At 35.6% G+C, this 72089-nt stretch overlaps 1 protein-coding gene across 1 annotated transcript; it reads left to right on the top strand.

Moving 5' to 3' along the window:
* The first annotated feature begins 27262 nt into the window (after positions 1 to 27262).
* On the top strand, positions 27263 to 44146 carry LOC145292295 (uncharacterized). Its single transcript, XM_080138620.1, has 2 exons — positions 27263 to 27289; positions 42941 to 44146. Exons 1-2 carry the CDS (start codon positions 27263 to 27265, stop codon positions 44144 to 44146), a joined length of 1233 nt encoding a protein of 410 aa, XP_079994746.1.
* Positions 44147 to 72089: the final 27943 nt, after the last annotated feature.

The raw sequence follows: 72089 nt of genomic DNA, 5'->3' as shown, positions 1-72089 counted from the left end.
CACATTGTGTTCAATTAATCATTTACAATTAGTATTGCGCGTTTCAGTACTAAGCAACCTGCAGTTTATTTGACGTACATCAAGTAACTCAATGAGATTTATCTTAATATAAATCCACACACACACACAGGTTAATTACATTCCAATGACTAAGGAAAGAATCAGTTCAGTCAATATTTTTTAATTTGGGCGAATGCTTATATTTTCTTCCTTACTGTCTTATGTCAGCTTAACAAAATTTTATATCTATCAAGCCTCTCATCAGAGACGATCAAATATCAGTAAAAATCGACAGTATTCAAAAAATAAAAAGATATTTCTTGATCTGCAAAAGATTATAAAAGATATATACCTTAAAAAATATATATGCAGTAATCTAAGTAAGTTTATGACCACGGAATAAAAATGTGTTTATATATATATAAATCTTTAAGAATAAATACCTTTTTATTTAGGCAAATATTATTTGCCTACACATTTGCCAACAGGATTCGTTCGAATTTTCTCGTTTACTCAGAACTGTTTGGCATAAGGAAGTCTAGCTAATTAACAGCTTCGAATAATTTTTATATTATGGAATTAATAATCTTACAATGAAAATGATAAAAGGAAAACTTCAACTTGTTTTATTCAACGTTTCATCTTTATTCCAAGACATGCTTGATTTTAAGTCAAAATGTGAAAATATGAGGTGCATTTATTAAGTGGAATAATTACATGCTAAAATTCAAAGTACTAACTTCAATGTTTTATCAAATCAGTCATCTTGAGAATATTTTTTTAATAAAGACGAAAGTCGATGAACAAAAACAATTTCCAGTTTTCTTTTTTCATATATGTCACTATGGTTTTTAAATGTAATGCGAGGACTGGATGGGATAAGGATGACTTATGGACGATAACGAGAGAGATGGCTGAAATAAGAACACTCGGAGCCATATTGTACTAACAACCTAGAATCCTGCTTGCCGCATCAAGAATATTAAGAAAATTCTTTAAAAAAATCATGTGGTATTCTACCAGACCTGTATGCATGAAAGTTTTTTTTTCATATTTAAATTCCTTCAAAGATATCTTATAAAAACTTAATTTTTTTATTAATGAATATTAAGTTCAAATTTGCAAGACTTTAAAAACCTTTTATCTTTTGGTTAGCATCAATTTTCAATGTGTGTATTTATTTTTATGCTCTGTGTTTTCAAAAAATACTTTTTCTTGAAAGAAATTTGAACAACTGAAAATAACTCAATTACGACTTCAAGAAAATTTATAAAATGATCCAGATAAATTAGTGGTCAAATTTTAAGTTAACACAAATGTTACTAGTTAAGTACATTCAAACATTTTCCTTAATAAATCATTCATTTCGAGCAAAAAAAGACTGTTAGAATTTTTTCTAAATATCTTAGAAGTTCAATTTTCATTAATGCAATCTTAAGTTCTTACACTTTTCCAGCCGTTTGTATATAATCATGACTCCATGATAGCTGTTGACACCATCTGCTTACAGAGAAGATTGAATTTTGATAGCCAACGTAGTAGATGGCTTTGAAAAAGAAATTAATGAAGATTAATTGGAGTGGCAATTCAAAGCTAATGAAATACTTATTGCACTAAGCACTCTGAGAGTATGTACATCCACTAAAACTAAACACTCCACTTTACTATAAAATACCTAATTATTTTAAAATAATCGGAATCCATGAGAATTTAAACATAATTAGAATACATTGGAAATTCATCTCGAATAAGAACCATTCTTGTAATAGAAAAATATAATAAAGAGAGGTAATAACTATCAGAGCAAAGAAAATTATTCAATTGTAAATATTAAATGTTGTTCCAAACAAATTTGGCAGCATCAATCCAGTCAGAAATAACGTTGCATTCTAAAGAATCCCAGGTAAAAAATATGGTAGTATAATTCTAGTCAGAATCAGCCCTCCTTTCCTATCAAGATAAAAACCTTTGAAGAATTTAAAGAGATTCATTATATTTTGTACAGCGATTATGGTACCCGATTAGTTCGTTCTTATCCCTGGCTATTAATATAATCGTCGAAATCTTTGATCATACCCAATCATAAAAGTATTACGATAATTAAGTAATGAAATAAATATTTTCTCCTGTATCAGAAAACATGCTATGTGATATACAAATATCTGTACATGATGCTGCCAAGCTAATCAAAAACCTTGATTCCAGTAAAGCAATCGGCCCTGACGGTATTCCAATTATAGTACTCACACTTCAACCAGAACTAGCGCCCATATTTACAAAACTGTTTAAACGTTGTCTTAAGAATGGCTTCCCATCACCTTGGAAAATCTCATCAGTATACACTGTATTTAAAAATTCAGGTGATCGCTCATCTCCCTTTCAGGACAGGCCAATAAGTCTCCTGTGCATCATGAGTAAGTTGCTGGAATCTGTTAAATAGAGAAGTAATCAACCATCTCAGTAAAAATAACCTTAGTGACACACAATATGGTTTCCGTTCTGCTAGATCTACAGCAGATGTGCTTACAGTTATATCTCATAGGATTAGCGAATCTCTCGACAGAGGCAACCTTTCTAGGGCAATTGCTCTTGACATATAGGCCTTTGATAGGGTATGGCATAAAGGTTTACTTCACAAGATCTCCAGCTATGGTATAGCTGGAAATGTCTTCTCAATTATTAAATCATTTCTCTCTGATAGGTTCATAAGAGTAGTTGATGGGCAAAAATCAGAAGCTCACAGTTTTAATGCCGGAGTCGCTTAGGGGTCCATCCTGAGCCCAACTCTTTTCCTGATCTACATTAATGATCTTCCAAATTACATCCTTATATCATTCATAGACATTTATGCTGATAACACTACCATCTATGGTAACACATCTAAGACTAAATGACCAAGTTCTTTCCGATTCTCTCTCCTCTGATCTTGAGCACATGATACAATGGGGAAAAGGAGTGGCTGGTTACTTTTAATGCATCTAAAACCAAGTTTTTATCTTTACATCAACGTTCTGATCCCCATCTAGCATCAATTGAAATAGATGGCTCGTCTTGGAGGAGCCCTCAAGTTTTGACCAGCTTCTGGGCTTGACCTTTACTCCCGATCTGAAATGGAACACACATCAAATCAGTTGCCAGAGCCGCTGGAAAAATGGTGGGATGCTTCTATCGATCCAGTAGATCGATCAGTGCTGATGCAATTCTTTATCTATATAAGAGCCAGGTAAGTCCAAGGATGGAGTACTGTTGCCACATCTTGGCAAGAGGTGCTAGAAAGGACTTGTCCTGCCTTGATAGAGTTCAAAATAGACTTTGTAGTCTTGTAGCAGATGCCCTTTTCTCTTCACTGCAACCTCTATCTCACAGAAGAGATGTTGCGAGTTTGTGTTTGTTTTAACGTTATTTTCATGGCAAGTGCTCGACTGAGCTTCAATCTATGGTCCCCCTTAGGCAAACTTTCACAAGAAATACTCGTCTAGCTGAAAACACTCAATAATTCCCCCCACTTTTTATCTGTGCCTAAACCTAGATTCCATGAACAAACTTCTTTCTTAGACGTGCACGCCTGTGGAACTGTCTTCCGTTTTCCTGCTGACTACAATATGGTTGTCTTCGTCCAAAGTAAACAAGTTTTTGATGAGCTGTTCCACTTAAGTTAACAAATTTACCGAATTTCCATTACTAACGATTACTATATTGTCCAATTGACTTCTGTACACTCTTAACCTTAATCCTCAAGTGGTCTCTGGGCCTTGGTAAATGGTGATATCTATGTAAAAAAAAAACCAAAAAAAAAAAAAAACGAATTACTTCCCTTGTAGCACTGCTATTTTTATAACCCAATAACAAGGAAAAAATATGACAACGAAAATAAGAGAATATCTATTGCAAAAATAGAAAAGAGTCAAAATCTAATTTACATACATGTTTGAAGTATGCAGGTCCACATGTAATTTAAATGCCGACACTGAAAAAATAAATTTTTCCACGAAATGTCAGCGGCATTAAGAACTATTAGAGAATGGCTGAATCAGAGTGCGAGAGGGTGAAGGGAAATATATAGATAGCCAAGAGAGGAGGGATTGTTTAGTTAATTAAAACAGATTTTCTTCTCGAACAGGACAATTCCAGAACTATAATATACACTTTAATGAAAGAGCTAGAGTATAAGAGAAAATACCTTAGGGAAACAAACATCTCTATAAAATTAATTATGTTCATATACTTATATATACTTTTCATTCCAAAACTAACCTACCATTATGAATTTTGGAAAACAACTGTTAGCAGAGCAGGAAATATAGGCTTATGAAAATGGTCAAAAGAGATGAAATAGATATCTTAGTTATATCTGAATACTTTCCAAAAACATCTTATAATTATTTTCCCAAATTTCAATTTCTTTAGATTGCTGTTCGGCATAATGAAAATCTTCCATTCGAAAATGGAAATATTTAAAACTAGCAGAAGATTGCCCAACCTTTGCGGTTGTAATTTTAATTCACGCAGACTGCATATTTATTATTACAAAGCCAATTCTCTAATGATTAATTTTTATTTTAACCTTTGAAATCTAATATATAAAAATAAAAAAATGACTTGAGTGCAAGAATCGAAACCACAACCTTTAGCGCTCCAGCTGCATTCGCTACTATTTGGCGTCCTTGCTTACTTGAATCTTGTACATATTGTGAACAAACAGGAATACGACTATGTACAAAATGTATACTGCTTCATTTTCATACCGAAAACATTTCTACCCCATCATGATTTTTATATGTACTATTTATGAAAAAAATCTACAGTCAAGGAGTAACGTCATTTGCATATTACATTAAAGAAATCTATTGTAAGAAATGTTTGCTGTAATAGGATCGTTTTAATTGTTCTATTTAGAAATGTTATTTGAAGTTTATTTAATTTAGAGTTAATCTATTTGTAATTATCAATAGCTGACAACAGTTGCAATTAAAACCGGAAGCAAGCATATTTAAGCCATGGGTTGGTTGGTTGTTTTTGTATTACGGCATATCAACCCTTATCGGGTTATTTAATGCCGAATCCAAAGATTTTGAAGAAAAAATTTTTAATAGAATATATGTGTTTTCAAATCAGTTTCTATTTAACCCATAGTTGGGACCCTAACAGGTACTACCACTCCGGGTCAGAGTGGACCTGGGAGCAATGGTAATTACAGGGTTGCTCCACACTCCCCAAAGCCCGCAAGCTGGGGCCTCACCACTGGATATAGTTTAAGGTCATATCCAGGACTTTAAGCCATGGGAGTTATTTCCCCTCTAAGCTATGAGATACTTCGCCTTGGATTTTAATAGACCTAGATGAATATGTTTAATACTTTCCTAAATCAAGCATGTCACTTTTTGTATCAAGTTCGGATATTCGGTGTATCTTAAAGAGTAAGTGCCATATTTCAACCGGTAATATATTTTGATCGAGCAATGCCAAGTATATATATACAGCTAGTATTCATATGAAATTCATAGAAAATGAGAAGCAGACTACAAGAGAAGAGATAAGTATTAATCAATGAACTACGCTTGCAAGTGTAAAAGTTGAGACAGAACTTCAATTTTTTTTTTTTCGTTTTCTTCTGCAATATATTTTTCTGTTACTTTTGGTTATCTGCCGCTTGAGTTTCGTATATTTTTGAAAAGTCACTTGGCTGTTTTCCATTTTTATTTCCGGTTTTTAATCTTTCCCTAAGACTTGAACTCTTTAGCCAGACTAAAGAGTTCAAGGTAAGATGACCGACGATAGAATGGTAACTCAAACAACAACATTTCCCCTGAGAGGTACTAGAAGTATAAAAACAACAAAAAGCTGATGGAAGAAAGATGACATTTTCCAAGAAAATATCTCTTAACTCGGCATTGTATTTAATTTTTTGACATGCGTCTCTGTTTTAGTTGGGAGACTTGATTGCAATTTAGGCTTTTATTCGATTAAATTGGTGAGTTTGAGAATTTCTCAAATGTTATTACAGACGCACACTAGCAGGAGTTTTCAAATCAAAATATTTAATCTTTGGAAATGTCATGTGGCGTTATTATCGTGATTATAAAAAGAGCTGAACAGGAAAAATTTACTTTTCTGCTTGCCTTTGGCAGACATACTGTCTAGGTCTGACAGTTTTAACGAACAGATCACACCATGTACGTTTACACGCACACACACTGTACATAACACTTTTCTACTCTCACATACCTACGTACACATCTTTCTACTCAAACTTTGTTGAATATATTCTTGTGAACTCAGTCTTATAGCAAACACCATGCACATGCTTACAGACATAAAATTCGGTGTTTCTTTACATAAGCACTGACATGTACAGGTTCGTACATATTCTCAGATATTTCTTAGCAAACCAGTTTTGTTGTATAATTCTTTGGTTCAAGTTACTTTTTCATTACCAAGCTTGTATCTTCAACACAGAAATATATAATTGACATGTAGTGTTGTTCAATTGGCCAAAAATCTGATTGCCAACAACTTGTTTGTGGGGGGTCAGCAGAGTTTAAAAAAAATAGGATTTGGGGTATAAAAATTACATAAAAATACCATAGAAATAGCCTTACACTTATATCCACCTATTAATAGACACATCTGCATAAGTCTAATACATATGAAAACAGTGGTATCTCATTTTACTATTTTATGTGTGGATTTCTTTTGTATCATTTTATCTCATCCTTCACGTACACATCTGAACATTTCGACTTAACTTTTCCAGCAACATGAATTGGATCAAATACAAAGAGAACATTGCCAAGGCCGCTACAAAGGTTGGCTCCCTCTACCATGCTAGACAATTACAGAGAGCATCGTATGTCTTTTCAGCCATAATTCAAGTTTAACCTCATAGGTCTTACACCACCGGCTAAGCTCCAACGTCTGTGCTATCACTTCAGAGTTGTATCCCTGTACCTGTTTTACAAGTACCTTGATGGAATGTACCCTGAAAAAGTCATACTGCTTGTGTCCTTGCGACGTACATACTGACTAACCTGTCAAGCAGCAAAACCTCACCTCTCCACTGTTAATGCCCCTTCTACTCTAAGAGTTCCTTCCATCAGACTGAAGCTTTGGAACTCGCCCCCGTTTCCCCTGACTTATGCAAAAATTTAAGTGTAATGTGAAGGCATCTCCCTGCTCAATTACACAAAGTCGCATGTTAAACACTAACCCAAATAACCCCTTGCGTTCCAAATGGTTATATGCCTTGTTTTGTGTGTGTAAAAAAAAAATTGAATTTTCGTAATTTTTTTTATAATTAAAACATTACTAAAAATTTACTTAATGCTCATTAAAAAAAAAAGTCATCTATATTCCTTACTATTAAAAAAATAATTTTCTAGTGCAAGTGTAAAATTTAATTATATTAAATACTAGCAGGACCCGTTAACCATCGTGCCCGGTAGAAGCCTCTTCTCCACTCGCAAACTACGGTTGTTGTTAGTAGCCACTACCGTCCCTGAAATGAAATAATCTGACTTTTACTGGCAATTAGTGCTGGTTTAGGTCGATAACCTGGAGGTTATGTTTGAATCTGCAAAAACCAATTAAGGGGATACGTAAATACGAAATGAAGTCAATAAATGGTCCATTAGAATAGAAAGTATGAACATTTTAGAAGTTGGCGAGTTTCTATCAATGTAACAGTTCATATATTGAGAATCACTGTTAAGAACGGCTTTCGGAATAGACATGTAAAAAACGTATTTCAGAGTAGGGAACCCTGCTTGTAGTTGCAGTTACATTTAATTGTCAGGAATATAGAATTTAAACTAACCATAATATAAGCAAAAATATGTGACAAAAATACCCAGAAAGGATCTTTAGGCTAGGTGTAATTACATAAAAATACAGACGTGAGAGATCAGAGTTTCAAAATGCAACTCATTAGAGACGGATGGGTTTTTATGACTAGACGCCCAATGGAAGTTAGAAGGGGACGACTTAGAAAAATGCGATCTCATACAAAGCGTTCCAACTCTGAAAGTGAAAACGTTCAGATGAAAATTATATTTTTAAATATAATCATAATTTGGTTCTTTTTCAGAGAGAGAAGCAGCTTCAAATCAAGGACGCATGGAAAGATTTGAGGTATGGTTTTGCTGGTGTTCCAACCGACAACGATTTCTATAAACTTAATTTATGTATACACACACCACCCAATAGAGGATACATTAGATGAATTACACGCAGAACGTGAACACTCATAGAAACGTCCGTTAAATAGGTATATATATATATATATAACTTAATGAAAAAGGAATGTAGTGTTTACTCGATATACGCAATGGCAAACTTCAAACTAATATAAATACCAGTATTTATACAGAGAGTTTAATCCCAACAAAAGCTCAATACACAATTATTATAAGAGAAAGAAAATTAAAACTGCAAGTTGAACTTTACAATCAAAATTTATTGTTCGACTGAATACTCCAAAAACAATTTACAAAGTCCTTATTCTGCAGAGTTTCAAAGAATGCTATTCTTGTTTTTCTTATCAGAGGACATAAAGAAGTCAGCAAATTATATTTGTAACAATGCTAGAATTTGCTAGTTAAGGCATTAAGTGAAACCGCAATTTATTGTTATAAATTGCCAAATAAAATGAAAAAAAATGTTGAATATGTAAAAAGTATATATATAAAAAAATCAAACCGCGCACAAATTCAATTAGAAAAAAAAGTGATTTTGGATGTCAGCTTCCATGAAAATCCTCTCAAGTTGATCTGAAATACAAAATAGTTCTTTAGAGAGAATGGAGTCCAAAATAACTCCAGCGTGACGATGCATACAATCCGATTGGAAAGCCTTCAAAACAGCTGATATAATGAAAATTGTGTTTTCTGGGCAGTGCAGTAACCCAAAGAGAAGTCTGTCCCCAGTCAAATGAGACCTAATAGTAAAAAGAGAAAACTAGTACGAGAACCTTCAGTTTAATTAGAAAAAAGTGATTTTGGATTACATTTTTAAGTAATTAACTTCAGGCTAAGCGGGAAAAATAAAATAAGCTTGATTTATAGCAGTACTAATAATACTGATAGTCCATTTACAGAACAACTCCGATGATAACTGGAAACCAGCTCAGTGATAACAACCCCATCCATTCAGCCACATCCTGTCTTAACCTTAATAACAATCTAATATTAAATACCAACAACAGTATCCACAATGCACCCAAAACATACACCGGATCCACTTCTAATTTAAAGCAGAGACTCTAACCACGCATCTTTTAGCAATTAAAAAAAAAAGTAATCAGGAAACATTTTTGGCTACTTTAATTAAACCTAAATCTAAGAATATTCGCTTGTCAATTGGAGTATTATATGCAAATCGCAATCTTACACCTCTGGATATAAATATTGTAACCTCTGCCTTTCTGAAGCAGTTAGGATAATAACGTCTCCTTAATCCAAGGATGTAATCAATACAAGGAGTGAGCTGATTTTCCAATGCAACCATAGGGCAAAATACAAGTATTGCAATTACGTAGTCCCTGTTCAAAATTTAAAAAAAAAAAAAAAATTTCTAACGTATTTTTTAATTATTACTATACATTATTATTGTAGTTTTTCAACCCATTCTACCAGACTTTATCCTCTTGTCTTACCTAGTTTATTGCTTTTATCTTGTGAATTATAGAAATAATCAATACCACTATCGGCTGGGTTTTTTTTTTTTTTACATTAAGATGAATAGCACTCGTAAATTATACATATTTCTCTGTATCTGTATATTATATTTTACCAATACATGTTCAATTATTAATTTTCTTTAGGCGCATTATTATTCTTTCACTCGGTATTTTTGTTTTAAATTATTTTATTAGTAATGGTGATGGTAATAGTGGTTTTAGCATCTGTTATAATTTGTATATGTGTATATAATTATCCTTATGTGTGTCCATATATATGTGTGTGGTTTGTGCATTATATATATGTATGTACTTGTGTATGTATAAATGTGGGTAAGTACGTGTATGTATGTTTTTTATATATTTACCTTTCATTAATATCCTTATGTGTGTCCATATATATATATATATTTATAGTTCTTTTTATATGTCTATGTATATGTGGTTTGTGCGATTTTATATATATATGTACTTGTGTTTATGAGTACTTATTTATGTATAACTGTGGGTAAGTACGTGTATTTATGTTTTTTGTACATATATATTTACCTTTTATCAATATCGCTGTATGATTGACATCATCGTGTCATTATCACTGTTTCTGCTATTATAAGTATTATTATCGCCATCTTTATTCCCGTTTTTTTTATCATTAATACATTTTTTATACTTATTACTAAATTACTATTATTACCCATGATCATTGACGACTATTATTAGAATTACTTTGCATTTATTATTATGTCATCTTTACCGTGACTTTTCGACGGACTTCAGCTATGCAGAATCATAGCTTAAAACTTTAAAATCCTCACTCCAATTTATTTTAATAAGGACATCGAATTCAACACTTCATAGAAAAATCCGTTTCGTTCTATCTAGACAATTTCCGGTGAGAGTAATACGAGCTTTCACGGACTGATTTTTCCCCCCGCTTGGCCTGAACTTAATTTAAAATTTAATCTAAAATCACTTTTTCTAATTAAACCGATGAAGATTCTCAAAATGGTCTTCTCTTACTATTAGGTCCAATTTGACTGGAGACAGACTTTTCTTTGGCCACTTTGCATAAAGTAATCAGATATTCCTAGAATACACGATTACCGAAGTGGGAACATTACTCCTAGAAGGGAATTCTGAGAGAGACGCATTGCTCTCAGGAAACACTACTCCAAATGCTACTACTATTTTGGTATTAGCAAGGTTTTGTTTTCAATGTGACCGATTCTTAGTCACTGGCTCTTAGCATATAAACGATTCAGAGTGAAAAAGGATTGATTTACTTGAAGAATCAGATAGAAAAATATGGTTGAAAATGAACTGATGATGTGACTAATCGATTAATCTGATTAGGGTTTCAACATTCTGTCCAACTGAAGTGAGGGCCAAAGTGTTAGAATGCAGCTTGTTGAGCCATTCTATTTTATGGAATTACGGATCGCCACCGAGAATCAACAAGTAACTTCATTTTCAGGATGGAAACTAGTCATTAGGTCAGTCAGTGGATTAATGGCCCAACAGGGAAAGAAGGTAATGTTAGAGTTACCCCACTCAGAGCTCTAATGAAAAGAGTCTCTGCATTTGGTAATCAAGCATTTTAATCAAAACTAAAAAGATGTAGCCATAATAATGTTTCTGTCCATTACTTTGTGTTCTAAGCAAACTTTCTAGAATTTCACATGCAACTGGATCCTTGATATTTTCAGTGTCAAGGTAACCAACCCGAAATCTTGCTGGTTCACAAATGCAATCAACGAAATGGATTCATGCTGACAATCCCGAGGCACGATCGTCCTAAGCTCTTTCCAGAATTCAAACTCATTAAACCGAAAAGCATTTTGAAAAACTCAAACAGTTCAAATTCTTTGGTACAGCTCTCGTCTTCTATGTGAAGAGCAATAACCGCCTTGAGAGGAACTAAATTTGCTTTAAAGTCATTGAATCTCGAGGTTTTAGTTCTGCTCGAGTTTGGCAATATAATATAGATATTCGATCAATTAGTTTAGTAACTTATTTCAAGGAATTTTTAATTTCTCATGCTTGTTTCAAAGTCAGTTCATACTAGTACGTATTTTATCAGCTTCCACATTTAAAGCGTTCCTTTAATCAGCAAGTATGCTTATTGGTGGTTAATCCGATATTTCTAATATATAAAATTTCGACTATTTTGAAAGAAATTGTTCCAAAAGTTAAATTGACTAAAACAGTACCATTTTAAAAAGAAATATTTTAACAGGTGACATTCGTTTTTAATGTCAATATTCTTATAGCAAGGCTATGTATAGTTTTAAAAACAATGGAAATGTGAAATAACACTCGTTGAATTTAAATATTTAGCCGACGAATATTTTTTTAAAAAGTCATTTCTTAATAGAACCCGGCATTTAGACCCCCAAAATCAGATATTACATGTGTGATTATATATGAAGCACATTTGTTTCAGGTCTTATTTCAAAGTATTATTGACAGTAAATTATACAGATTAAGGTACAAAATTATGATGATCCGTTAATATTTTAATAATTATACATATTTTACTCGCATTTGAGTGATGTTGATGACCATGTTTCCTTTATGTCCTGGGAACATTCAGTAACCATTAATTCTGCTGCGAAGAAACGCGTTTGACAAATTGAAACTTCCAGTTGAATTTTTGACTTTAGTAACAAATATAGTCCAGTTTGGCAGAAAAAAAGTGTACAGAAACAGGCCTGGAAAAAAGTATTTGCATAAATGGTAGCAACGTCTCTAAGTATTTCTAAGAAATTTTATTTTTATTGAAGCCAATTATGTGATTATGGTTAGTGTCAGAGTGTTTGTTTGTCTGGTTCAACTAATGGACTTAGTCTCCGGAGATGTTTAAAGGAAGAAAAATCCACTTTTCTGCCAGATTGGTTCAAATATTTTTAGCACTTTTCTTCCATCATTTATTCTGTGACATTCTTATTTGGTAAGTTTTTTTTCTCTAAAACTAAATAAAAATGGATGACTTGAGTGCTTAACTTTTCTGTCAGTCCTTTAAATTTATCTGTTGAATGCTTGGACTAAGTAATTCCTAACAGAAGATAGAACAAATAAAATGGTTGAGATGCGTCTGTTCAACATACACGGTTATTAATGAAAATGAAATATCCAACTGAATTGAACAAAGGCATCTAAGAAAACTAAACAAATTGAGTAGGGGACTTGTAGAAGAAAGGCTCTATATCTATCCAAATGGTTCTGATTGCTATTTATGGAAATGAACGGAAATACCGGAGCAGTCATTAAATTGCCAATTAGTACTAATATTTAAATACGAAGATTTAAGGTTAGAGTCAATTACTCCTCCCTCTGTTCTAAGTTTAATAATTCACTCAACAATTAAACAGTTTCTATAGTTTTTTAGGCTTTTTTTGGGGGCGGGGGGGGGTTAAATTCTTTAAAAACTAGCATGCTTGCATTTGAATTGTTTGACATTTGGGGCTTTTAAACGGAAAACTAAGTTTTGTAAATCGTAATCTGAAACTTTAATATTCATGATAAAAATATCTCAGGTTAATTGGTTACAAGTAAATTTATTACATAGGAGGAAACGAACAAAACTTATGACAAGATTTTAGTCTGTCACTAGTTATACTTGATCAAGCGATGTGGATGTTAAGCTGTACACAAGTTGCGACAAATCCAGCCAAATACATAACCTCTTTTGTAGAGGTAAATAGCATTAGGCTGGAATTATGAATTATGTCCTCTTTTCAGAAAATCTCAAGTATGTGTCTAATTTCTGGATTTCCAGTTCAGATTTTATCAATTTTATTGGAACTGAACTAGTTCCATTGGACCCCTGTTCACTAAAAACAAATTTTAAAACCCTCAAACCCACCTTTATGAATTAGTGGACAAATACAAAACATACGAGTGTTGAATTGTGACGTCAGTATCTTGATTCGTCAGTTTGTTTCAGCCGAAATAAAGCTTTATATGCTCAAAGAAAAAAAAAGTTTCTCTCTACGAACAATTTGCACACATTGCAAGACTTCTACACGTGGGTATTACATTTTCTCCACACGAAAACTTAAAATTAACTAAGTTTCAGCGTTTTTTTTAATCTTTAATGAATGCAAATGATATAGAAATCCATGTTTTTTTTTAATCTTTACATGGATTTCTATATCATTTGCATTCATTAAAGTTAAAAATGAGTCTCCAAGTTCCAAAAGGTGAGAGACAATTTCATGCATTTTGAAGTTCTAGAAATAGAAAAGTGCAAATGCAGGAAGCCATCATTCCAAAAGCACTTATGGTTATGGCATAGAGGTTGAATGAATGAGCACACAGGAAAGGATTTTTCAGTGAAATTGAAAAGTACAGTTCACATAAAGAGTAAAGAGAAGGGTGTCCAAGACTTCAATGTGTGAATGATGCAAACAGAATTCAGGAACTAAGACATTTTTATGTAATCATTCTAAACTGAAAATCGTTAGTAAAATATTAGAAATTGGAAACTTTACATGAATACATTCTTTATCATAAAACTAAATCTTAAAACAATAGTATTGTACTAACAGGACCGGTGGAAATTCCACAGCAAACTATCTGTACCATATTGATGTTGAAATTCTGTGGATGTTCAGCATAAATGGAGATGCCTTATATTGTAGCTCTTATTAAAACGACTTAAGTATTTATATAAGCTAGTAGAGACACCTGGCGTAGCTTGGTCGTAAAATACGCTTAAATATATTTTAATTTATGCAGATTTCGTATATATTAGTCTATTTTCTATCGATTCTTATAAAGTTCTGATTTCACAACTAGAAATATAGCTATCAGACTTGGGTGCATCAGCTTTAATCAAAACCGAAACTTCGGAAAAATTTTGTGAAATTATCAAAAGAAATGGTAAGTCATAAACGACAGCCCCCCCCTCGAAGTAAGCGTGACACAATAACACTCGCTATTGTATCAATGTATAGATGCTTGACAAATTGTACATGCGTCACCATTTCTTCAAACTTTGAACTGACTAACTCGCGTTGTGTAGCAGGGGGCTCATATTGGCAGGAGTTTATATTAATATGGACTGAGATTTATGATGCAACAGTTCTAACACATATTAGAGGAGGGGCGATTCGTTATTATGAGGGAGGGGGCACATAATACTTGGAAAGAGTTACAAAGTTCGTTACAAGATTAAAACTTTTACCTTTTCTGTTGTAAAGAAGAATGACGACACGAGACAAAATGGTTTCTTTATTCTTCAATCAACCGATCGGTGATGTCAGGAATTCAAACTTTGATTTACATGGTTTATTTTTCCTCCCTTCGCTTCTAAAGGGCTCACCTCTCCAACTGACTATCACCGTGTGATCTGAATATCTGATTTTCATCAACTCTAACTTCGAACCCTCAGATTCCTATATTGAGAAATCTTTGTTTATGACGCCAGAACTGTGTTTACCTACGTGACTATCACATTTTCTACACGTGTCCGTCCCACAAACTTTTGGCAAACAAAGAATCCTCAATTCTTATTCTAACGTAGTTTTAAATATATTTTAACTCACATTGTGCATTGGTTTTAACTGACATTTAATATCCAGATTTCTAGAAGAATAGACAATCGACTCTTTCTGAAAATAATTAACTAAAAATAATTAACTAAAAATAATTAACTATTTCTAATAGAAATTCAGTCCAATGTTTATTCTAACATTCCATTTTCTATTTAACACTTGCCTACAGGGTTCGATTCTAACCTCATCCTAATATCATTTTCACTTATCTAGTATGTCTTACATAAGGGGACAGCCTTTTCATGTAACACTCGTACTTGTATTGGAATTAAGCCTGGAGTTGTGGGAGAGTTCCATTAAGAGAATTTACTGCATTCTGAATGAATACCGACTAAATGTGACGGTTCACTGCAGTACTTGACACAAGTATTAGCCAATTATTGTTCCAGCTCATAAAGGGAGAATCCAAGATCAGTCAGTATTCTTTTTCTCCATTCTAAACCAGGTTTTTAGCTGGCCTTGTAATCGTTTTTCCAACCACAAAAAGGGGCCATTTCGATGGCTCCTTGCACTATTAGAACCATCTTTTAGAAATTGGAAAAATCTTTCAGGTCGAGAAAAACTCCTGTACAAGTCAGTTAAAAATATTAAAATGTATGAATATAGAGTTCAAAGAGTTATTGACTGAAAGGTGCTAAAGGCTTGTGGCATCATTAACGATGAAATTTGATAATCGTTTTATTTGGGCCGGTTCAAGCTCAAATATTCTACAATGTTATTATCAAGGTTACAAAAAAAAAAAAAAAAAAAAAAAAAAAAAAAAAAAAAGGGGAGGAGGAGGGGGTGCAGAAATGAAAACTAAGAAGCCTTGTTTGCAAAAAATTTATTTTCCACAAAATTTCCCAAAGGGGATAACATTTACAATTTCATACAATTTTCTTATGAAGGTGACAAAATTTTACAAAAATTAGCCAATAGTAAAAATTTAACTATACAAAATCAAATTAAATATTGTACAAAAGTGCTTTTTCCGAGATTTTTTCACAATTTAAGATGAGGATTGATAACTTACATAGATTCAGACTATTATTCATTATTTTCAGTGATGTAACATTCACCAGGTGTGTATCTGCAAGGACTGAGAAGTAGAACAGTAGTACGAACAATTTGCTTTTAAAGAAATTGTTAAAACCATAAATTTTTAATGAACAAATAAGACTTATATCGCATGTTTTTAGAATTTATTTTTTCTGTAAAAAAAAAAAAAAAAAAAAAAAAAAAAGAAAAAGTTTGCAGGCTTAAAGGTTATGAGGGTCTTTCATCACAAACATATATATATATATATATATATATATATATATATAATGGCCATGTAAAGACTAAATTTAAACTTGTTCGAAAACATTTTAGATTGTGAAATTAAAAATGAATGTGTCAGCTGACCGGTTTTGATTAAATTCATTGTTGAAAATAGGAGTAAAATAAGAACTATGCAGAATAACCAATCCTTTTTATATATGTGCCAGAGCAATAAAGTCTGTCCCTCTTTTTTTTTTTTAAAATAAAGAGCTAATTTACATCCTGGACAAAAGATTGAAGATGCATTTATCTCCAATTTTTTGTCTAAACTTTCTTGCGATCTGGCGTACTTGAGAAAGAAGTACTCTGAATTATGGAGAAATTATGTAGGCAGTTTATCCTTGTTTGATAAAATACAATTTATTCGTTATGTTGCAAGAATACACGAACGCAGCCTTTCCAGGTTGAAGTCAAAACCTCAGAATAAATTGCAACATTTAATATTAAAAAAATATGGTTGCTCGACTAGCCCGGATATTTCTAGAAATATCCTTAATATCTCTTCCCCGCAGTTGTCCCAACCCGAATTGAATATACTTTCACATGGGTTGGACTTCTGCATTCCCCCTTCTAACCCCAAACGTGAAGAGATTTATTCTGAATTCGAAGTCTTTTTTGCTCAATTAGCAACACTTTCCCCTGTTTCCGACAGTAAGGTTAGTGACCTTAAGGCGAAATTTAATGATATTTCTCATTCATATGCAGGTACACACGTCTCGTTTAGTGAATCCAAATGGCGTAATGAACATTTCCATGTTATCAAAACACTACGCTAGAATAAATTTCTTACTATCACTAAACCGGACAAAGGCTCTGGTGTTATACTTGACCACCAGGATTATATCAATAAAATGATGACAATTCTCAATGACACCTCTAAATTTGAACAGCTAGGTCCGGTAGAGACACACGACTCTACTGTATCTATTCAATCTTGATTCCAAAAACGTCTGGTTAAATGGGTGAAGAGTGGAGCTCTTTATTCTTCCATTTCTGATTTAATCAGACCGACTGGTTCATTACGTCCCCGTCTCTATGGTTTACCTAAAACCCATAAGAGTTGGTTACCTTTAAGACCGATATTATCCATGATAGGTTCCGCCCAACAAAGTAGCCAAATAGCTTACTAATATTTTAGAACCAGTTTTGGAAGAGTATAGTTCTTTCTGCATTAAAGATTCTTTTTCTTTTGCTAAATTTATGCAGAATTATACTCAGACTGACAAATTTGTGTTCTTTTGATATTGAAAGCCTATTTACCTGCGTTCCACTCTAAGAGACTTGATATGTGCCGATACCCTTTATCGCAGTCAACTCCCAACTCCCCTTTTTCCTGAGAATATTTTTGTGGAACTTATGGAATTCGCCACCATATCGGTCGAATTCAGTTTTAATAACATTATGTACAGGCGGATAAATGGTGTTTCGATGGGTTCTCCCGAGACCAGCTCTGGCAAATATTTTCGTAGGTTTCCACGAAAAGAGTCTTTTATCTGGCTTTCAAAAACCAGATATTTATTTTCATTATGTTGACACTTTTTGTCTGTTCAAGAATGAAACGGAAGCAGATACCTTTTTTGCATCCCCTAATAATATTCACCCAGTTCTAAAATTTACTATAGAAAAGGAAAGTAATTCTTCCCTTCCTTTTCTAGATGTACTTCCATCTACCGTAAACCTACATTCACTAGTCTTTACACACGTTGGGACTCTTTTTGCCCCACCAAACAAAAACATCTTAACACCCTTATCCATAGAGCTTGTATGATATGTTCAGATAAATTAAATGAAGTCAAATTTATTACCAAGACTCTTTGCAATAATGGTTTTCCATTGCAAATCGTGAAATCTACAATTAAAAATAAAATTTCTAATTTCAATAAAATTAAACGGACATCTGTCGACAAATGCCCTATCTACCTACGCCTACCTTGGCTAGGTGATGTTAGTGAAAGATTTGCCAAGCAAATTTCTTCTGTCATACAACAATGTTATTTTGCATCAAATACTCGTGTTTTTTCTTGTAAACCCATTTTGTCTTCAATTTGTAAAGACGTTCTCCCCCCCCCACCATAACATTCTATTAGTTATTTATTTAAATGTAGCTGCGGTGTGCGCTACGTCGGGCGGACGTCTCAAAGATTAGATAATAGGGTAAAACAACATGTTCCCTCCAAAATTCGAAATGGAAACTACCTACCTTCGGACGTTTTGAACAATACCCATGGCTCCTCTATGAGAGCACCTTATAAATAATCGTATTTGTGCTTTGAATTTTGTGCTGACTTTTTTTCCATCCTTAGTAAGTCGCACTCTTTACCATCTCAAAATTCTAGAAACTATATCAAGACTGAGACCTCTTTGCAAACAAAAAGAATCTTAGTTTCTATTTAATAATTAATCCCCCTTTTTTTATACATATATTCCCCCCTACTTTTTCATCTCAGATTCATTGTTCCCCCCTTTTCTTTTTAAAACGTAATTAAGCTCGATTTTAGCTCTGTTGAGCGAGCTTCGAAACCGGTCAGCTGACACATTCATTTTTATTTTTTAATTTCACAATCTAAAATAATGTTTTTAAACAAGTTTGAATTTAGTCTTTACATAGCCATAATAAAATTTTGTACTCCGCAATATATATATATTATATATATATATATATGATCGTTTTTAAGATGGATAAAATCCGATATGAAAAATAGATTGGAAGGACCTGAATGCTCAACGTTTCGCCCGATTTATGCGGACTTTTTCAAGAGGGATAGTCATTGACGAGGGTCGGAAGATTTGGGGATATATATAATGATGGGGGGGCAGCATGTTTTCTTTCTGTAAATTAGATGCCTATATACATATATTCTATGATTAGAGAAAATAAATTGGAGTAAACTAGCGTAGCGATTTGAATGATTTCTTCTAAAAATAATGTAATAAAATAAATTGATAAACTCAGATGAGAAAATTAACTGGGCTAAAATATAGAGATTTAAAAGATTGCGTCCGCAAATATAACTGATAGATTTAATAAATAAAAATATAAAATGAAGCGAGATTATGCAGGGAGTTTTTAAAAATTAGAGAAAATTGAATTGGGATAACATAGCGTAGTAACTTGAAAGATGGCGTCTAAAAATAGACAGTGGTAAAATAAAATACAGTAAATTAAAAAAAAATGAAGTGAAATTACGAATGGAGATATATATATATATATATATATATATATATGTATATATATATATATATATGTATGCGGGTATACCTACTACCCCAGGGAGATGAACGCCTCTGCCTTGCATAGTTTCAGGTCACCCTTGGACAAGGTATAGTACCTGTTAGCCTCCATCTCAAGTTCTGGAGGGTTACTATATTGTGAGAACTAGGGAGATATACACACATACACATAAGCAAACATATATATATGTCCAGCTGCTGGAGAGGTTAAAACCGCGTGAGAAAATATTCACACTATGCCACTGCTCAGTCATCTCACTATTTCAGTTTGTCACTGCAACCAGTGGTAGGGTGCGAGAGGATACAATGTGTAGTACAAGCAGGTTGTGTCGCGATCGTTATGTGCAGATATCTTTCGAAGAAACAAAAAAAGTCCTATGGCGATAGGTGAGTGACGACGTGCACAGGCTTAATGGGCTGGATTGGTTGGTTGGTTGATTGATTGTTTTACGGCATATCAACCTTTTTCAGGTTATTTAATGCCGAATCTAGTTATTTAGAGGAACGATTTTTAATGGAGTATATTTTTTTACGTCAGATTCTATTTAACCCATAGTTGGGACCCTAACAGGTACTACCACTCCGGGTCAGAGTACACCTGGGAACAATGGTAATTAAAGGGTTGCTCCACACTCCCCAAAGCCCACAAGGTGGGGCCTCACCACTGGATATAGTTTAAGGTCATATCCAGGACCCCCATTGGGGGACTTCTACCCTCTGCAGGGGGGCAGTCGGCGTATTCTAATGCTCAACCGACAGGGCCTAACGGGCTGGAAGTACGTTGCTGCAAATAGGCGGCCAGTGATTTATCTAACATCGACTAAATCGCTTACAGGATGGAAGCAACTTTGGGGGTGATCTGGCGGCTGAGCAGTTTTTTCTAGGGATACACTGCTCACCCATAAATTTGGGAAGGGTCTAGAAAAGGTGACCTATAAATTGTCTACCTTTTTATTAGCTGGTCGGCTTCCTGTGGTCGGTGGCTGCTCTATATTTGCAGGAGAAACAAGATAAAGTTGAAGAAAAATAAACAAGGAAAATCAAAATTTTATCAAGAGAGGAATAACCTAACTGTTGCTATGTGGAATGTGAGAACTTTGCTAGATGTCCTGGATAGTGATAGACCTGAGCGTAGGACAGCTATTGTTGCAAGAGAGCTCACTAGGTACAGCATAAAAATTGCGGCATTGTTTGAAACACGATTGAGTGGTGAGGATCAATTGGTGGAAGTGGGCTCTGGATACACCATTCTTGGAAAGGAAAACCATTGGGCCGAGACAAGAAAACCATCGGGGCTGAGAAGGTTGAATTGGCTTTGCTGTGCGTTCTGATTTGGTGAAGGGGATTTGTGTAAGTGGCAGAATTATGATGCGCTTCCCTCTTGCACACAGTAGGTATATGACGATTTTATCTGTATATGCCCCTACCATGGGTCATGAAGATACCATCACAGCGTTTTACCAAGATCTCAGTCGTACCATTTCCTCTATTCCTTTATCTGAGATCTTACTCATGGGTGATCTAAATGCAAGGGTTGGCAAGGATCATCACACCTGGGACTCACTCGGCCGGTTTGGTCAAGGTAGGGTCAACAGTAATGGTCTGCATGTTCATCTATGCACTCAGTTTGACCTTGTAACACTTTCTTCAGCAACAAAGAGGCTTATAAACAAGGTCAATTGATTACATTATTTCCAGGAAGGCAGATTTGTAGCGTGCAGGTTATGTGTGGAGCTGAATGCGGCACAGATCACTTTTTGGTACGTGGGAAATTGAAAATCTGTATAAGGAGGAAGTGTAGGTTTGGTGGTGTTGGGATTCCCAGGCAGGTTGATGTGTCCAGGCTGGATGATCCAAGTGTATGTGAAAAGCTTTGATCCGTAGTTAATTCTGCTGATTTTGATGGCTCGTAGGCGTATTTTAAAAATACAATCTATGAAATAAGTAAGGATGTTCTTGGCTTCTGCAAATCTAAACATCAGGAATGGTTTGATGATAATGATTCTGAAATTACTCAACTCTTAAGTGCTAAAAATGAGTTGCATCATAAGATGTCTGCCTGTCATGGAGGTAGAGAGTCCCCCCAACAGTCACTTAAAGCAAACAAGGGTATTTTCCAAAAGCGACTCCACCAAATGAATTAGTGGTGGGCTAAAGTCGCCAACCAAATCCAGATGACTTAATTGTAAAGACCTCAAACGCATGTACCATTTGCTTAAAGATTTGTCCTCAAACACTCTACATCTCCCCTACTCTCAAGTGATGGGATTGCCCTTATAAAGGATCCTAACAAGATGCTCCTTCGTTGGACCGAGCATTATTCTGATCTCTTTTACAACCCCTCTAATGTCGATGAAGACGTCATCAATGAATTTTAATCACAACAGAAGCTTATCCATGAAATTTCTGTGTTCCCATCCGAGAATGAAATTAGAGATGCAATCAAGAAAGTGAACGTTGGGAGGGCTCCAGGGCTTGATGGTATTCCTGTGGAAGTCCTCTTACATGGGGGTGATAAACTTGTTCATGAAATTCTTCATCTTATCACCGATGTCTGGAGGGGTGTTCCCGTCCATCAGGATTGGGTTGATGCAATTCTTCTATCACTGTACAAGAGAAAGGGGCTCTAGGACCGACTGTGGAAGTTATCGTGGGATAAATTTGTTGGAAGCAGTTGGCAAAGTATTTTCCAGAGTTCTACTCAATAGATTGTTAAAGTATATTTGTCCATCCGTCATTCCAGAAAGCCAAAGTGGCTTTTGTTCGGGCAGAGGAACCACAGACATGATATCTGCTCGGAAGTTGCAGGAGAAATGTACTGGACACCATGTTCCTCTTTATCAGGGTTTGGTTGATTTGACTAAGTCTTTTGATACGGTGAACAGAAGTGCCCTATGGATAATTATGGGGAAGTTGGGATGTCCACCTCAATTTCTATGATTACTCAGGGAGCTCCACACAAATATGAAGGCTCGTCTGAACTTCAACGGATGCCCATCAGAACCCATCTCGGTTGACAATGATGTGAAGCAGAGTGATATCCTAGCACCTACACTTTTTCAATTTATTTTGCAACTATGTTATCGTATGCCTTTAGGGAATGTTCTCTACGTGTTTATTTGCATTTCAGAACCACAGGCAGGGTCTTTGATCTTCGTCGTTTTTATGCTTTTACAAGGACCTTTCAGCACCTGGTTTGTGAATTGCTTTATGCGGATGACGCCGATCTTGTGGCCCATGGTGAGATGGATATGCAGGGTATCATGGATCTGTTTTCGGGGGCCTGTGCGTCTTTTGGGCTTACTATTTGTCTTAAGACTAAGGTCATGTTCACACCTCCCCGCGGTAGTTTTTATGTGGAACCAAATATTTGTCAACAACCAGAGACTTGCCGTGATTGACACATTTGTGTGTTTGGGTAGTACTCTAGCCAGAGATGGAACCCTGGATGCTGAGGTCAACTATAGGATACAGCCTGCCACTAAGGCTTTTGGTGGCTTAGAGAAGCGAGTATGGTCTGACAGGGGTATAACTATTCATACAAAGATCAGTGTCTATCAGTCTTGTATTTTACAATCCCTGCTTTACGCTTCTGAGGCCTGGACAACTTATGGTAGACACAAAAGTCATGGAGAGAGTGCACCAGAAATTCCAGAGACATTCTGGCATCAGGTGGAGCACTTTTATACCTGATATGGAAGTTCTTATGCGAGCTGACAAACCTTATATCGAGATAAGGTGGGCTGGACATCTGACAAGGATGGACGACAATAGATTGCCAAAGCGCCTGTTCTATGGTGAAATTACACAAGGAAAGCATCCACAATATAAACCGAGGAAACGCTTTAAGGAAAACAAAGATAATCTTAAAGCTGTTGGTATTGACGTGTCCAGTTGGGAAAGTGCTTCCAATGATCCTAAAAAGTGGCGCTCCTTGGTCTATCATGGCTGTGATAGTTTTAAGAAAAAATATGAGCATGCAAAAATGAAGTGTGATATCCGGAAGAAAATGTCAGATATATCAGGTCTGTTGGAGGATTTCATGCAGAACCACACTTGATTTATGTGATAAAATGACTTTACCCGTTCACATGGAGATCAATCTTTGATGGGGAAAACATTGCAGGGTACAGATGTTCTGTTTGCTCTGTAGTCTGTAAATCGAGTGGAGGTCTGAAGCGTCATATGAGCCTCCACAGTAGAGCAGCACCAGTTGGCATCCCTCAATCTCAGCTTAAGTATGACCTTTGCAACAGATTGTAATAGCAGGGCTGATCTGAGGAGCCACCTTCGTTCCCACAGAAAATAGGAATTGATATATCTTGATCACATCTCCACATGTATATATGTATAAGTGTATATATGTGTATATAAATTTTTAAAAAATTTCAAAAATACATGAAAATGAATGAGTCAACAATAAAACAAGAGAAAGATGGTCTTCTGTCAAGAAGTGACAATCACTATATATACAAAGCTCTGTCTTGTCACGAATAGGCTCCTATATGGGTGACTATTATAGAAAAACGATCACATAATGATAGATGTATCGAGACACAGGAATGGATATGTGATCTGGCAGAACGGTGGTTCATTAAAATTGTGAGGTCTGCGTTTGCGCCTGGTCGACAAAGTATGGAAATAAATTTAAAAATTAAAAAACGTTTACCAATGTTTTTCATATAGATGTACATAATACTTTGATAAGTATGTTTTAACTTAAATAGGGATGGCATAATAAAATTGTGGGGTCTGCGTTCGTGGTTGGCCTCCATAGAGTGGAAATAGGCACAAACTTTAATAAAAACTTCATATCTATCTGCGTAAGTATTCTTTGATAATTATGTTTCAATTTTAAGAAATATGGTATTATAAAATTATGGGGCGTTCGTTCGCGCCTGACCTCCATAGAATAGAGATATGTCACAAAGTTTAACAAGTTTTTTTTAATATAGATCCACAGAATATTGTGATAAGTGTTTCAGTATGAACAGGTATGGTATAATAAATTATGGCGTTTATCTATTTTATTTTTACTTTCATCATATTTTGCTTTGGTTTTGATACCCGCCCCCAAATTCGAAACTATCTCTTTACAGCCCTTCCTTTTCATAACCTATCATACTTTCCTAAATCAGAGTCCATTTTCTGTAGGCTGTTTTTGAACCCAATCAACGGCCGGTACTTTTGCTAGTATATATATAATGTGTAACCTATATCTAAGTTATTCTCTTCAATAATTATTTTCGACAGATAGTGAGCAACATGGGAAAACCCCTTTGTTTAAGTATATTGCGGGATTGGGAGGTTATAGTTGACTCAAACGTCGTGCAGATATGTTATGTCTTTAAGGAAAGTCGCTTTGTTAAAATTAAAATGGTGGTCGTTCTCTATGTGACAAAATATAGCTTTGAGGTCATTGTTTTTCACATCTCTCGTGTTCATATATTCTTTTAAAATTACATTGTGTTTCTACGTATATTGTTCCACAAACAAGGTAGGGTATGGAATATATTTCGGCCTAGATATTAGTGTTGGTATTAGTCATAATTTTACGTGTTAGATCCCTAATTGTTAAAGAGGTTAGTTTTGTTATTTGAATACCTGTCTTATTTAGGTTTTACAGAAATTAAAATATGGACTACCTATATAGAATATCATTCCAAAATTCCGACCTTATATGGTCTACCTAAAAAACAAAAATAGCAATCCAATACGCCCATCATCTCTGGCATTAGCAGCGTCACCCATAAGATATCACGAACCATCGCAAAACTAACCCCATTATTCGGCACAATCAGCAATTCCCATATAAAAAAAACTGGCGATTGTAGTAAAATAAATCAGATTTAGATGTTTAGTTGGAGTATCCGTTAATTATGAACTCATCTAGGGAAGTGGTCGGCCCTATTCCAGTTTCGCTGAGAAAGAATATGTCCGGTTTCATCTCCTGTAATTCAGTTTCAACCTCTGGAATGTTGGAACGTAGATTCCTGATGTTGAAGGAGACATGGTAGTAGGGGTCTACGTTGGATTGATTGTTTTACGGCATATCAACCTTTTCTAGGTCATTTAATGCCGATCCAGTGATTTTGAAGAAAAAGTTTAATAGAACATTTGATTTTTTTTTTTTTTTTTAAAAAGTTTCTATTTAACCCATAGTTGGGACCCTAACAGGTACTACCACTCTGGGTCAGAATAGACCTGGGAACAATGGCAATTAAGGGGTGGCTCCACACTCCAAAGCCCACAAGCTGGGGCTTCACCATCGGATATAGTTTAAGGGCATATCCAGGACCACTGGGTAAAGTGGAATCTGACCAGATTTTGAAGAATAGTTTTTTAATAGAATGTATTTTTTTCTTTCTATTTAACCCATAGTTGGGACCCTAACAGGTACTACCACTCCAGGTCAGAGTGGACCTGGGAGCAATGGCAATTAAAGGGTGACTCCACGCTCCCCAAAGCCCGCAAACTAGGACCTCACCATCAGATATAGTTTAAGGACATATCCAGGACCGGGAAGTAGGGAAAGAAAAAAGGGGAGGGAAGGGGCTGTTTATTTTGTTTTGTTTTTGTAGAACATAAGTTTTACAAAATAGAGTAGAAAACAAAAACAGAAATCGATGTATGTGCATTTCGTCTCAGAAAGCCAATAGGCAGCCTGATCTGGTAGCACCAGGTCTACGTTGGAAGATGGGGTTCTAGATTGACTGGGTAATGAGGCGGACAACGGATGGACAGAGAGATGGAATCCAGTGGACCCTCTGGACTCAGCTGGATGACCTTGACTTCGCTGATCTCGCTCTGCTCTCCCACAAGCAACAACAAATGCAGAGCAAGACCTCTAGACTGACAGTCCACGCTTCTCAAGTTGGCCTCCACATACACCCTAACAAGACCAAGATCCTGAAAATTAATGCATTCAGCAAAAATGCAGTGGAGTTGGGCAACAAAAACTTGGAAGAGGTTGAGACCGTCACATACCTTGGGAGTGATCAACCAGCAGGGAGGAACCGATACAGACATTAAGACCCGTATCGGAAAAGCAAGAGCATCTTTCATAGCCCTCAAGAACATCTGGCGATCCAACCTCATCAACTCTCGCACAAAAATCTGATTGTTCAATTCCAACATCAAATCAGTACTACTGTATGGAGCAGAAACAGAGAACAAGGACCACCATCGGAAGAGTGCAGGCTTTCATAAACTCGTGCCTTTAAAAAATGCTAAGGATCCACTGGCCAACTACCATCAGTAATGCAGATCTCTGGGAGAGAACCAAGTACCAGCAGAAGAGATCAGACGAAGGAGATGGATCGGGCACACCCTGAGGAAACAAACGAATATCGCACGCCAGGCCCTTACCTGGAACCCTCAGGGAAAGAGGAAAAGAGGCCGACCAAAAAACACCTGGAGGCAGACACTAAGCTGACCGGCTACTCCTGGAGGGAGTAGGAGCAAATCGCCCAGCACCGTGGACGTTGGTGGGCAGTTGTGAATGGCCTATGCCTCTCCAGGGGCTCAAGTAAGTTATATTTCCGGATGCAATCTTTTAAATCTGATATTTTAGCCCAATTAATTTATCATTTTATCAACATATTTATTTTATGACTATTTTTAGACGTAATCTTTCAAATCACTACGCTAATTTATTATTTTCCCTGATAAAATCTATATAGGCATCTAATTTACATAAAAAAACATGCGGCTCCTCCACCCAAATCTTCTGACCCTCTCAAAGAAGCCCGCATAAATTGGACGAAACGTTGAGCATTCAGATCCTTCCACCCCCAATCTATTTTCCATATATAGAACACTAAAACAGAAAAATGATTTAGTGTTATATCGTGGAACAGTCTGGACAAGCGACTAACTACTGGGAGGGGGGGGGATTGACGGACTGGAATAAAAATTCATGTAGCATACATTGTGCATGAAAATGTTTACTTTTCTTTTTACAAAATATTTTGAGGAAAAAAAAAATTCACTTAGTATTGCATTTCTATACGAAGCTTAAAACCTTCAAGTGAATTCTAGATATAAAAACTAATTCCATTACACTCAAGACGGCTTAAATTCCTCGTTTTTCATGGTCGGGCTTGCTGGAACTGTACTGAATTTCATAAAGGCTTGTTTCAGACAAATCTGATGAAAAGGAAGTTCAAAACTATTTTAGGTTTTCAAAAGAATACTTCAAAAAGCTGTCTTGCTTCCTATAAAGATCCAGTTGAGATGGTCAAAAACATGCTCTAATGAATCAGGTGTATTATTTAAGCTTTTCAAAAGCACATATCTCTACGGTCATTAGAATGAAAAGGGAGTTTAACAAAAAAAGAAAAAAAAGGCAACTATCAAAGTTATCTTTCCATGTAATCGTCCTTTCTCAGTTTCGTATAAAGTAAAACAACGAAATGAAAATAATTACAAAAAGATATTTGCATATTCGTCAGGTATAAATTCCCAACATAAATCGAAAACAAAAACGGACTCCTGATACTGCAAAAACGTTCAAGTACTACATGATCTTCAGTCGGAACATTTTCAGTCAGAAATACAAATAAAATAGAAAGACTACGTTACAATATTTCTCATAAAATTGTATTATACTGATAATCTACCAGGTTCAAGACTGGACCAGTATCAAAACTGGTGCTAACCAATCTAAAAGGCTGGTCGATAAACAGCTATCTCTACAGCTACTTTTGTGATTATGTAATGTATTTCCCAAATTAGACTTGCCAGTACTCAAACAGGTCAGAGACATTTTGGTTTAAAATCTAAGTTTGACACAAATATCGGAGTTAGTTAAGCACAACCCTAAAAAGTATTTTGTCAAGTTATATATAAAACCTCGAAGCAAAATTTTAGATTTCTAAAACAATTTTGTATAAATGTTTTTGCAAGGTCAATTTCTTCAATTTATCATTTAAGAAAATGAACAGAACCCACTTTATATAAAACTCTTCAGAATATAATAGTTAACATTTTGCAAAATATATTAGAAAAATATTCCTTGCCAACACGTCATGATCAAAGTAACCTTTTGCAGATATTTTATTTATTCGAAAATTTCAATGTTACTGTGTGACATCGAAAAGCAAGATGTGAACACACCTCCATATTGTGTACCACAACGATTAAACAATTAGTGAAATTAATGGGAATTATGGCAAACATCAGGAATCTTCAGAAGAAAGTGATCAACAATTTTGTACATGCGCAGCTTACATCAAATTCCGTCGTGTCCATTTAGAGCATATTTTAAACAGCTTGCTTTTATGCAAATAGATCATGGTAACTTAATTGTACAAAAGTGAACGGCAGAGTAAAAAATATATTTTTTTCATCACCCTATATTACAAAGCATTATAAAATCTTTTTGCAGCCAAACCAAGACCAAAATGACATCTGAATTAAAAGATGTGACGTAAACGTAAGGAAACTAGAACTCAAAATATTTCAGTTATTTAGAAGGAGCGAAATTCAAAGATACCACAGAAATTATGCCCCAAATTTTCAAATATTAAAGAAAAATTTACTGGTTGTGAAAGTAACATTTTTGAAAATATAAATTTAGATATAAAATTGCAAAATACAATACTATGTATTGCACATATGTCATGGAAAACTTGTATGCAAAATACAAGTTATACATTTGTGGAATATGGTCCATGCCATTATGAGAAAAATGTGTACATATGTCAGGGTATTGCATATAATAGGATTTACACATGTGCAACTCAGATCAGGTTTCTTTGTGTCGAATTGCGCAGATGTAAAAAAAAAAAATCGTGTATATATATATAAGGCGGAATATAAAGTTAATGATAAAAGATAACGCCATACACAAAATGCCAATTTTATCCTTTCCAAGATAAAACAATATTCCTGCATCCTGCTAAAATAAATGAAAAAGGATGGGTAGAATTAACTAAATGGTCTTGTTTAGAAACAAAAAGATTTTATTTTACAATAATACCCAACAGGGAGCATATACAAGGTTACATAATTCATCATGCAGTTATGAAGCATTAAAACAATGCATCACTTAATAGATACAGGTAAAAAATAAAAAAAACAATGTTAGTGCATACAACAACCATAAAAAATGTTTCAATAATCCAAAATTATCTGAAAACAGCCAATAATGTTCATGTTTTAAATATAAAAGGCAATTACAATGGTTTCACAAACGGGATAATTATAATGAAAATTAAAATTCCGATGGCGTTCTTAAACGCCCGTCTTATTACCCTGGCCATTGGAATCAAGAAAATTAAAGATGGTGACCAACAAAGCTAGGAGGGTTATCTCCTTTGTAGTTTTATAAATTATTCATCAGTCCTATTTTCCATCATTTCCCGAACTAGATATATCTACAGCCTATGTGCTTAATATTAACATTTTGGTAGTTGCTTCTCCGTTGTTGTGTTTAAGAAAGCATGTTAGATTATCAATATTTAGATTGAGATATGTACTTTTAGCAACGTTTTATTTCAAAATTCATATTGAAATGTAATTGCATATTTTGTCCTTTTACCTTGTTGACAAAGTATACACGCGTATTATTGTAATTGCCAAGATATTGCAGTTTTTGTAAAATGTGATTAGTGTACGTGATTACAGTCCTCCATATATTAACGTAATCTTAGGCAGGGTTTAATGGACATTTTTCAGATTGAGCGATAAATTTGCATCTTATTTGTAGAGGAATTTCATTTCCTTCCTTTTCAAAGAGGGTCTTCAGGGCCGTGCAGAAAACAGTGCGAGTTTGTGTCAAATTGTTCCTAATTTTTGAAGTAGGATATTATTGCATCATAAAAACCAGATTAGTTCGGTTTACGGCATATCAACCATCTATGGGGTATTTAATACTAATTAAAGTTGGCAAATGAAATTGCATAGGCTAGATAATTATGTATTCTAGAATACATTGTAAAAATTCATTCTAAGAGTAATTCTGAGAAGATTGCATCATTTAAAAACAAAAACAAAACGCCTACAATACATTGCTCTAAGAAAATTGTATACAGATGATAGCCTTATTCACATTGATTCTGGCAATTAGATAGGGCCTCTCCGATCTTTCTAGCTGAAAGGGTCAAAGTGAAATTGCTCAGTCATCAGAATCGAATTTTAATGCATTAGGGTGCAAACCCCCTATTTTCGTGGTGGTGGTGTAAGGGTCGTAGCGATTTGCATGGAGTTTCAATCAGCAAATTCATAGTCCTTCATCAGAATGAAGTTTCAATGTAAATGTCAATTTCCTATAAGACAGAAATTCTTATTTTTCTATAGTCTTATAAAGATTGTAAACATGTAGATACTTCGTTTGTTTTCGATAAGTTGAAACAGTTTCTTCAATTCATTTCGGATCTTATTCAAGCATTCTTATAATCTACGGATGTGCGTATATTTTGATTGTCAGCAAATCATTCACATGCAGTGACCAATTGATTACAGAATCGAGTTTTGTCACAATGCTATTTTGATCCTGAAAAGGGTCGCTAATAAGATACTTTTAATCCGTTGTTCAGCTTATGTAAAAAAAAAAAAAAAAATTAGTTTCTGCTGATACTTTAAACTTCTGGATTTCTAAAGATGTTTGGACTGGAATGTTCCAAGCTTTTCAATCCAAGGTCTCGGATCTCAATTCTGTATTCTCCAAAAAAGAATTCTAATGCTTCTTTTCTGAAATCCGATTGCAATTCTAGTTTTCGATTCGATTTAAAAAGTACTATGATAGCCTTCCATTGAGCACCCTTTTCTACACCTTACATATGCAGGTTGTTTCAAGTTATTGAAACGTGTTTTGATAGACTTGAAACAGGTTTTAGTGGGACAAGTGTTTGATTATATTTTCCGAGTTTGAATAAAGATATTACTATGGTTTACCTCTAGAGATTTCTAACTTTTCTGCAGAATCATTGTTTTATATAGAAAGGGTACCCTGGGGATGATTGAATTCGTTAGAAACATCGTCATGACAAAGCGGCGTGAGTTTCCGTAATAAATTCATAGAATTCCCTTTTCGTAAAGACGGATTATATTAATTGTATCTTGAGAGTTGAAAGAGTTTCGTAATGCTTATTTTTGGTACAAGTTCTGCGAGGTGTCATCTACGATTTTTATTATACTCCGATTTTTCTTTTTGTCAGATGCATTGGGTTTTTTCAGCTATCTTGTTCTCATAGGGTTTTGGCTTCAGTTTTTTTTTTTTTAATGAATCATTTTCAGTTATTGATTCCTTGATAATTCAAAGAAGCTTAGTCCTTATTGTCTAAAAAAAAAAATAAATAAAAATAAAAACGGAAAAGGGCAATTGTACGAGTACTTTCATCACGTACTATTTCAATTATCTCGGACAGTCTTGAAACAGTTCAACTATTTATATTGTATGGGGGGGTATAATTTTTTTATGTAAAATTGAGCATTTAAGCGTTTTTGCAAAGGTGATTAGATTGGGTGATCTTTTTGATATTTTATTTTTGGTTCTAGTGTTGTGTGACATTTGTTGTGCGCATTTTGGCCCTTCAATTATATTTCTTCCTTGATATGGAGGCATTTCTTAAAATAACATTAAGTATTTATTTCTTCATCTGCCGTGATGTACCTTTCACATGTAAGCCATGAATGTAATTTGATGGCACCGCTCTATTGCGGAATATAATCTTGTTGCTGGATGCAAGTATGTGGTTTTAGAAGCAAGAGTTATTTTTCCAAATGTGGCATTTTTTTCTACTTCTCCCTATTTCCTTTGACTAATTAAACTCCCAACCATTTTGTTTGAAGATTTTGATAATGATCTTTTTCTGATTGGATGGAACAGATGGTCGTGCATAGCGTTGATAAAATTGCAAGCATGTTCTTGCCCACGAGGATTTGCTTTTGTAAATTTTACTATTCATCATTAGCCATGTAACACCTGATGCTCCATTAGTATTTAATTTTTGTTGCATATTAAAATTTTTCTCATTTGTTATTAGCAGATATGCATCATTCTTACAAATCATTTGCTACTTAAAAATTCTAACCGAATGCTTTTAAGAATTTTCATAGTTTCTTTAAGATCGATTATTTGTATTTCTGCCATGTTTCTTCTTGGAATATTGTCAAGATACTTAAATTCTGACGAGGCTTTTAGCTTCTGGGATAATGTTGAAAAGTAAACTTCCATGAGTAAGGTTTCTTTCCCGAAACTGCCTTTCTATGAAACAATACCATGAGACTACTTTCCAGGTTACAAATCTAATGGAATTAAATTCTTGTTGATCCGCGTTTACTCCAAGTCTTCAATTACATGACATTCATTTAATCAAGAGGCGTTTGGGTCTTGATAAGTAGTGCTAAAAAATAAATTTCAGTTCCTCTTTATATACTTAAGGTATGCAATTTGTCCCCTAGTTTACTATTCATGCTATAAATACGTCAATCAACTGTATAAAATAGTAGGAGGTACAATTTTTTATGATCATGGTTTCCATTAAGCATACGACATCCAAACATTTGGAGGAAAAAATCTGTCCACAAAGATTTGTTTTTAATATTCTATTGAAATATTGTGTTACGCATGATTTAGCTTTATTTTGGTTTGTTATGAGATCTGATATAATTGGAATAATTGTTATGTTCTTGTTTTTTATGAGGAGATTGTATTTTTGGAGCATATTATTTTGGTATTCAACATTACATTTGGCATTTTCTGATAACTACTGTAGTTTTTGTAACATTTAGTTCATCTTGTTTCAACATTTGTTGCTTGAATTTATCTCCAGCTTCATATAAAGCATTTCATAGGCAGTTTTGGAAATTTGATTATTCATTTGGATTCACTTGCAAGTATTTCAATTAAATCAAAGGATTCCTCTCTTGTTGGTCCACTATGTGGGGGTTGTTATTGTTATAACAATTTTTTCTGTGAAGGTTATATTGTTTGTGCAAATTGCCTAATTTCACTTTCCCCTTTGTAGAGGTCACATATCCGAGAATTCAAGATGTTTTCCATAACTTTTTTCTCAGCGTTCATCTTCAGTCTGAAATGGATCTTTGTCACACACATGTTCCCTGCATATGTCTTGTCCCATCCACATGTCTCATTTGAAAAATGATCGGAAATTATGTGCATAGGCTTGAGCTTCAATAAAAATCCACTTGCATTTCCTGAGGAATTGCGATTGAACTGAATGTTTTGTATATTTCTTATGTCGATTGTTTTCTGTTCAGCACTTGTCAATGTCACATTTTCATTTTTTTCCTTTTGTCACCAGATTAACATTAAGCTTTTACTGTCATTGGATAAACCTGATAAGAGGCGACAATCTGCCTCTACTTAAAAATGGCATATTTGCAAAACTCATGTGTTAGAATCGGATTCTGATAATTGTCCGACGCTTGCCCTTTTGCTTAAAATTTTCTCTTGTATTTTCCCGAGCTCCAATACAAAGTCCAACTTAACTTTGGTATTTACCAAAGGTGGAGAGAATATCCTATTCAGTTTGGTTGAAAAGAGGAGACTGACCAATATACATTCCAGAAGAGAATTTAGCATTTGCGAATTTTAGAAAATTCAGATACTGGTGCTGGCACAAGAAATAGTGTTCATTTTATTTACATGATTGACCCGTAGCCATCGGTTTCAAATATGGATGAGGAAAAGTGAAAGGCGGTTGATGTTTTGATAGAAGAATCAAACAATAATATAGTTGGAAATCTATAAATAACATGGCATGTGACCAGCTGATTGACAGTAGTGGCTAGACACTGTTAGATGTTGTAGTGTAGTGTTTCCTGTCATTTGTGGACGACCAGGCACCAGAATTATAAGGCATAATTAGTCATTATCCATGACAATCCGGTTCCTGCATTTCGATGATATGCAGTTGGAAAATTCTTGACTCCAATGGACAAGGTTGAAAGAGTTAAAAATAAACAAAAAAAAATAGATCTGGGAAAGATGGTCTTTAGGTGAAGGAGGTATAAGTTTTAGTATAAGAGACAGGTACGATTACTCCGGACCAAAGTGGACCTGGGAGAAATGGTTAAGATACGACTCCACACTTAAAATCTCCAAAATTCGGAGCCTCAGCACTGGACTGACTAAGATATCCAAGACCGAGGAAAAACATTTTCGTTTGAAAGACCGATTAAGAGGAACCCGGATTTCCTTAAAAGTAAAAAAAGTTCACTAAATTTAGATCAATTCAATACTTTCATGGTTCAATAGACAGAGTTAATTTTTATGGAAAAATATAATTTGACATTAAATATAATTTTATTAATATTTTTAATTAAAAATGTAGTTTTTTCTTGACATTGAAAATTCTTAATTTTTCTTAAAAAAAACAAACAAACAAAAAAAAGACCGCTGCTAATATATCAAAGCATTTTACAATGGAAACCATTTGAATAAAGCCACCGAGAAAACTATCTTTGATGAATTATAAACGTTATCACTGACGAGTCTAGTTTTCAGAAACTAGACTTAATTCACATATGCAAATAACGGATATTAATTGAACAAAGATCACTCCAAACTTTTAAGTTTTGATTTGTGAGAACATTTGATTAAATACAGGGAGTCTCAAAGTGTAGTCGTCTTTCTATTATTGGCTAGATAACGCTGTTAATTTAGTTTTAAAATTTGCAAACATTTTATTGCATTTGTTTATATTCATGAAGCTTTTATCGACATTTTTAATGCGAGTAGACGCGTACAATTCTTTTAGATATCCTGTATATTCTTGAGCATCAGCTAACATTCAGGTTTCTTTTAAACGACACGACTTTGGGTGATTTGTTTACCTCACGTTATTTTCCGTGCAAACAAGATGGACCATACTTTTACGAATTCGTAGCAAGAGATTGGGAAACAGGTCGGAACCCGATCAACGTTAGTTGGGTCAATCCAGGGAGATGGTATTTTTCGAACGACCGAAACCATCAATGAAGTGGGAAGACATCACTGATATGTTCCAATCGTTTCAGAATGTACATTTTTTTCAACGTATATAAATAATTAAAAACTTTTTGTAATGACGTATGGAGAATAAATCTGTAACTTTTCAACGTCCAAATAAAAGTGGTTAAAAAGGGTTGTACGCAAGTGGATCCATACAGACCCTCCCCTCGGAAACGCTGCATAAAAATATTTCGTAAACCAAATGTCTTTCTGCTTAAATACCAAGTTTGAAGAACTCCAAAAATCTCAGAATTAAGCAAGCCGGATTTCGAGGCCAATGTTCTCACATTTCATGGCACCACACTTCAAGTACATCGCTCGACCACCCACCTTCACAGGTTCTCGTCAAACTGCACTTCAGTATCTTTATCTTCTATTTTGAACACAATATTTTCTCACAGCAACTATTACGAAAGCCTTTCAAACTTAAAAGCTCCGGACAGTCAGACATATGTCCTATAAAAAGGTACTGGTACGTCCTGCTATAGACAACTGCACCTGCATATATTTCATGTTATACTTATTGCAAGTGTACTATCGAAAGTTTTTTCTTCCAAGATATGGCGTAAAGATATCGTGCTGATAACCATTAAAGAACTCCAAACTAGGAAAATTTTAATGAAGACATCTAAATACGAGATCCCACTGACCAGCTAAAACAGGTAAATTCACAACGAATAATGCACATATCGATTCCATAAAGCTTAAAATTGTGTGTGTACACGAACCTTACTACCGTTTCATATCTCAATCTCTACACCAATACACGAACTAGTAGAAACCTTCAACGAATTAATCATTATCTCACCCTTACCTACAATGTAAAATCCTTAGAACACTTACTAGATATGCTTTATTCCGTACAGACTAATAAGTATTAGCTTCCCTGAATCCATTTACAAATGTGCCAATACACGAGGCTTAAACTTTACGTATTAAATTATAACTAAACCCGCATTCAAAATAATCTACCACTATGTACACTAATTTTTGCCCCATGAGGTCACCTTCCATGGCTCTAATTGAAGTTTACAGAGATCGACAGTCTCAATTGGATCGGCTTTCAACCAGTTCTGAATTCTACATGTTCAATCCAGATACAAACTTCTAATAGTATTTCTAAACTATACGTTAGGTGTGTTGATATTTTGAAAAAGATTAGCTAACCTACCCTTAAGATATTTAAAAGTGGTCGATATTTCGCGTGAAATTTAGTACAAAATAAAATTCCTTTCCTTAACATAAAAGCCGATACAGTTCATGAGGTACCCATACAAAATAATCTAAAAGCAAAGATTCAAGCCTACTTAATTTTAAAGGTGACTGCCCTTACAGATCCAGCATTGTAAAGTTACTACCGTACCTAACTCAGCATATCCTATGCGACACTTACCGACATTATACCGTAATTAATAGCTTCAAACTACAGTGTTAGCATCATTAACTGCAAACGACGTTTATGACATACCCTAAGATTGGCCCTAGAGGGAATCAACAATCAAGTGCTCCAATGGGCTCCTGATGAAATAAAACGGAAACCGACTAAAGAGATTTGATTGCAACAAAGAAACTGGAGGGACGCTGTGGATCTGGCTTCTGATCTAAAATGATCAGATACTTAAACTGCCTCACGTGTCCCAAGATGCAGGAGTTACTAAAGCTAGATCCATCAGATTAAATACTCTAATCGCCATAACTAAACACAAATTAATTTTATTATAACTAGATACACCCTAATTATAAGTAGACGAAAAACTAATTCCCCTACTGACGAAAACTATGGTCAATCATAGCTGACGTAACTAAAAACTAGTAATGCCATATACATAATCAAATGGAAGAATGCGTTTCTGCAAACACATATAGATATGACTAGAACTTTTTTTAAACCTTTATCAGGGCCGGAATATCCCTCAAGTATAAGTGAATCTGAAATAGAAAAAATAAAGTATCTCTCGTCATTTCACCTCTTAGCTCCTTCCACTAACATTCAATCAAATAGGACAAAACTTCTGAAATATATTCAACTGCCATCTGTGCAGTTTCAACTTGCTACTTATACTTTCCCATTATCGAAACTATTTTAGCACGTTAACCGACTCTCGGTCAAGTTCATTCTAAGTGGATATATTAAAATTATTTCAGAAGTTCTTAATCGACCTCGGCAATAAATTCAGGTTTATGACTTCACTCAGGATAGTTGGAAACGTTTGCAAATACGAGTTCGTACTCACACTCGAGCCCAACATTTGATCGTTTGCATGTCGACTAAAAATTGGATAAGGAAAATTTTTTTCGTATTGTTTAATATTTGATTTGCATTACAACGGAAAAGTATTTGCTTATTACCTCATTACTACCTCTTCTACAGGCACATGAGAACATTTTAATTCTGGTCTCAGATGTGTATATAATGTTTGTCTTCACCATCGCCACCATGTTGCATCAATGTGGATGTTTTACAAGTATTTAGAAATATTTACAATTCATTTTAAATTTATTTTCCTTTATTAATAAAAAGTTCACAACTTTCATTTAAAACTGGAATGCAACTCTTAAGCTACGGAAGTTATTTTGCGCTGAATTTCCTTGGACCACATGTTGGATTTAAGAAAGCATAAGACACATCCATAGTGGTCTTTGTAAAAAGTTAGGATATTCGATGTATCTTGAATACTATGAGACTAATGTTCTGACCAAACAAGCATGAGATGCCTTCAATAAGTTTCCAGGCTTTTTTGTATGGGCACTTATTGATAACACATGAAACTACTCCCTTTCGAAGTAATCTGCTCTGGCTGCAATGCACTTCTACTGTTCAAATTCTGGAAGCCGTCATGGAAGTCTTTCTGTGAGCCTGTCAAAGACCCTCGTAACAGCATCTTTCATCTCAATTGTCTCATAAGGACAGCCTTTAAGGTTTTCCTTGAGCTTAGAAAAAAGTCCCAGGGAAGGTGAGAAACCGTCTTGATTCCCATCTTGGTCGAAGTCTGACAGAGTTATGTACTGCACTCTTGGAATAAAGTGTCGAAACTTTATTCAGTTTATCATGAAGTGTGTACAGTTTCTACACAAACTGCAGATATTGTCTAGACACATGATTCCCTATCCATTAAATTCTAAATTAGGCCAATCAACTCCGATGTTCAGACTTCCATACTCCTCTCACCTCATCACTGACTCCCTGCTTTCCTTGAATCTCCTATGCTACTTAAAAAGCGATGCTCGATTCATGCAAGATGGTCCAAAAGCAGTCTGATCATTTCATTTTCCTTTCATTTTTTTCCAAGTTTAAAACAGAATTTTATTGTCTATCGTTCTTCTAAAGTGTCCTCACGTCCAGATTACATTTTTGACATACTAGCTGTGACAATCAGGCTTTAGGTGTATTCTAATTCCTGCTGTAGCTGTTCATTTGAACCTGAAATAAAAAATGTTAATCATAAGATGAATAGTAATAAAATACTATATTTTCAAGAGTCTACAATTTTTAAATGCTTGTACAAAAAGTTGAAACACAGACATGACAAAATAAGCAGCAATATCATTTTCCTTAAAATTAATATATGCTTATTTATATTTATAGATAAGTGCTGTAATATGTTAAACGCAATATTAATGAGATACTCTTAACATTGAAGCATGCCATGAACCAAATGAGCATCAGACCTATCAGAATTTCTGCAAGGACAAATTGTGGATCAACCTGAATGTGGTCATAACACAAAATAGCAGGAAATCTTAATCACAAGAGAGGACAAAATACACAAATCCTTATCCAGGTCGCCCCAGGCCCTTTGAAAGAACCTTGCATCTTGTGAAAAATGAATAGCCTCCTCGGTGCAAAGCCTCTAACATTGCAACAAGTTGGTATCGGTTCCAGAATAGCTGAGGGGTACCTCTAAAAGTTAAACTACTATAGTAGAACTGTAAGGACACTTCATCCTGCCAATATCAAGCACAGAAAAGATTGGGCTCGTGAGATGGTGGAGAGACCTATGACCTTTTGGACTAATGTTATCAGGACTTACATTATTTCTCCAGCAATTGAACAGTATGGGTATGAAGGCTCTGTAGCCAATGCTGGAATATAGGTTTCTCGGTTATGGTATGGGGTGTAATTTGGAGTAATGATCGCTCAAACCTGGCCGAGTGTGAAAGATTCAGATAAATGTTTCAATATTACAATATTCTTGTGATAGAATAAACAAACTTAACAGCGTATTTCTGGAAAACTCCTCTGCTAGGGCGACCACATTTGAATAAAAATGGGATTAATAAACTTCCTTGGTCAAGTCCGTTCTCCCCACTCTTACCTCTGTTGTATCTCACTGTTTCTATGCGGTGCAGCCTCGTGCGGTGTTCGGCACTAAAACTGCCTTCCCAGCTTTTAAGAAAGATACACTTCCCACACTACAAAAAAGTTTAGTTATATGTCAATTTAAATGTCATAATGATGCTGACTATGTGGGTCGTACGTTTTAACGGCTGGGAGGCAGATTGGCACAACATGTCCCTGCGTGTTTTCAAAAGTCCAGAAGGTCTAGAATAAAAACATTGAACACAACCAGGCGTTCACAGAACACTTCTGGGTATTTACGGAGCACATCCGGGCGCTCACCGATTCATGAGTCATCAGTTGGTGCGCACTTGTGTACAATGCGAAAACAGCAATCCTAATATGCTTCACATGTTTTATTGTAATACAAGGTTCGTTCCAAGCATCAATATTTTGGAAACCGTAACTGTACTAATGCGCAAACCATCGCTCTGTAGGCAAAAGGAGCCGCTGCATAAATTAGACCTGTTTAAAGAGGTGATTTACCGGGAAAATATGCCTACATTGCGTCATTTGTTTCTGCACTTATTTGCAGGCAACTTTTTAAAATTTTGTCCTAGGTTCTGAAATATGGACGATATATCACTGGTTATTCATTCATTTAATTCACCGTGTAGTTTTATTTATTGTTTTGGTTTCACCCCTCCATTTTTCAATTGTGTAAATTGTTTTATTTTAATCGCTGCCGACGTAATCTCTTGATAAGTGTCGGACGAAAAATACCTCGAGGTTCTTTATTATTTTAGTCGAATAGTCTTGGCTATTTTTAGTGTATTTTTCTCCCTGCATCGATTTTCTCCAAAATTCTAATGACTCCATTTATACTTTTTAAAACTAAAAGTTTGTACATCAATATATATATATATATTATATATATATATATATATATTAGTCCTGGCCAAAATCATAAGACCACTTCAGTAAGCGTTCACGCATAATATCAAAGTTTTAATCAAACAAATGGTTGAAACCATTGCTAAAAGGGAAAATATGGAAAAATATCTGCTTGATTCGAAACCTTAACCCTGATCTAATTTTTTAAAAAACAAAATTTTTCACCTGGTCAAAATAATAAGACCAATTTAATAAAATCGGCTAGTTTTGAAAAATGAATACGAAAAGCTTTCTATGTTACAAAAAGCAACTTGTAAGTGGATTAAAAAAAAAACAAAAAAAAAAAAACATCTTACTAAATTATAAATGGCAAAAGGGAAACCATTATCAGAGTTCGAGAGAGGAAGGATCTTTGAGCTTAATAGGGGTGGACTCTCCCATAGATCCATTGCAAACGAAGTGAATCGTAGCAAAACGGTAACATTTAAGAAATCCAGATCAATTTGGGCAGAAAAAGAGTCAAGGTCGACCAAAAAAATATAACCCCCTCACTGGATCGCTGTATCAGAAGTTAAAAAACTCCAGTATGAGCTCAAGTCGATTGAAAAGCCAAACAGCAGCAGAATGTAGTCCTAAAACCATCAGAAGGCATCTGAAAATGAAGGGGGTTTCAATCAAAGCGACTGCAGAAACCACGTCTTCTTGAACAGCACAAAACTAATCGACTAAAATATGCTGCCAAATACCAGACTTGGGATGAAGAGAATTGGGAAAATGTAATTTTCTCCAATGGGAAAAAGTTTAATCGAGATGGTCCAGATGGATTTCAACACCATTGGCATGATAAAAATTTGCCCAAAGACTTTTTCAACTCGGCATAGTGGAGGAGGGTCTTTAATGATCTGGGGTACTTTCGTCAGCTGGGACCCTAAAGTTGTAAGCAGGGAAAGGCCGGCAAACATCATTGAAGTACATTTCAATGCCTGAAAATGCTTCTATCAGGACTGAAGGTCCACGTCTGTGTGGAAGAAATTGGATTTTCCAGCAAGACAACGCTGCTATAGACACTTCTCGACAAGCACGAGAATACTTTTCAAATAATATAGAATTGTTAGATCATCCAGCATGTTTTCCAGACCTCAATCCAATTGAAAATCTTTGGGGATGGATGGCAAAGAAGTGGTCAAGGATGGAACCCAGTATGATTCGATAAAGGAACTTTCTGATTCAGTTTTCAGTAGATGGGATAAAATTCCTTCGCAATTAATAAACTTAGTTGCAAATATGCCGAGAGAATTTTTGAAGTAATTCGTAATAATGGAGGCTATACTAAATGCCGAGACCCTTTTTAGTAATTTATAATTGCCTTTTGTTAGATAAATTATCAGTGATCTTATTTTGATCAGGTGAAAATGTTTTTTAAAAAATTATTAGACCAGGGTTAAGGTTTCGAATCAAGCAGATTTCATTTTTTTTCCAAAAATCTTTTGGACTGGGAACCCATTTCCCCTCGTCTTGCCCGAATTCGGCTAAAAGGAGTTATCCACAACGTATGTCATCGCAGTCTATGCACCCACGCTAGACTCAGCCGATGCTATAAAGGATACCTTCAACAACGAATTACAAGCTGCCGTCAACGGAACCGCCGCCGGCGACATGTTTGTCATAGCAGGTGATTGGAATGGCAGAACTGGCAAGGCGGATGCTCAAACAAGATCTACGCTGGGCCCATTTGGCGTCGGGAATAGCTGTGCCAATGGCAAACGTCTCATCTGAACAATCACCTCATTGTCTCCAATACGAAGTTTCAGCATCCAAATCATCTGGTGACGTGGTACTCGAATGACGGTGTCACGGCGAACCAGATAGATTACATTTTGATATGCAAACGCTGGGTAAGCAATATGCGTGACTGCCGCGCTTACAGAGGTGCTGAAACAGGAAATACCCATGGATCGGATCATGTCCCTGTTATAGCCAAGCTCACAATGCGACTGAAGGCCAACTAACACGTTTCCCGTCAAAAACGTCTTGATATCACGAAGCTGAAAGTAGACGACACTGCGACTCAGTTTAGACTGGACCTACGCAACCGATTCAATGGTTTACAACCAGAAGAATCGGTGGAAGAAATATGGAAAGCACTCAAAAAGGACGTCACTGAAGCAGCGGCCAACACCGTGGGTTTCACAAAACTTTGTCAAAAGGACTGGATCTCAAGTCGAACGGTGAAATTGGGTGAGGAGGCTAAACGTGCCAGACTCAACGGAGATGCCAACTATCGTCGCCTTTGCCGAGAAACAACGCACTCTGCCCGCAATGTTTACTGGCACAATATTGCAACTGACATGGAATATGCGGCCTCGGTAGGGGACTCCTGCAAGTTATATCAACTATTGAAGTCCAGCACACAGACGAGGTCATCCGTGAGCGAATCCATCCACAGCAGTGGAGGTGAAATCATTACCGAGCTAAACGCACAATTGGATCGGTGGCACGAGCACTTCCGTGAACTCCTGAACCATCAGACTCCACCTACAATACCAGGTCAAAACACCCCCACTGCTGCAGATCTCTACGATTGCTCGTCGGATACCTCCAGCCATGAAGAAATCAGAGCCGTCATTGCCAAGTTGAAGAATAACAAAGCTCCAGGCGAGGACGGTATCCCGGCTGAGGTCTACAAGACCGGAATCGATGAATTAACCCCTCGCCTACACCAGCTGATTTCTGAGATTTGGAATAGTGGGGAGATTCCCCAAGATTGGAGTGACGCCATTCTTCTTCCCCTTTTTAAGAAGGGTGACAAACGGACATGTAGTAACTACAGAGGCATCAGCCTTATAGATGTCGCTGCCAAAGTCTTCACTATCCTCATTCTGAGACAGTTTCAATACGAAAGGGACAGAAGGACTCGTCCTAACCAATGCGGATTCCGACCTGGCCGCGGATGCGTCGACCAAGTATTTACGCTGAGGCGAGCCTTGGAACAGCGCTGGTGCTACCAACAACGTACAATCGTATGCTTTATCGACTTCGCTGCCGCTTTTGACTGTCGACCGCGGTACCCTGTGGAGAGTGATGGAAGCAGATGGTATCCCCCCGAAGCCACTCAACTTGATCAAGGCCTACTACCATCGGACTCGCACGCGTGTCCGCTGTTATGGCCAGGACTCCTCTTTCTTCAACGTCAGCAGTGGTGTCCGCCAGGGATGCGCGCTCTCGCCCACCCTTTTCAATTACGCTATTGATTGGATCATGGAGCAGGCGCTGCCTGGATATCCTGGCGTCGTGGTAGGGCGTAACTTTCATCTCACTGATTTGGACTACATGGACGATATTGCGGTTCTCGGGGAGAGCTACAGAGACATACAGACGGTGCTGAACCGAATCCAGGAGAAGGCAGCTGCCATCGGCATGAGAATCAACGCCAGCAAGACGAAGATTCTATCGGCTGGCATCCCCCAAGCAGAAAGGTCCTCCGTCACTCTCAACGGGGAAACCCTCGAGGAGACGGATAGCTTCAAATACCTGGGCTGCACGTTCATTGGTACCGGTCAAGGCATGAATGAGATTGAAACGCGCATTGATGCCGCACGAACTGCCTTTTGTCGACTCCAAAGGCGATTATGGTCACGGCCTGAAATACGTCTGAGGACAAAAATACGAATCTACCAGGCCCTCGTCCGCTCAATACTTTTGTATGGATGCGAGACCTGGCCCATACGGAAAGCGGATCTGCGACGCGTAGAAGTTTTCGACCACTACAATCTCCGCCGCATTCTCCATGTCCATCCCCTGGATTTCGTCGCCAACAAAGAAGTCCAGCGTCGCTGCAATCTTCAGGCAATTACTGACCTACTGCGGGCCCGACGCCTTCGATGGTTCGGCCATGCCTCTCGCTGTGATGCAGGGGTCTTAATCCACGAGGCTATCTCCCCACGTCCTCTACCTGGCTGGAAAAAACGTGTCGGTGGCCAGCTAAGAACGTGGCTCGGGACTATCAAAGCCGACGCTGAGCTTATTTCGGGCCCGCTCATCTATAGCCTGTCTCGTTGGAGACGTGACTGGCTGTTGTTCACTCGGGATCATGCGTCCGATCGTCGGGCTTGGGCCGCAGCTATACGAGATGTGCATCTTCATGAAGCCGACTCAACTCCTCCAGGGTGAATGTCATTTCAAGTACAAGTACATTTTTTTTTTTCCATCAGATTTTCCCTTTTGGCAATGGTTTCAACCATTTGTTTGATTAAAAATTAGATAATATGCATAAACGCTTACTTAAGTGGTCTTATGATTTTGACCAGAACTATATGCGTGTGTGTGTGTGTGTGTGTGTGTGTCTTTGGAGTTCAATAGTCGGTAATACCAGTCTCCAGACCCATTAGTAGAAACTTATGCCAAAATGGATAAAATGAGGAGCCCATACTAATGACTTATTCACAGGAAGATATTTAAATGAAGTAACATTTGGAGTAAAGTGTGGCGCGAAAAATGTTGAAAGGTTTAATAAATCATAATATTTTCATTATTTTCTACATTAAACTTAATTTCATATTTTATTTTATATCTTCCATTTTATTGTGGAAATGAATCAAACAGAAGTGTAAGAAAATACTTTATGCGAAAAAGTCAAGTTTTAACATTTGATTTTCTGAAATTAATTTGTCCTGTTTTTTTGTTTCTGACAAATAAGAGATAAAGTCAGATTTGTTTAAATGAAAATCTTGTCATATCAAGTAACAAGTATTTATGCAATAACTCCCGCATTGAGATGAATTATTATCGCTTTATATTTGATGAATAAATCAGACCAACAATGAAAACCTATGAAGTATTGCAGTATTGATCAAGAGATTTAATGGCATCCAACCAAGTTGAGAGAAACCATCCAATTTTACGAGTTATTATTCAGATGAATATCGTTTTTATCTTTTATATCAAAAATGTTCTAAATCTTAGCTGAGAACTTCAATACTATGTTTCACTTTTACATGAGAATTGATTGCCAAGGAAAGGAGGTTGAATCGACCAAAGATGAGAACAGTAGTTCAAAGAATGCAAATATAATAGGAAGTGTCGCAATATTACTAGATATGTAGTAATAAATAGGTTGTATACAACGCGAGATTCATTTTGCCTAACGATAATTTGATTTGGACCTTAACACATCGTGCCCTCACGATTTGTTCACAATCTAAATTGGATGAAGAAATAAAAATGATTACTAATACTTTGTCCAATAATGGGTACCCTCTTGATGTGATTAACTCCGTCATAAAAAGGAAAATAATTTTTCCCAAATAAAGTCTAAGATGGCAGCTAAATGTCCACTTTACATTCGTTTACCTTGGTTAGAGATAGTAATTGCAAAATTCGCCAAACATCAACTCAGCTATAGAACATTGCTATTTTGCTTCTAATGTACGTGTGGTGTTTACGACAAACCATTATTGCCGTCCCCTCAAAAGGACGTTCTGCCCACCCCCGTCATATAAATGTTATTTATCAATTTAAATGTAGTTGCAGTACCAACTACATGGGCAGAACAACCCTCAGGTTAGATAGCCGCGTCCAACACGTACCTAGTAAAATCCGGAATGAAATCTACCAATCAACGGACATTTTGAGCAATACATATGGTTCCGCTATAACTGACCATTTGTTTAAACCGCGATGTGCAATGAATTTCAGCAGTGACTCGTTTTCTATCCCGAGTCACGCTCACTCGTTATTTCATTTTAAGGTCTTGGAGACTATTCACACCCGGTTAAGGAGACCTCTCTAAGCAGAAGGATTGTCTTTTAGGTTTCCACGTGATTTGTCTCTAAGGAGTTTTCTCCCCATATAACGATAGATTTATTTTAGTCGTTCCTTTCTCTTCACCTCGATAATTTTATTTTATTCGCTGCCAACGTTTAAATTCGTTTCCCTGTAGTAATAAAGAAAAACCTCGATTTGGCTTTTGAAAAGTGAGGGCAAAACCTGATCGACCGACTTTACCCCATTATCTATTTTTTTCCTTTCATTAAATATTTCCTCTCCGTTCTTTTTATCATGGATAAAAAAAAAATCATTCTTATTTTTCATAGCTATAATAAAGTTTTGTTACCCGCAAAAAATAATGTAATAGGTATATATAATTAGTTGTAAGATGGTGCATCTCGAAACAGGTTTAAGGCTAAATATTCGTACTACAAGTGGTTACAAGGACCCGTTTTGTAGTTTATAAAGTACTTTGTAAGATTCTGTTGCAAATTCAAAATTTAAATTCAATCCTATATTTGTCCGATCCTCAAAATACAAATGCGAAATATTTAGGACTTCTACCAACTCCTGTCGAACAGATCGAAAATATGTACACCCGTGCATTAAATAAAAAAGTTCTGTTTGAAATTCCATGCAAATTGCAGTGTTCAGTAGAAAGATTTCCCCTGAAGAAAGTTGGATGTTACATCGACCAAACATTGTGAAAATAACATTCAAGATGAGGACAATAGTACAAAGTATCCAAATAATATTTATGGAATCGACAGAAATTTTTTCAATGTGATTTAATTCATAATGCTTTTATTTTATGATAGATTCTTATAAGCTTCACAATATTTTCAACTTCCATAAAATAACTGATCTACATTGGTGAGTTATGTTTCTAATAGACTTTTATTGAACAAAATTCATGCTTACTCGTTTTGGTATGGATCATTTACAACCTAATTTTCTTTAGGAAAGAACTGGCTGATGTAGTGGCCATAGTTACTGTAGGCTCAAATACTTTTAAACACTGATAATCAAACTCCAAATACTAGTAGCATTAATTAAAACTACCCAAATATCGAAGTTTTAACAGCAATGACATTGCTATTATGCATGTAATAGTGACCAATAACAAGCTGCGCATGCGTGGTCCCCCTATGGTGCTGAAAAAAAAAAAAAAAAAAAAAAAAAAAAAAGAAAAAATGAAGAAATGAATGAGAAGTGTGAAAGGCCAGTGTTCCTTTCACATTTTCGCCAAGTTTCAGAAAAATCTAATGGATGGGGCAAAAGTTATAGGGTAAAAAGTGTCATTTTTTGACATGTTGGGACATTTCTGACGTCTTGAGCTCCTGGTAACGCTGAATCCTAGTGTAAATGGACAAATGGTGCAGTTTTACGCTTTAAGACATATTTGAATTCCGCACCATGGAAAAGCACTATATAGAAAAAGTTTGAGTAATATGAAAAAAAGTTCCAAAACGGCATGTTTTTAAGCACTAAAAGTCCCAGAGGGATGCGAACCAGAACTTTTAAGAACAATGGCCTCCACATTTCGGTCAAGTTTCAGGAAAATCTAATGGATGGATCAAATGCTATGGGGCAAAAAGCGTCATTTTGAGGCATTTTCTTGACATATTTTGAGCCCTTGTGGACGCCGAATCCCAGTGTAAATGGATAACCGTGCATTTTCAGGCCTTAACATCTATATTTGAGTTGAACATGCATATCAAGTTTGAGAAATATGAAAAAAAAAGCCACAAAAAGGGTGTTTTTAGCACTAGACGTCCCCAGAGATGCAAAATAGAATTTTGCCAGGGTCACTCATAATAGATATATATTAACAATGGGCTTTACATTTTGGCCAAGTAAAAAAAAAAAAATCTTATGGATCAAAAGTTATGCCGCAAAACTTCATTTTTGGCCTCTTGAGTGCCATAGGGACACGAGAATTTGAGGAAAGAAAAAAAAAAAAAAAAAAAAAAAAAATATTAGTGTGCACATCTATTTAATGAAATTGAATTTTTAAAAAATTTCAGAAAAACCTAATGGATGGCTATCTGGCAATCGTCCGGACGAACGGGTGCAACTGAAAACAGATCCCTTTCTGATAAGTCAGGGGACCAATTTAATATATTCAATAAGTGAGATTATATATATATATATATATATATAGAGAGAGAGAGAGAGAGATCTATATATATATATATATCTATATATATAGATATATAAACAGGTATCACTCTTTCCCATAACGAAAAAGTTGTATTAGCCAGAGGGTTGGATGTCGGCATCCCCCCCCGAATGATCGATAGGGAAAGTACCTTTGCTGAATTCGAAATATTAAACTCGCAGCTCAAACATCATGAGCCTCGTTCCAACGAGGATTTTTTGTATATGAAGGCTAGGTTAGCTGAACTGGCGCACAAGTTCACGAACTCCCCTATCAATGCTCGTGAGTTTGTATGGACTAAAATCCACCATCAAGCCGCCAAACTCCTTAAAACTAATAAGGATATTTACATCACTAAGCCGGATAAAGGTGCGGGTGTCGTTATCCTTAATACGAATGATTATATCAGAAAAATGTTGGATATTTTAAAGGATAAATCCAAATTTAAAAGGCTTGGCGACACATCGGTTGATAGCACTTAGAACACTGAAGTAAAACTCCAGAAACGGTTTCTTCAAATACATAGGAGGAAATTTATTAGTAAAGATACTTATGATAGAATCCGGCCCGTGGGTTCACAACGACCCAGAATGTACGGGCTACCAAAGATCCACAAGAACGAGGTCCCTTTAAGACCCATTCTTTCCATAATCGGTTCACCCCAGCATGAACTGGCAAAATGGTTGTCAGAGATTCTTGAGCCTGTACTAAAGGAATTCTCGGGTAACTGCATTGCGGATTCTTTTCGTTTCGCTGCCACTATGCGTGGACTTGATTTGAATTCAGAAACAACTTTCCTATGTTCTTTCGACGTTACCAATCTTTTCACTAATATACTCCTTGATGAAACTATTCAAATTTGTTCGGATATGCTCTATCATAGTACATTAACCCCTCCGGATTTTCCGGAGAATATTTTCCTTGAATTCATGGAACTAGCTACCAAGTCGGTCTGTTTTAGCTTTAATGACGTAATGTATCAACAGGTAGATGGTGTGGCCATGGGTAGTCCTTTGGGTCCTATCCTGGCCAATATTTTCTTAGGCTTTCAGGAATGCTTATTGTTTACTCAGGTTTCTAGACCTGTTCGTTATTGGCGTTATGTAGATGACACTTGTCATTTTCAAGTGCCGCCATGAAGTGATTTTTTTCTGAAATTAAACAGTCTCCACCCGGCACTTAAGTTTACTATGGAGGAAGAGCAGAATTACTCTTTACCCTTTTTGGATGTCCTTGTAGAAAGGATAGGGAATCGGTTTAATACAACTATATACAGGAAACCTACCTTTACAGGGTTGTATATTAGTTGGGATTCCTTTGCCCCTATGAACAGGAAGATAAGTTAAAGACCTTGGTCCACCGTGCACTCATGATATGCTCGCCAAGCAAACTTGAGGAACTTAAAATACCGGACATGCTTATTAAAAATGGTTTCCCTGGTGGTATAATTTCTAAGCATATTCGCCAAAAACTTACTAGTTTTAACACTAAGCCTCTTTCCGGTCCGGCTAAATGTCCGGTTTATTTGAAGCTCCCCTACATAGGTTCAATTAGTAGGGTTTTTGTTAGCAAGATCACTTCGGTTGTTTCCCCACTCTTTTTACGCGGTGCAACCCCGAGTAGTGCTGTGTATCAAAACTGCCTTCCCAGCGTTTAAAAAAGATGTACTTCCCACGCTACAAAATAGTTTAATAATATGAGTTTAGATGTCGGTGCGATGCTGACTACGTGGGTCGAACTTTTCAACGTTTAGGGGTCAGAGTGGCAGAACACGTTCCTGGGTATTTACGCAAGCTTTTTATATCATCCGGGCCTTTAAGGAATACATCCGGGCCTTTACGGAATACATCCGGACGACCACCAGTTCTCGAATCGTCAATTGGTGTTCATTTGTACGAAAATAAAACTTGTGGCCAAGCATATTCTGATGAATGTTCTCGCATTTTACATAAAGCTCGGAACAAACAGCACCTCAACATCTTGGAGGCCGTCAGTGTGCTGATGCGCAAACCAGCTTTATGTAGACAAAAAAAAAAGAAATTTCACATAAATGAGAGTTATTTAAAGAAAAAAATAAAAATAAAAAAAAATAAAAGTCTACACGTACGCTGGTTTTTCTGTTTTGTCTACTTATTTGTAGACAACGGATTTTCTTAATTATATATATATTTTTTTTCCTCGACTTCATCTCCTCCCCTTTTTCCATTCTCATTCGTTAATTTAATGCAACTTACCGACGAGATCTATTGAAAAGTGTCGGTCGAAAGGTTAACCTCTAGATCCCTTAATTTTATTTTTTGTTTACACACGAAATTTCGTATGGATCCTTTTTTGTTCGATTTTTTTTTTTTACCTATAATTCTTTTTTTTAGTCGATCTGTCTCTACAATTTCCAGTTTCTTTTTTTTTTTCTCACCCATAATGACTCCATTCATACTTTTCAAAGCAATATATGTATATATATAAATAAATAAAATGAAGGAAAGACTTGTTCATGATTGAAGTAAAACTCGTTTTTTGTTGAGCTGCCGAAATTTGCCACTACATCTTTTGAATTCAATTTTAATGATGTAATATATCAGAAATGTGTATCCATAGGCTCATTCCTGGAACCGATAATGGCGAACATTTGCGGATTTCCAAGAAGAACAGTTACTATCTGAACCCATAAAATCCAGAGCCTATTTCCGATGTGACTAATAAGCAAACGGGGGCAAATATCTTCCCCTTGTAGAATGCATCCCGCCTTAACATACTAATGCAGGAGAGTGTAACTCATAGCTTTCCTTGATATATTTGGTAACAAAAACATCTAGTTTCGTTACAATGTACCATAAATCCATATTTACAGGCCTATATACACGTTGAGATTCATTTTGCTCTAAAAGCAAAAAAAAAATTATTTGGACTAACATACTCTAATTTCTTCAAATTGGGATAGGTTGAGAACTTGAAAATGGTTACCGATACTCTATCTTGGAATGGTTACCCTATTGATGTAATTTGGCCAGTCATGCAAAGAAAAGGAGTCTTCCCAAATTAAAGTTAAGTTGACTAAATGTCCAATATATCTTCATTTACCGTGGGTGAGGGCAGTAAATGAGAAATTCTGCAAACAATCAGCTCAATTGTAAAATAAAAAAAAAAAAAGGAAAAAAAAAGTCATGCTAGGGGATGTTATCCTATACTGCTTGACCGAGCTGGTTTCAACAACATACGGATTGTAATCGAGTATGAAGATTGACATCATGGAAGGACAAAGACAGCACTGCTGATACTGACAGCATCAAGGACACAGATTGTCCCAAACGTGCTATACAGCAAATACCCTTCCTGCTATTGCCATGAGCAAGACAGATCAAACTAATACCACACCGAAATAACCTAGCAGCGAAAGAGACTGGTGATACCACCCGGAAGTGGAGTACCGTGGCCTATTTAAAAAAAAAAAAAAAAATTTAGTGAAGTGACTTACAGTTTTACCTTTCAGAAAGCTGCCACTCTTTAAAAGCTGACCTATGTCGAGAAAATGCAGTTGTCCATTAAAAGACAGAAAACCGAAACCGCAGCTGCCAATGTAAGATTTTGGTGGCAAAAATCAAGGCATTCAATTTCTTAAGAGTCAGAAGACTAACGTAAAGTCAAATGCAGAAAAGTAGTTAGTTCATTGGTAATCATCTTATGTGCTTTATTTGGGAAAAATCGATGAGGCTGCTTAGACCTCTTTATGAGTGCATACATTCGATAACATATGGAGCTGGAAAAGCTGGCAAACATCTTCAATGTTGGATAAAAGGTAAATATCTACACCATCTGTCACATAAAATGCAGTACATCGTTTGCCACAAAGATATCTGATCTTGAGTGGAGATCCTAGTACTGTATATTTAACTCCCTGGTCATACTCACCCAGTACACAGTGTGCAAATGCTTAATAGAACAATTAGTTTCTGGTAAGGAAACCGTGCAGACCGCTCTATTTTAATTATCTTCCTATTATATTGAGATGTTTATATAATTTATGAATAACAATATCGGTCCTAAGTTTGCATTTCAAAGCCGGTCTTCATATTTGAGTTATTTGACTGGAGTGGTTTGCGATTCGTGGAGTTCTGTCATGGAAGATCAGAGTTGGCAGCGGAAGTTGGAGTATCAGGTTGACAAGGTTGTTTGGGAGCTTGATTCATCCTTGGATCAGGCTCACGTCGAATTGCGGCGGATACTTGGTTTAATCCACCAGGGTACCGACCTGGATGTGGTAACCGGGCAGATCGATACCTTCCTCCCACGCTACCTTTTGTCCTCTGAAGGGAAGGGGGACGATGCACTAAGATCGAGCCGGCCGCTTTGTCACAAGCGGTCTGGGAGGCCGACTCGCAAGAGTCAGTCTCACGGGAGGAAAGGATCTAAACCTAGGTCTGTGACTGGTGCCCCGAAGTGTGACAAGAGACGTCGAGGAGGGTGGCTTATGCTGCCATTCAATGACTATAGTGTTAAGAGGAAGGAATGCAGACGCAGTCCTCACTGGTAGATGGGAGGCAACATTGCTTGCCGAACGACGTCTTCTGGAGGGGTCTGTGGACATCTGAGAGCAGAAGTTTTCCGCACCCGGCGAGCCGGACACAAGACCAGCGCAGTCTAATGGTGGTCTGTGCTGGCCCCTCTCTGTGAGGAAGAGGTTGAGAGTTCCCTGAAGGCCATGCACGGCTCCTCGCCCAGTCTACAGTGTCTCAGCCGATGAGGCCTTGCAGAGGTGTAAACTAGTGACAGCCACCTTAAACCTCATGTTACTTTGTGAAACCTCCCCTACTCATCTAATCTAGAGTCTCCCTTATTCTGAAGTTGCTGGATGCCAGTCCCCTGGTGTGGTACATCCGGGCGAGTTATGCTGTGAGCAGCATGTATGGAAACCGGGTTTTCACCCATCCCGTTGCGTTTGCCAGGGCGACCCTTTGTCACCTCTGCTTTTCAATATGGTCATGGATGAGGTTCTTTCCTTGTCCATGCCCAAGCTTGCTTATCCAATGGGGTCAGGGCATTGGCATATGCTGATGACCTTACTCTCCTCGCCCAGATTCTGGAGGGTATGCAAGTTAAGTTTGAGATGGTGGAGCTAGCTCTGACGAGATCGGGCATGGTGATGAACCCCACTAAATCTCGGTCTTTCGCCATCATCATGTCCAACAAGGCTAAAAAACGTACACCTAGCCGCAGCGGAGTTCGTCTGTGGTGCACAATCGGTCCGAGGCTTAGGGGTCACGGATTCTTTTGGACTGCTTGGGGTCAGTTTGGACTGGAGGGGGATCCTTTCTTTTCCACACCGCAAGGTGGTCCATGACTGCGAGTTGCATTCTGCTCCGTTAAAGCCACAGCAGTGCATTGAGCTCTGGTGGGGATATGCTATGCCCCAGCTCCTGCATTTGTTGGTCTTGGGCAATGTGCGCCTTAATACACATAGGGCAATCGATATTAACGTGAGAAACCACATTTGCAGGTGGCTCAGGCTCCCAAAGGACTGTCGGCTTTTTTCATGTGGCTGTCTCGGACGGGGGAGTTGGGGTTGCCTTCATTGGCAACTTTGATTCCTTTGATGAGGCAGAGTAGGTATGAGAAGTTGTTTGTTTCAGCAACATTAGGGATTGTACATGAGGTTACCCGGAGTGTTCTGTTCTGAAATGCTCTGAACCTGGTGAATCACCCCCACCACAGTGAAGGGCCAGATGGTGCATAAGACAGAAGCAACTGCGAGGTGGAGGGAGGCCTTGATTTCATCTTTGGATGGAGCTGATCTCGCTCCGGAAAATGATACTTAGGAGTCATTATTGGCTCAGACACCCTGATGGGGTTTTCCCCAGGCTCTACATCAGAGATATGAATCTCAGGTGTAGGCTTCCGAGTACCAAAGTTCGAAATGCTAGGGGTCGTTGAGGTGGGCTTGATCTTGGTTGCCAGGGATGATGTAGTTCCATCGAGAGTTTGAGCCACATTGTACAGCGTTGTGGGGTGACCCATGATGCGTCCGTCATAACCATGTTTCCGACCATCTCACTGGCTTTCTTTGTCAGAAGGGCTTTGAGGTTCTTGAGCCTGGGGTTCCGATAACAGAGTTTCCTCAAGCCGGATTTGGTCGCGGTTTGTGGAGCATACAGTATGTCCTTGATGTAGCAGTCATCGGCGACGACGTCCTCGACTGCTTTTCAGGGGAATGTTGTCAAGTACGAGTTCCCCTATTTAACGCGGCCCTGTTAAACCTTTTAGGAGTTGGTCCTGACTCTGGTGAGGCATGTCCCTGTGGTTTTTACTTACAGGGGTTTGTTTCATCCCACAAGCGAATCGTTTCTAAGGACTCTAGGTCTTTCCAGTAGAGATCTTTGCGATATTTCTCTGTTGGCAATGATCGGGACACTCAAGTGCTACGATACTTATGTGCATGGTATTTAGTTGCCCGATTATCTAAGTGATTCCGGCCACATTGCAGGAGCCTGAAGTATTTTCCATTTCTGTCCGTTTTCCTAGTCTGGATGAAGGCGACACCCTATACTCGATATGTCAAGCGACTGCCCTCCAACCAGTCAGTTGCTGTTGGGTTTTAGGCACCTTTTGTGCCCCTTTTTGGGTACCTGTTGTACTCGAGTACAGAGTGTTCAGGCAAAATTTTAAAAACTCGACATGCTTGTATGGCAGAAGTCATTTATGTAGATTTAGTGTTTGTCCATGGAACAATGGAATCTCTAGATGTTAAGGTAAATCGAAGGAAATCGATTTTCAGACTTTCTCTGGTACTAAACTATTAACAAGTAGTTATTTTTGGTACGTGTTGAATAGAAAAATCTAATGTCCATCAAAGGTCTCTTGTGAGTAACCTCCGATCATATCTTGATCAGAACCGATTCAGGAGCATTTGCATTGGTTTATATCTTCCAAATATTTCTTTAAAAAAAATGTAAAAGCAAAGCTATTTTCACTCAAAAATTAACAAAGAACATTAACATCTTTAAATTTTTAGTGTTCAGGCAAAATTAAAAAGCTCGACAAAAGTAAACAAAATATCAGATGCTAATGAATGTGGTGAAACACTGGATGGAGGAGATTACGTCTTTCAGAAGGACTCCTGCAGCACAAAGCAAAGACAATCCCAGTATAGCTGTGCAGACTTCTGACCATCGTCCAACAGACTGCAAGTTCTGTAATAAAATGCCTGGTTGCCACTGAAGTCAGGATGAAAATTGTGAGAACAATTGCCAAAATTGATAAATGGATTAAATTATCTGTTCTTGAACATTTTTCTAACGAAAAACCGCGTTCGAATGTCCAAGATGAATAAATTCCTTCACTTGATGGCTATTGAAAACAGTCAATCATTTTTGATAAAATACCTAATTGAAGCTCGTGTACACGTCATGGAGGTAAGTCTCAAACTGATAGTATAAAATAAATCCTTTTAAGTCGTGAAACTTGCACAGACCAGGCAAGACAAAAGTTCAACTTGAAACGGTTCTCAGCATTATACTATATTAAAAGCAAATTTTGAGTCGGGAGTTTAGACTGACGACTTCAAGCACAAATTCTGAGATGAAAGTCCAAAATCTATATATCTATAAGAGAGTTGTGTGCATGCTTTCCTTACAAAAATAACTCAATTTTCGGTCTACAGACATGAAAATTGATATACGAGGTATTGAGATTTGGGAATCTTTTAATCGGGTTTCGACCAGAAATTTTGATGTTAAGGGGGTCAATGTTCAGTTATTTGACTTTTGAAAACTACCAAACCGCTCTTCTAATTTTGGGTCTAAACACTTCACATTGCTTGGCCATGGATCTTACTTTATAATTTGATTTGACCCCAAAACAATGCTATGGGGTCAAAGTTTGGATTAAAGTTAAAAAATTGACGTCTGTGGTCTACCAAATTACTCCGCCAAATTTTGGTCTTAATATTTGAAATTTTTCATAAAGGGTAGCCAGATTTATAGCAAGCTTTTTAATCAGTTTTTAGGCAAAAATGTCGCTGTCAAGAGGTCAGAGTTGCAAGAGTTGACCTTTGCAGGCTCTACCAAATTCTTCTGCCAATTTTGAGTCTAAACACTTGAAATTTTAGATTTAGGTAACTTGTACATGGGTCAAACATTTTAATCTGATTCGATCCTTAAACAAATGTTAAGGGGGTCAAAATTCGGGTCAAAGTTAAAAAAAAATTGTCCTCTGGTGTCTACCAGCTTTTCTCTATGGTAGTTAAGGAAGCCTATTATATAGAAAAGGCATTACGGTACAGATGCACACTTTAAATACATATGCACATAAAGTTATGCACAGTACATAGAGCCCGAGCAAAGCAAAGCGGAACTGCTAGTAGTAAATATATTTAACCACAACATCCTTGAGTAGTTCTGTAGCGTGATCGAAACCAATACCAACTAAAGACTCCTATAAGACTGTCATCGTGAGGATGTTCAACCAGCTGCAGTTCAATATATTATGTAATTATTTAATGTAAAATTGTGGTGACTCGTCATGGAGACAAGTTACATTTTTGCTAGTCTATACAAGTGTTTTGGTTGAAAGTGAAGAGCCAATTGTCACAATTTCCTTTTGACATACACTAATCTCTGAATGGTCTCCTGAAATCAGAACATGCAATAACACTGCTAGAAAGCAAAATCAAATGAGATTTCCTCATAAAAGAACACTATTCTTACCCATAATGGTAGTACCATAAAAGTAATATAGTTTCGCTTAAAAATGATCCAAAATATCCTTAGATATCAACAATAGCAAATTACTCTAAGCTTTTGAAATTTAAATTAAATATTTTGTTCATACTGACATTTGCTATGTTTATAGATTTTGTCTTTGCCTATATACCTATATATATACCTATACAATACTGAACAGAAATACAAGATCTAATGATTAAAATGTTCGCACAGGAAACAAGCTAATTAACATTGTTTTTGTAAAACTTCATGTTCATTAAAATCAACCTTTAATCTTGGACAAGTTGCATGCCTTAATATTAAAGATTTGGGGTAGATCAAACCCTGAACATGAAGTTGGTAGCACATATTGATGTATGCAAACAAAATGGACAAGAATATGCTGAAAGATAAAAGTACATGAAAAAATAAATTACAGAAAACGTTTTAACACTGGATATTAAAATTCCAATTTCATAAAATTGACAAAAAATTAATATAAAAACGAAATAATTAACACAAGTTGCAAGATTTAAAGTCAACTGTTAAATTGTAAGTAAAAAAAAATAGAAAAATGTTATTAAAAGTTTTCCAAACAACTAGAAACAGTAAAAAAAAAAAAAAAAAAAAAAAAAAAAAAAAAAAAAAATTAAGTTTTTAATTTTGTTAAACAATTATTCAGAAATGGACACAATATTACATGTAATAAAGATTCTTAGTATCCCTCAATTATTTTGTAAATACAATACATTGTGTAAATTGTCTCATTTCGACATCTCAAATCTTTATTTTTAATATAAAGGAGAAGATTCTATTAACAGTAAATGAATTCCTAGAGTGAAGGCTGTGAGTGGAACGAAAACCTTACGAACACTAACTGACCTATTTTGCTTGTAGAGCTTAAGACCTTACCTTAAATTTATAGTTCGAAAGTGACGTCAGATTTGATTTGTCATTTCAAACATAAGCAATGATAAAAAAAATAAAAAAATAAATAAAAAAACCTAATAGGTAAACATAAATAGCATTTTGATAGCCCAAAATAATTTTTAGTCTTTCATATTTATGTAATTCACCCAACTTAAATGAAATATGCGACCGGAGAGTATATATTTGCTAGTCTTATAAAAAAGGTAACACTAGCAGAATATAAAAATAAATTACTAACTTAAGGTCATAGATATCAAAAGCTATCAGGGCAGTAATTAAATGAATACTCAATATTTGAAAAAAAAAAAAAAAAAAAAAAAGTTAAAAGGATTTGGTTTTGTATTTGGGGCGTCTTTACTACAGAACATTTGTTTGAAAGAGCAAATGCTTATTCCATCACATGGTACATATTGCTAAAATTCAGTATACCTAATGAGTAAAGAAACTAAATTATACATGTAACAGACCGTATGGCAGCTGTATGCGAATAACAGCCGTGAGTGAGGTGACGGCAAAGAAAAAGGAAAGATAAATACTTGCACAGAGAGAATCGCGTTAGAGATGGGTTGTGACATCACAGAAGTTACATGAGGCTGGAGGAGAAATATCTTGTTCAAACCTGAAATAGCAAGTTGAATTTGTTTTCCTCATCCTTGTCTCCTTTGCAACGATCTCTACACCTTAACGATTACATGCGAGTCAGCCAGTTTTTGTAATACTAATGAAGGATAAGGTCGGCTTGTTGAGCCGGGAAAAATACAGGAAGCAACTAAAAAATATAGTACATTAATTGTATGACAATTCATATGCAGAAGAGAAAAATCGAGAAAATCTCTACCCACTCTCATGTGAGTGATATTTCCATCACTGTACGATTTTTTTTTCTAGAAACCAGTACGACTCGATGCTACTAAAAAATAACCTATACCTAATGATGTGTGGGAATTCATGAAGTAAAACTCCCAACCGGATGTTTACTTGTCAGCTGTCACAAAGGCTCGACTCACCAATCTGGTCAAAGCATAAAATTTAACCAATTTGGGAGCTGCTAAGATAAAAACCCAGAACTTTTTGTAAACTAGAGTGGAGGGAAACAAGACACTAAGGAAACAAGACAGGTGCAGTCAAGCAAGAACTCCCTCGTTTTTGCTGTTAAAAGCTGGTAAACTTTTGTGGCCGCTACTCTACCAACAAAACCAAACCAGAAATAAACATTTTCTCAGCTTTATCCTGTATTATTTTGAAAGATGACAACACGCACATTCAGTTTATTCTTTTAAGTTATTCAAACCTTAAATGCTCATAGTTTGTCTTGTGTTAAATGGAGTTACTATTTCATGCTTTATGTTGGAATACAAATCAAAGCTATAGATCCATGATAAATAACCTTTTATGGCATTAAAGGAGCTACCAAGACACATGCCATTAAAAATACCAACCAACCCTGGAGATTTCAGGTAAGGCTACTACTAGATGGGTTCTGTTAACTGTCATATCAATCTATCCATTTTTATTAGGTGGTACATGAGCTCTTGCTAGATTATAGTATAAAGCTGTCCCCAGAGAAATTCATAAGGATTGTATGGCAGAAGTCATTTATGTAGATTTAAATTGTCCGTGAAACAATGGAACCTCTAGATGTTAAGTTAAATTGAAGGAAATCTATGAAATATAAAAGGTCAGAGTGTTATCAAAACCAAAGAAAGGATCAATGATTGTGTTGGAAAGCACCTGGAAAGAAACGTTCCCACTTCCCGGTTTGAAGATGGGGATCTAAGAACAACCCGATTTCTTGTGGCATTTGCAAGTGTTGGATACATACATGCGCCGGAATTACAGATTCTAATAGAAAAAATTACAAGTTCAGGGAACTCCTGCTATCATTACCCAACAGACCGTTATAAGACAACAGAAGGAAAATTTCATATTTGCATGAAATAGAAATGTGACTAGTAGGAGCTGATGTAAGTGTTGGATGTGTAAGAATCTTAAAAGGCTTAGATTTGATGAGCTATGAGGATTGGTTGGTTGTTTTACGGCATATCAACCCTTTTCAGGTTATTTAATGCCGAATCTAGTTATTTTGAGGAACGATTTTTAATGGAGTATATTTGTTTTTTTTTTAAGTCGCATTCTATTTAAGCCATAGTTGGGACCCCTAACAGGTACTACCACTCCGGGTCAGAGTGGACCTGGAAGCAATGGTGGCTCCACACTCCAAGGCCCGCAAGGTGGAGCCTCACCATCGGATATAGTTTTAGGTCATATCCAGGACCGAGCTATGAGGAAGATTAAACCCTGATAGTATAGGAGACGTATGCAGAATAGAATATTTCGTTGGTGTGGTCACATGAAAAGAATGGAGGACAATTTTTGGGTTAGCTGAAGATCAGTTAAGATAGCAAAGAAAGGGCAAAGAAAACATGGCCAGAAGTAATACATTTGACATAAAGAGGAAAAAAAAAAAAAGATGAAGAAATAGAGTTCTAAACTAACTTTTCTCCAAGCCACCCAATACACAAAGGCATAGAAAATAGACGTTGAACCAAATATGAAAAATATGAATTCAATTTATCAGGGGAATCTCATCCTCTTTAGTTTATCGTAATTAACATTTCTGCTATTTTCAGACTTTCTCTGGTACTAAACTATTTACAAGTAGTTATTTTTTGGTACTTATTGAATAGCAAAATCTAAATGTCCATCTTAAGATCTCTTGTGGGTAACCTCCAAGCATATCTTGATTAGAACCGATTTAGAGCTCCGGAGGCATTTGCATTGCTTTATATATTCCAAATAATAAAAAAAGTTATTTTCACTCAAAAATTAACATTAACATCTTTATAGTTTTAGGTTTTGGAAAGTGCAAGCATGGGCTGACAATACTAAAAATACTTCAATTTGTTTTTGTACTGGCAAAAATGTTGAATTGTCATTAAACTCAGTAGGGCAAAAGAAAAAATGTATTTAGCTTCTAAGGAAAGGTTACTTAAAGAACGAATGTCCTTAAGCTGCGTCCATTTAATATGCGCATTTTGTGCAGAAGGAAAGCTACTTTAAACTGAAGTGTGAGACTACAGAAAACATGTAAATGTGCTAGCACGGAGTATATTGTTAAATTGGTAAAGCCAATCCATAATATTTCAGATCAAGTGTAAAATTGTACATTTATAAACCATAATACGCGATTTTATGTCCGTACATGTTACCACGAAAAAAAAAAAATGGTTTTGTATCTTCCTTCCAAATAAAGTTTTAGGGAAAACCGAAAATTGAAAAGCAAAGTATTTTCACTCAAAAATGAAAATGAAAATTAAAGTATATATTTTAAGCTTTTAGAAAATGCAAGCACGGAGGAAACTCACTCCCTCTGTAAAACTTTCAGAAAAATCTAGTCATGCTACAACAGCAAAAGCCTTTCCTTTTTCAACCTCTTCACATTCATAGAAGTTTCCCTTTTTTTTTTTTTTTTTACAGATCAGCCCATCTGTTAATTATGTTGCAAACTCCTTTTTCAAGTAATGTAAACAACTATTTGTTGAGCCATCCTCTTGAATAATCAAGTTCTTATATAGTCTTCCATCACTTCACTGTTTCTGGTCTTTTCATACTCGTTTGGGAGCTATCCGATTAGGTGGTTTCTCCAAGTTTAAAATTACAAATTTGGAGATCAAATGCATTTGTTCCAGCTGTGAAGAGTTTTTTTAGGGGGTGGGGTGGGATTAAGACAGATTAGTTCTTAATGAGGAACTAAGACTTCTGAAGAGGTTTTTGCCAGCTTCCACTTAAAGGGATACAATTTAAGCATTTATCAAATTAAATGGTCTTCTGTAAACTTGTTTTCATATATGCACAGGTACTTTGACCCATTTTCAAACTAACACGAACTAGCAGCTAACTAAATTATTCAAAAGAACAGTTTTGTTTCAATGTTTACAAATGTTTTGTGCAAGTAGAAATAATTAAATACTTAAATATGTATATATAGTGGCATCTTAATATCTACATCTATTAGCAGAAATTAATATTAATATCGCCTATAACAAGTTGTCATTTTTCCAAGTTAATCAAGTTGTATCCACTGCCGTCCCAGCAGCCTCCATAGAAGCAACACTGTCTGGGAACACTAGCAAGGGGGGGCTGGAGCACTGTGGCATTAAACAAATTGTCATCTGGAACTCCAGCCCAATATGCCAGTAAATTCTCACTACTGAAATTTACTCAGAAAAAAATCCCCCCTCACCCTCCAAAGCCAGCCAAAACTAACATACCCACAAAAAAATTTTTGTAAATAACTAATGTATACCCATTAACCCTTATCCTTGAAAAGCGACCCCATGTTAAGTCATTAAAAAGAAACAATTTGGGGCATATTTGATATATTCTTAAGCTTCAAACTAAATGCATTTGTAATGATATATTTTAGAGTTAGATAAGAATCTTGGGTTTAAGGCAACCTTGTAACTAGTTTCCCTTATTTTGTCCTTTAGTTCACGTTCCATGAGCGATGTTTCTGACAAAAGAGGAAACATTGCTGTTTTCCTAGATTGGAATCATCTCACCAGTATTGTTTGCTGTAATTTTTTTTTTTACTTTGTATTTTGATATCGCCTTACATCAGGTAGCTTCATGTCTTGTCTGGAGCGATTTCCATGAAAATCCCTCATCACTTTCGACTCCACCCACTACTCGTCAACTATTTGGACCTAATTTGCAAATCCTGTCATTGTAAATTTGTGATGCAAATAAAGGAATTAATTATAAAAGTTGTAAGTTAGGAAGCAATGAAAAATGTATGCCGTGTTTTTTATTGCATGGGTAGAAAAAGCATTTGATGAAAAATACTTTAATGTTGGCATTTGCAATAATTGAGGGATGTTTTTGTTATTAGCAATATATATATATATATATATATATATATATATATACACACACACTTTTTCAGAGACGGGGTAATCTGGATTGCCAAATTATCCATAAATGGTTTATTTTCCCAAAACAAATACATATTTCGCATCTATATTTTCTGGAATTGAATACAAAACTACTGCAGAATTTTCAAAGCTACATAGTTATAAAGCTTATATTCAAAAGAACAAACTCCTATACGAAATGTAACCAAAGCTCTTTATAAAAAATATTTGAAGGTCTCACACCGTTGGGTGTAGGTTGCTGAAAGTTAAGACAGTGTTACTCGATTATTTTCATTGTGAGAAAGGTTCAATTGCCTGCTGAAAATCTTTGAGCAATATATCCAAGTAAAAATTGCTTTCAGTGTCTGACTGATAGGCTTGAGGAGGCTCTGACCTGCAAGTACCAACGTATATGATAGTATGCCATATAACTGTCTAAATTAGTATGCTGTAGAATTTGAGAAGTAGGCCCTTGAGGTGTTTGAGTTACATAACAAAAGAAAAATGAGATACATGGCCATCATCTTGACCAGTTTTGGTGTTAGATTGCCAGTTTTCAAGACGAGAAGCAGACATCTGTATTTTTTTTTTTTTTATTCAGCCAAGTAAAGAATTATATTTTAGTTAAATATTCAGTATATTTTATAAGGAACACATTTTTTCAAATTTAGCAATATTAAAAAGCATAGATGTTTTAACAAATTTAAGTCCGAGCAATATATAGTATGTGTCTCAAAAATGTTAAGGGAAAATATTAACAAAAAATTTAATGTACGCATATTTTGGATCTGTATTTGAGGGGAGCTAGTTTGCATAAAGTCTCTAACGACCGTAAGTCAGCAAAATCATTGGATGGCTCAGCAAAGCAGTTTCCATTCATACCAATTCAACTATTTTGTTAGCTCTTAAAGTAAGATCTTCTTGCATAATAATACATTAGGAGTTATTTCTACTTTTTATGGACAACATGCTAAGAAAGTTTATAACTGTTTACAATAAAGTCTTGTTCACATTTCTCAATGGACATTTGAGTGTGTTCTAGGAAAACATCCTAAATTGTCAGATAGGACCAGTTTTCAGTCCTTAGTGTGTATATACATATATAAAGCTGAACGTCTGGTCACGAATAGGCTCCTATATGGATGGCTATTTAAAAAAAATGATTACATAGATGTATCGAGGATCAAAAATGGTTATGCTTGATCTGGCAGAACGGGGGTTCATAAAAGTTGTGGGGTCTGCGTTCGCACCTAGCCTCCATTACATACATGCCTCCATTACATACATTTCAGCCCGAGGGTTTGGATGTATGTTGAGCATAAAAGCGGTCTTTTTTTCGTAACTTTGATTTCTATTATGACCCCCTTATTTGTTTTGGGCTCAAATCAAGTTAAGTTTGATCTATATCCAAGGAACCTATATCTAAAATTTCAAGTGTTTAGACCCAAAATTGGCGGAGGAGTTCACTAGAGATCTCAAAGGTCAAATCGTTGAACTTTGACCCCTTAACAGCCAAATTTCTGACTGAACATGGATTATAAAGATTTTCTCAAATCTCAGTACCCTGCATATCAAATTTCGAGTCTGTAAACTGTAAATTGACAGTTATTGCGTAGAAAAATGTATACAGATGTTCACTTTTCTTGATTAAACAAAAATACGTATACATAAATATGGAAAAAATTGTGTTGACCAAACTTTTTACAAATATTATGCAAGTATAAATCATGTAGAATATCTGCATGAATATAATTACATGTAATAGTTAACTAAGGATCATCCCATAAGAAAACCGGAAAAAAAAAAAAAAAAAAAAAAAAAAACTAATCGGGAATTAAAATGAATGTTTAAAAATACTAATTAGCTAGATCTTTGGATAGTGAATGCAACTCCACAACCCATATAAAATTGTATTTTCTTATACATAAAATATTCTTAATATGAATATCAATGCACACAAAAAAAAACAAAAAAACGAATTCATAGGCGTATAGATATATAAGTAAAGTCGATTTTTCCCGTTAACAGTTCTATAAACAAGCAATAAAGACCGATTACTTTGTCATTCGTTGATTTGTTTTTGAGAACATGTGCCAGTTTTCTTTGCTTTGAATAATTTCTACATTTTTCCGTCTCGATTCTCTTCTAGAGCATACTGAAATCGAAACAATTTTTACTGAAAATTTGGATTATTTGCTCATCTATAATTTAAGATCCTTTTCACAATGTTGCTGAAGTGAACATAATCAGAAAATTGAATATCTCCCAATTGAAAAAAAAAGTGCGCGTTTCCAACGATTTAGGACATTTTCCATTAATTTAACGGATTTACAGCATAAGTTGTGATATCAAGAATCCACCCAAGTAATTTTGCTGTTTTCAATCAGTTGATTTAGTGTGATATCTATCACTTGTCTAAAAGTTTCATGTGTTATTTTGATTCTGGTTGATCATATCTCCAAGATGACATCTTGGATGAAAACAGATTAATTTAAACCTTGACGGCACATTCTGTGTGGAATTGAACATTCAGGAAAGATCTTCCAAGATAAAATCTGTCAAGGGATTTAAAAATCCCTCTGATGTGTCTGCACACACACACACACACACACAGAGAATGTATGCGCTACAGTTTTTTTTCTCACCCCCAAACGAGCCACAATCCCATTAACGCATAAGGAGCTACTATACACAAACTAAACATTTCTTTGCCTATTTTATCAAGGTCTTTTCATGCAAACTAGGAATATGCCTATTCTCAAGCCCGTGTTTCTCATTTAAGCTATATCTAATTTTTATCTTTTATACAAAAATTACCCTTTTTCTAAGTAGGGGATTTGTCATTTAATATTTAGTCTTTATAATTTTACAATCGGATGAACTATTGGTGTAGACTATCCTAGCCTTGTAAAATCTTCACCTTTTTCCAAATAATTTTTTTTTGGAATATCAGAAATACCTCTATTATATTACAAATTTTCTTGTCTACTCTTACCAAATAGTTACATTCAAACTTTCAGCAATACAAATCATCTGAATAACAAACCATAGGAAAAATTCTTACGGTTGAAAGTAAAGTTAGATTGTTTTGATAGTCTTTATCTTAAAATTAAGAGCCGTCACATTTTGTAGGAAGATTACTTCCAAAATATATTTTCAGTTTCCCTGCCAACGTTACAAGAAAGTCAACCTTAATTTATAATGCAGATTCTCTTGAGCCGTTTGCATAAACCCATTTCAGAATAAACTGCAATGAGTTGGAAATAGACGGCAAAATATTGGGGTGAAGAGGGTTAGCTGACCCTTTAGTTAAAAAAAAAATGCGGATCAATTCTTAAGATGCGTCCATTCAATCTGTGAATTTAGTGATGTTATGATTTTCTATGTAAATATGAAAAAAAAAGGGAATCTGATCATATGGTCAGGTAACATGTTTAGAACTTGCAAATGCCATTTTAGAATGAACAAATTAATGGAAGAGACGATGGGGAAGAATTTTGAAATCTAATATACATACCTTCAAACTCACCATACGTCAGTGGATCATTATCCATCATTTTATCAGAAAAGACCATCTTTGCTAGTTTCTATTCTTTGAATGCCAAGCTCTTAAAGGAAATACTATTTCAAAATTAAGTGCACCAATAATAATGCTTAAATATGATAGACTAGGAGTAAGTATTTTTTTTCTAGACTTAGAAATTAATCGCCTTGATTTCTTTGTAGAAGTATAACAAGTCTGGGTTTTTCTTGGAAGCATATCACTACTTATATTTGATGCCCTGCTGGCATCCCAAGTAACTGTTATGGAAGAAAATAAATTGGTGCCAGGCTAAAAACAAAAATAGCAAAAATATTCAGCTACCAGCTGTCAAAAGACCACAGAACCCTATCACTTCTCAAAGGACTTTCAAGTATCTAGAATAGAGTGAGGAGTACACATGAAATGAGGCTGTGAGCAGATCATGTCTTGATCAGAGCTTTGAAGTGCTTACTTGTAATTCACCTTGTTAGAAAAGGGGACATAAATAGCATAAGTAGGAAAAACTAATAACACTGCATTTCTATCGTGATCATTTAACAAGGCTTGATAGTGAGAACTATCATACAGCCATAGATCAGAAGAGTTTCCTATTGCTCTGCTAAATGCCTGTTAGTGATAGGTGTCGAATACAGTATCAGGTTTCCATCAGGAAGGCTAGTATATGAGTGTTCAAGTTTGTTGAGTATCTTTGCTATCCCATAGGGCACAAATAATTTCCCTAATGACAGATCCGAAAGGTATTAATCCTCTAGACACCTTGCAGTGAAAATCCCATAAAAAGGAACAAAAGCTGCAATAAAAGAAAAAAAAAAAAAAAAAAAAAAACAACTTTAACTGAAAATCAAGAGTTTGCCTTGTTCTAATGGTGAAACCAGAGTGAAAACAGCCATTTTCCTCCTCAATTTAGGCAGGATGTTAGTCTGGAAGACTGACCCAATATAAACAGGTCTTACGAACGTATAGTGGAATGCTTTTCTATACTAAAAACTAAGAATTATCTATAATTCATTTTTTCGACTAATGATACACTCAGCAATTATTGAACTACTTTTAAAAGGAAAATATTTTCATCACTTCCCTTCATGTTCCAGTTGAGTATTATATTTTAAGACAAGAAAATTGGCCATCATATGCATTTCAACATTTCAATATTGTTAATTTAATTTTGTAAAGGATATTCTGAAGATGCGTTGATTCTAGGCGTTCAGCAAAGCTTGACAGTCGAATGAAAATCCTGTTTATAACTTAAGCGTGACAGACTGACAAACATACATCCTTTCATTTTTGATAGGATGAAACATTTTACAGAAAACTTCTAAGTTAGGTAAATTTCTTAAACTGTACATATCGCGTCAAAGTAAATTTAAAAAACTAAATTGAAAATCTTTATTAGAATAATTTAGTTAATTCCTTGCTAGATCAGATTAATACCATGGAACTTTTTACTAAATGAATTCAGATATATTGCTTTTGGGGAACTATGAGAACAAATATTGAACAGAATTTGATATTAAAAGTGTTAATGAAAATACTGCCCGGAATTTTTTAAAGTGTACGCAAAAGGTTCCAAAATAATTCTTCCTTTTCACACAAATTATACAATATATTCAAGTTTAATGTTTTCATGAGAAAAATGTTGACTAGAAATAACATATCGAATGCAAATCTGATGAACAAAGAAACTTCTCTCAATTGTTCCTCTGAAGAGATATCTTGTAATATTCGTCTATTAAAAGAGCAACATGACAATTTACAGCTTTCTATACCGCATTAATGTATTACGGCAGCACTTAGATCACCATCCTTCCTTAGATTACATGATCTAAAGATTAGAGTCAATTATTTACCCTACAAAATTTTGGAAGGATCTGAAATTGTTTCTAAAATAATTTCCTGAAAAAAAGTCGCCACTTATCAAGAGGGTATTTAGTTCTCTCCCACTAAAAGAACTAAGACACCATGGTCGGAAAGTGAGGTTGAGAAGTTGGCGCGTCAGGATGGGAACTAACCTGCAAAAAGTACCAGGGCAGCCCCGTCGGTATTCTCTGGTGAGGGTGCCTCAGGCGGTTAGCAATAAACTCCTCAGAGAAGGCAAGGCTTAGGAAAGTGGACCTCCTACAACTGCACAGAACTTATCAGCCACCACAAAATCAACAGTGAGCAAGTCAGTACAGGAATGGCCTAATCTCTTGATCTTAGAGACCCAGACGATAATGACTAACAGGCGACCAAAGCAGCATCAATAGTCAACAAGTTCAGCAATGCAAATGCTCATTTAATTTGAAACTTAAGATACCGAAAGTAAAGATTGGTTAGTGTATCTGGAAAAAAGATTAATATCACCAGTTCACATTCAGTCAACAGAGTTGTGTGCGTGTAGTCAGCACCAACCCTATTTGGGTTTAATCGGCTTCCTCCAAAGGAGGAAGTTTCATGGGAGTATGAAATTCACATGCGGTCCCCAGTTGCATGTATATTCCCGTTAGGGGAGATGTTATGTTTTTGCAACTTTTTCCAGATTGGTCACCCATTTTAGCAATGGCCAGGCTCAACGTGGCTTAACTTCGGTGATCTGACGGGAACCGGTGTGTCAACGTGATTATGCAGTATAAAATGAACTGAGTTGGATCCATTCATATTACATTTTTATGCAAAAAGTGTAAATTCAAATGGTCATTCTACAAAAATTTATGAAAATCAGACTTTAATACAAAAATAATCTACCTCTTCAAAGCTAACCTATTCAAATTGTTCTATGCCATAAACAAACACTGCAGTCTCAGGTGTAGGATATAAACTAAATTCAATCAAGGGATATTCTTTATGAAAAATAAACCCATACTCAACATCTAGTAAAATAAGGAATCAAACCTATGATCAATTGACATTCGAAATACACAGGTCTGTTATAACGTCGTGCACAACGAATTTCAACACTAAACAGAAGCGTATTAGGTTTAGACATAATCCAAGGTTTCTTTTTCACTTGAAGAAAATCCCAACCCAGCTATTGTTGAATGAGGTCGCGACTGATCGGCTAACCAACTCATTTAGGAATAACAGTTACCCCTCCTCACAATTGTGATAATTAAATTAAAAAATTTAATAAACTATATATTCCAATATATAATTCTAAGCCACATGTCTATAAATCCGTTAAGTAGGAAAACGCTAAAGTTTGGAGATGCACAGAGGTGAGACAGACGGGAATCACAAAAACTGATGGGATAGTTTTACTTCTGCTTTAGATAGACTTTGCTAGTGGTGCAAGTTGCATATGGTTTTGTAGTGAAACCAAAATTATAACAGTAAGAATTTGACGATTTTGATGAAAACGAAGTTTTTTCTTCCTATATTCTTTTTACTATTCCAATAATTAATCAATGGGCGGACTCAAAGCTATGTAACATCCGAGAAACAGGATCTAAGCGACATAACCTCCCACTCGAATGACCAGAACAAAAAATAAGACTGTAAAAGCGAAACTGAGTAAGCGAGAAAAAGATAAAGACCAAACCGTAGTTTGTTGCGCTGAATTTCAGTTCAACAAATTCGACCAGATTTCATTCTTATTCCTCCTAGATTGCCATTACAACGGTCAGAGGACTTTAAAAGGAATTCGGGAAGATCAAACGCCAAAGAGAAGAAATCCCGTATTCCTTTCAACAATGTGAACGTTCCAAAATATGGACAATATGCAATTAACATTTGTTATTTTTATACACAGAAAAAAAAAATGTACTAAAACATTTAATATAAAAAGAAAATCAATATTTTGGTGTTAGAAATATTTTAATTATATAAGTGGTAAATTTTCAATTGCTAAATTCAACCAACCAGTTTTAAAGCTCTATAACGTAATTCATGAGCCGATTTTCATTAATAAAGGCTTTAAAAAAAATAAAAAAATGTCTATTTAGTTCGGTTTCGGTCTTCCAGTAAAGTAAATATAACCAAATGAAAAAGTAAATACTAAAATGGTTAAAACATTAACCATACCGAAAGATCTGGTTGCCTTATACCCTTTAAATATGCTAAACAGAGGTACCAGATTTAATGTAATAAAATTTGACAATACCTTCTGAATAATACAAGGTAATGGGAAACCGTTTTATTTCTATATTTAGGTCTACATATCGCTATATTTTCCTGAATGAATGAACTAGGAATTTGGAGAGTAAAAGAAAATTGGAAAATACATTTGTAAGGAAGAAAATTAGAACAAAATCCTGAAATGCATTATTAGTTGGCAGCTGTTTGAAAAAAAAAAAAAAAAAAAAAAAAAAAAAAAAAAAAAAAAAACTTACAATGAATTCAGGAAAGTTACATATTAAAAGATGCCTATCATTATCCACGTAAATCAAGATCTGACTTCATGATCATGAAGAGGAGGGAGTCAGTAAAGGGAGACTTTGAACATTGTTCAACAGCTATATTTCAGTAACATTGAAAGCAGATGAGGAAAAATGGATGCACAATAAGCGATTTCCTGCAGCTTGATCGAATTTTGTAGAAAAGTTATTTTAATAGAAATCTAACATGTCGCATGTTTTATTCTTTTCACTTTTTTTGTGGGGAAGAGTAACAAAATGACCCTTCTTAAATAGGTTAATATTTAATAGAGAATAAACAAATGTATTGATATTTAGTATGAAATTGCAGGTAATGGTTGCTAGGTATAGTTGCTTTTGTTGAACAGAAAATCAGTTTTGGGTTATTTAATGCTGAATTCAGTAATTTCGGAAATGGTTTCTTGTCTTCAAGTTTTCTATCTTGAAAAATAAGTTTTGTTTGCTTTATGGTTAATATCAAATCTTTCCGAGTTTTTTTTAATGCCAACTGCAGTAATTTTAGAAAAATTACTAGACTTTATAGGTTTTACATACCGAAATATTTGTTTTATTAGTGGAAAATTGTTTTTGACTTTACAGAATGATAGTTTTTCAAGGAGAAAAATGTTTGGTGCATTTTTTTTATCAAAGCGGCTTGATCTGTTAACACCAGATACCCCATTAGGAATTACCACTCCAGGCTAAAGTGGACTTGAGAGCAATGGTAATTAAAGGGAAACTCCACATTCCCTCAATCGAGGCTTTACCACTAGATATCTAAAGTCATACGAGCTGCTGGGCGTAGTATAAAGTTTAGAGGCCAACCTTTGCTTTGATTAATAAGGGCACTATC

This window comes from Euprymna scolopes, chromosome 13 (assembly GCF_053919585.1).
Source record: "Euprymna scolopes isolate OS-2025 chromosome 13, ASM5391958v1, whole genome shotgun sequence".
NCBI classification, from domain to species: domain Eukaryota; kingdom Metazoa; phylum Mollusca; class Cephalopoda; order Sepiida; family Sepiolidae; genus Euprymna; species Euprymna scolopes.
The sequence above is the reverse complement of the archived record's forward strand: the minus strand, read 5'-3'. Positions and strand labels throughout refer to the sequence as shown.

What these genes read in the sequence shown, in the direction of transcription:
- LOC145292295 (XM_080138620.1), top strand. Translation starts at nt 27,263, where the DNA reads ATGGCCTATGCCTCTCCAGGGGCTCAA. An exon ending in ATGCCTCTCCAGGGGCTCAA is followed by an intron (nt 27,290 to 42,940) that starts GTAAGTTATATT and finishes GATATCACGAAG; the next exon opens with CTGAAAGTAGACGACACTGC.